Source organism: Eublepharis macularius, chromosome 8 (genome assembly GCF_028583425.1).
Source record: "Eublepharis macularius isolate TG4126 chromosome 8, MPM_Emac_v1.0, whole genome shotgun sequence".
Classification (NCBI taxonomy): Eukaryota; Metazoa; Chordata; class Lepidosauria; order Squamata; family Eublepharidae; genus Eublepharis; species Eublepharis macularius.
In genome coordinates, this window is record NC_072797.1 from 55,577,215 (window position 1) to 55,649,303 (window position 72,089).

The 72,089-nt window shown below is 41.7% G+C and overlaps 2 protein-coding genes across 3 annotated transcripts; one reads left to right on the plus strand and one right to left on the minus strand.

The window, feature by feature from the left end:
* Positions 1 to 1,837: 1,837 nt before the first annotated feature.
* On the plus strand, positions 1,838 to 44,573 carry RHOBTB3 (Rho related BTB domain containing 3). 2 transcript variants are annotated; one of them, XM_054987002.1, is made up of 12 exons: positions 1,838 to 2,271; positions 2,442 to 2,667; positions 7,646 to 7,838; positions 14,752 to 14,903; positions 21,662 to 21,773; positions 28,153 to 28,518; positions 32,702 to 32,814; positions 35,077 to 35,197; positions 36,381 to 36,554; positions 39,869 to 40,035; positions 42,609 to 42,705; positions 44,328 to 44,573. In XM_054987002.1, coding segments are annotated over exons 1-12 (1,839 nt in total). In that variant the 5' UTR covers positions 1,838 to 2,269; the 3' UTR covers positions 44,444 to 44,573. The 2 variants fall into 2 exon arrangements, with proteins under 2 accessions (XP_054842977.1, XP_054842978.1); XM_054987003.1 differs by lacking the exon at positions 28,153 to 28,518.
* Positions 44,574 to 58,353: 13,780 nt separating this feature from the next.
* On the minus strand, positions 58,354 to 63,634 carry GLRX (glutaredoxin). The gene is made up of 3 exons (XM_054986149.1): positions 63,326 to 63,634; positions 60,162 to 60,282; positions 58,354 to 59,186 (listed from the first exon to the last, which is right to left on the minus strand). Exons 1-2 carry the CDS (start codon positions 63,524 to 63,526, stop codon positions 60,172 to 60,174), a joined length of 312 nt encoding a protein of 103 aa, XP_054842124.1. The 5' UTR covers positions 63,527 to 63,634; the 3' UTR covers positions 58,354 to 59,186; positions 60,162 to 60,171.
* Positions 63,635 to 72,089: the final 8,455 nt, after the last annotated feature.

Below are 72,089 nucleotides of genomic sequence, written 5' to 3' on the forward strand. Positions count from 1 at the left end.
GCCCTTGGTGTTCCATTTTGTTTGGACTTTGTAAGGTAATATCTGGCTCAGTAGGCAGAGGATCTTGTTAAGTAATTAAGGGATTTTATTTTAAGTATTTATTTTATTTATTATTTATGTCATTTATAGTCCTCCTTGAACTGAGCAGGGTAACTAATGGGTAGCCAATGGAGTGACTGCAGGATGGGAGTGATGTCCATGCTTCTGCTTGCTCCTGATAACAGTCCAGACGCAGCATTTTGCTCAATTGGAGTCTGCTAGTTAGTTTAGATGGGAGACTTATGTATAGTGCATTACAATAGTCAAGTCTTGATGTTACTATAGCATGGATCCAGATGGCCAAGTCGGCAATGTCAAAGTAAGAAGCCATTTTCCAGGCTAGGGAGAGGTTGTAGAAAGCATTTTTTAATGGCTGCCTTAACTTGTTTTTTTAGTAATAGCACTGGATCCAGTATAACCCCTAGGCTCTTAACCGAGTCAGCAAAGGTCACATGAACTCCATTGAAAGTGGGGAGTACAATGTCCTTCAGAATCGCTGCCTTCCCAACAAGCATCACTTCCATCTTGTCTGGGTTCAATTTCACATTTTTTGTTTTTAGCCATTTCACCACAGCTGTCAAGCAGCAATCCAAGATTTCTACTGAATCTTGTAGGGACCCGTATAGTGAAATATTGAGTTGAGTGACATCTGCATATTGATGACATCCAGCTCAATAGCTGCAAATGAGTTCTCCTACAGACTTTATGTAGAGGTTGAATAACATGGGAGATAAAGTAGTCTTTATTATTTTACTTATTCTGGCTTTGTACATCTGTTTTCAAGGTGGGGGAGATGCAAAATAGAGTGTAATGTGATTAGTTAAAAATATGTTTCCCTTTGGGTAAATAACTCTCTATATACAACTTTAAAATGAATCAGACCTTCACAGAGCCTAAGCATAGTTATATATCTGCAACCGGTGTTGAGAGCCAGTTTGGTGTAGTGGTTAAGAGCGCAGGATTCTAATCTGGAGAACCGGGTTTCATTCCTCGCTTCTCCACTTGAAGCCAGCTGGGTCACCTTGGGTCAATCACAGCTTCTAGCTCTCTCAGCCCCACCCACCGCACAGGGTGTTTTGTTGTGTGGATATTAATAACATACTTTGTAAACGGCTCTGAGTGGGTATTAAGTTGCCCTGAAGGGCGGTATATACATTGAATGTTGTTGTTGTTATTATCAATTATTTATTACAGAACTTAATATTCTACCTGAAGTGTGAATATTATTGTACTCTTTCCTTCATTACTACAGATCTTAAGGAATATTTATACAGAATAATCGCCTGTCTCTATGTCTGTATTCATGCACACACACTCAGTAGACATATTAAGCACAATTATATATCTGGTCAAAACAGATATATAAAATATTGTTATGTCTTGTGTATTTACAAACTGGCTTGTAAATACAAACTTACAGAAAAAGGCTACTTTATATGGAGATTACTGAGTACAAGTTTTTTTGACACATGTAAACATTTTTTATTTTAAAATATATTTTATAGTCAAATGTAGGATCTAATTTAACTTGCCTATTAATAATCAAACAGCCAGATGTAGACTAAAGAGTTTTATAAAGCTATTAATAAATCCTTTTGCTGTAAAAATGAAATGTTTGAATTGGGGTCACTCCTTTCTAGAGCATTGACGCTTCTGATGCCTGGGGCTGTCTGTCTTCCCGCATTTGGGAAGAAGTGCAAGCGGATTGGCTGCCAGTGAGCTCATGTATTTATGTATTTTTTTAGACTAGCAGCAGCAGCACAAATGTACCACGTAGGCTCCTTCAGCTCAATAAGATACTGCTGCTGCTCCGAAACCGTGCTTTGTTTCTCTCTTTGACCTGACCATATTATGTAGGCTCTGCAGAAATGTCGAGTCTCTCTCCCCTTGTGGGTGTTAATACCCTTTGTTGGTAGAGTTTACTGACGTCACGAGGCAATGGCTGAGCCTGAAACTGGTAGCTGCTGAGTTGATATGCCGATTTCACCTTCACCTTCAGCAGCAGTATGCTGTTGTGAGAGAACTAACCCTCATGTTGATTTGCAGACACTGGATTGCTAAATAGGATGTTGCCGGAAACAACCCAGAGCCACTGAATATGCGACAGGAGGGAATGAAACAGCCTCGGGAAACAGAGGAAGAAGGAACGCAACAGACTTTGGATTTATAATGCGAGAAGCTTTTGCGGGACCCATAGACACTTTGTTCTCCTGCTTTTGGATTTAAGATCATGTATGTGGCTCGTTATCTATTCCTTAATTCTTTAATGCCTGGCAAAAAAGTGCCTTTTGAAAAATAAGGACTGTAATGTGTTTGTTTTGTTTTGAAACAATAATTCTTCTCATATTTTGTCATAAAAGATGCTTGATAACAAGAAATTAAAACCATTCATTTATTTATAGGTCTGTTCACATTGTAGCATTTGGAAATGAAAGAGGTGGATATTCCGAGGATGATCTGCAGAGTAGTCTGATCTGGACCTATCTTGGAAGAAGTGCTCTTGTTTCAGAGACTGACAACAGTCTGTTGCTAAACTCTGCCAATTATCTTAGAAATCCTTCATTCATCGAATATCAAGCCCGTGTGTTTGGAAATGTCAGATTGGTGGTACATGACTGTCCTCTCTGGGTAAGAAACTGTAGCATAAAACTAATAGACGAATCTTAAACATATTTGCTTAGAGTTAAGTTGCAATGAGTTCCATGGGACTTGCTTCCTAATAATTATACCTATGATTATAGCCCTAGTCGGGTCAACTATTTCTATACAAATGTTATTCAATTACTGAACAAGTAGAAAAAAGAAATGGAAGCACATGCATACAATATAAAATAATTTCAGTTGTGTAAATCAAATAGTCTTTTGGAAAATCTTGGCAAATTCAAAAGAAATAGGACCATCATCTGTTGTTCCTCTGTATTTTCAGAGAATAAAAACTTTTTGAGGACTGAACATCTATTTCTGTCTGCAAATATTTAGCTGAAGCTATGGAATATAACATGGCTTGACAGTGATAAATCTTAGTATGAAATTAAACTAATTTTCTGTGAGGTTTTCAACTCTGAAAATGATTGACATGCTTGATAAGAAAGTTACATGCTCTGTTACTTTTTGTTTGTAGTACATTGACCGAGAGCCAAAATTGGTCTTAATAATGTTTTTGGAATTTAAAAACAGCTTCAGCTATCTGAGCCAGATCCGTAAGTTTTGGGGAAGACTGTGGACAAACTATATTGGGTTGCATAAATGATTCTGAGATCTTGTGGAAAATTCTGTCCATCCTTATTTCATAATATTAAATGAGATTTTAAAAATGTATGCAGACTATTCCCTCTATATATAGATATTGTGTAGCGTTGGTCTTTCAGCTGATGTGTTGTGCTGCACCCTTGGGGAGCAAGCACCCTGACATAATGACGTTGTACCACCAGCATCACCAGTCCCATTTTGTTTGTGTAAAAAAAAGGAGAAAGATGGGTTTGTGGGAGAATAAAGAGGATAACAATGTCAACAGTAGTCAGAATTTAAAAGTGGGTCCCAAGTTGATGGCTCTAGTTCAGTAGAAGTCTATAGAGGTTCAGACTACTGAGATTCTGAGACTGCAGTATCTAGCTAAGTTGCTCATTTTGTAGTTGTCTCAGGTCATGCATGATGTAACATAGAAAAATTATTAGAAGAAATGTAGGCAAAGCACTTTTTGGACTTTTTCTTAAAAGGAATTCCAGTTGTAAGTGATAAGTCACTTTGCCAGTGGCACAATATTTCCACCTCCATGTAAAGGAGGGTAATGGGGTAACCTCATAGCCTTGCTGAAAAACAGAAGTATAAAGTCTCTAAACAGAGGATGTGGGAGGGGGGGAGACAAAGGAAAACAAAGGAAAAAACTGAGCATTTAAACTATTCAGTGGTGTGGGGAAAGGAACAAGGGACTTGTGTTGCACATCCCATGATGTCTCAAGCATTATTTAGCTGCAGTTGCAGAAGGCAAAATTACATTTTTTCTGGCAATTGCATAGAAAACGCGGTTTTTCATGAACTGATACAGTAGATACTATTTGGATGCCCTGTGTGCACTTGCCATTTACAAAACCAACTTTATATAGAAAGGTTATGTTCTATGCATCTTATTATTTAGGAATACTGGAGATTTGGTAGATTTAGCAAGTGCCTAATCAGTAAAGATACGTCATGCAAGTTAGGGACATTCTCTTTTTTGAAATTCTGGGGGCATGCGATATGGAATGACTATCATTTTCTGGATATATACTCACAACCACAACTGCATATTGTAGACCACTCAACATGAAATGGGCATAGTGTATATATAGAAGGATTGTTGAAACGTGTTGAGCAATTATAAGTACATGTCCTAAGATAACTGGGTGTATATTGTCTGCATAAGGAAACATAGCCGATAACTGGCAGTCAGCATTACTGATTCATCTGACCCTACATTTTCTACCTGGTGCAATCCCTCAAAAAGTCAACTTATTGCTGCTGTTTACTGTTTGTGTAGGAAACTTATAGTTTGTGCACCAGACTTCAAATAAGAAGTAGTCAATCTATAGGCCCACAAGGAATTGAAAGAGGAAGAAACTATTTATGCAGGCCCAGTCCATCCTTAAACTGCGTCCCTCAACCTCCTGGATTCTCTAAGGAGCCTGAGCAGGCTGTTCTTTGAACTAAAGCTTATTTTGTCCTCACCAAACTGGGAGATATTTGTTTGTTTACAAAGCTTCTGCATACCTGGCAAGTCCCCTAGATAACTCCTTCCTTGTCGTTAGTATCCCTGTTGTGCTGCTTTTGTGATTGACATGAGGACCGCCCGCCCTCTTTACTATTAGATAAAATAGCAGACTGGTGGCTCCTAAGAAATTTGGAAATCTCCATTCCTCCAAAATCTTCCCCTGCCAGGATTTTCTCAGGGGTTCAAGCAGTTGAGCCACCCACTCACCCAACGCTCTTTTATCTTTAATTGACATTTTGTTTTCTCTATGGAGCATTTTTTATGTTAATCATGTCTTTTAAAAAGATTTCCCCCCTTTGTGTTAATTTATGTCGTCATTTTTCCACATACTTGGAGAGCCTTCCAATTTCAAAAACCTTTATCTGTGACTGGTCCAGTTTTGTTGCTTTCAACAATAATTCAAGATCCATAGCATTCAAGCCAGTTTTACTTCCTGATTCGAGACTATTATCACTGGTAAAAGTCAGTGTCATAAAACACCTTAACTATTATTCATGGGAACAGTATGGTTGCACTTGGAAAAGGTCATGAATTTGAACATTGTTACTTCTTAATGAACCTTGAATCAATATTCTGAATATTCAGAATGGTGTACTGAAAAATGCACAAATATCTGCCACATGAGTTAAATCTTGACTTTTTGTTATTAGTTTATTAGAGAGCCAGTTTGATGTAGTGGTTAAGAGCACGGGACTCTAATCTGGAGAACTGGGTTTGAATCCCCACTCCTCCACTTGAAGCCAGCTGGGTGACCTTGGGTTAGTCACAGCTTCCCTGAACTCTCTCATCCCACCCACCTCACAGGGTGATTATTGTTGTGGGGATAATAATAACTTACTTTGTAAACCACTCTGAGTGGGTGTTAAGTTGCCCTGAAGGGCAGTATATAAATTGAATGTTATTATTATTATTATTAGTTCATGTAACAACTTTTTTGTTTTTCATTTTTAAAAAATGTTTTGTTTTCTATCTTCTCTAAGTTTTCCAGTTGCTTCTTCAGTCCTTTTCCTTTTATTCTGTCCATCTTGTGATACTTTCCACATCTTTAAATGTTTTGAATTTATTTCATGCTCTCTTTTACCTGACATTGCTGAGAATGTAAGAGGGTCTAATGCTGTTCTCATACTGGTATTCTGAGATCCTTCAGACTGGAATTTTACAACCTGAAAAATAAGCAGAACAGAAAAGTTGATTAATAATAGACTAGAAAAGCCTTTCATCAACTGATAAATTTTCACTGCATAAGAAGTGAGGACACTGAAGTGTCCTTTCATTGCCCTAGCAGAAAACTTTCCATAATAACATTGGACAACAGTTGTAGATTCTCTTATTTCATTGCTTGTAAAAATGAACAGGAGATTGCCATTTTGCAAACTTGTGCATTCAGAAACATATTATAAAAAACTAAACAAAGAACCAAGTGCCAGTCTGATGGAGCACAGGAATGTGATTATAGTATGTCGGGAAAGTGTAGGCAGGAATGAACTGGAATATTAGTTAGCCATTGTCTCAAAGAAAAGTACTTCTAGTGCTCTTCTAGAATGTTACGGTTAGTTGTTCGTGAATTATTAAAAGAAAGTCAGGATATGTATGTAAAATCAAGAAATGTTCAAGTTATTAGAATTGGAGGATTTTATTCCCTTATTCTGACTCAGGGCCCTAGCCAGCCTTCTTTACTCCATGAGACTTTAAAAAATGAATTAAAAAATCACAGATTTTGGCACTACAGACAGACATTTTTAGAATCCTTTCACCAAGCCCACATATCTGTGTACATTTTAGTGTCTATGAATTGTTAGCATCAGACGTGCATACATTGAAAAAAGGTTATTTTTAAGTTTAGAAGCTTTCCTCATGTTTAGTAAACATCTTCTTTAAACAATTACTGCTTTAAGCTACCCCTTTATCCTTCCCTTTAAGCACTCTGCATGCTTATTCATTTAGCTAAAGAAGGATTTTTCAAAATCAGTTTGACAATATAAGGGGAATAGTGAGCTTGAAACACCACCAGGAGGATGATTCTTGGGTGGTTAGAGGTAGGTATATCAGGTGAGTGGAGTTTGGACCATTACCACTTTTGTTGGGTATCCATCCACTTTTTAAAATCCTAAATGTTCTTACTCTAAAAAGAAGCTGTCTTCTTTAATGCCATGAATTCAAAACACTGTTTTCAAAAAAATAGTTAGGGGCCGTGTAGTCTCGCCTCACCTTGGTAATGACCTTGAATTACATTTGTCATTGAAGCAATGTGACCAAGTTATATTATTCTTAGGTGAAACTAAGCAATGCTAATAACTTTCAGTTGTACTTTCCCCAGTATTTCTAGATCAGCTTTTTAATGCTCATGTTTTTATTTATTTTAGTACCATATTTATAACAATTTGTACCTATAATTACTTAGAAACAAAAAAAGCAATTTGCATATATCATTATTATAAGTAACTGATCAAAAACTTCAGCAACTAGTAGCGCTCAAGATTGGATAGAATTTTGGTATTGGTAAATCTGGGTTCAATTCTTTGAGAACTTAATCCCATATTCAATTACCTGTCTGTAAAAATGGGAATATTCATTACCTACAGACAGGGCTGGGGCAAGGAAAAATGAGATGAAGCTTAAAAAGCACTTTGAGTACTAATGGTTTAATGAATTCTGGTCATCTTTATAGAAATCATTATTTGTGTTTTTAAAAAGACTAGAAACTGTGTTCATAAACTTAGGTTTATCATTCTTTCAGTCCATGAGAAAACCAGGCCTAAAATTTTAACTTTGCATTGGTTTTGTCTGAAGGACTGTTGCTCCAGTCTGCTCTTGCTCCATAGAAAATGGAATTTAGCTCCATCTTTTTGTTTTGTATAGGATATTTTTGACAGTGACTGGTACACATCTCGGAACCTTATTGGCGAAGCAGATATCATTGTGATTAAATACTCTGTAAACGACAAGTCTTCATTTCAAGAAATAAAGGATATTTATGCACTGCTGATTAAAAAAGCATTAAACCACTGTTCAATTCCAGTCATAATTGCTGCTGTTGGTGCAAGACAAAACGGTATGTTTGGGAGATCTTGTGTTAGCCAAATATTAGTATGATAGTAGGATAATATCATGCTATCATACTGTTAGTAAGATATTAATATATTATGAAGATAGTAGCATAAATCATGGGGGAAATGCCTAGTCGTTACAAAATTGACATATCCGCAGAGCTGGTAAAAATGTAAATTCAATGTTTAATCAAAACAATATCTACTGCTGGAAAGATCCATTGCAGTCAAGAGTCTTGTTCCAGAATATTTTACTTCCTGCTTGGCTTGTATGCTTGCACTGTTAATAAGACTAGGCCAGGAAATGCAAGTTTGCTGATTGGTTTCAAAATTACACCCCTTACAGTGCAATTCTAAGGAGAGTTACATCCTTCTAAGTCCATTTAAGTCAATGAGTTTAACTCTGCTTAGGATAATATTGTTAATGCATTCATGTTTCTGTAGATGTTATTAATTGGTATTCATGGTATACTAGGAAGATAACTGAGGTAAAATACTCCTTACAACTTTGAAAAAATATGTGTCTGTTTGAGATGATGTAGTCTATAGAGATAATTTTAATTCTATCTATGTTCTATGTATGTTTTTCTATATAGGAAGAGTTTAAATCTGTGTGATAGTACTAATCAATAGTAATCTCAGTTGATATAAATGTGAAAAATAAAGGAAAAATAAAACAGGTAAAATTACTTCGCTACAGTGTTAATATTTTGGATCATCTATTGCCCATCAACAAATATCAGAAAAGCCTCAGTTAAAATTATTCATTATTCTAATCTGTCAGATGAAGAAAGGTGAAAAAACAGGTAGCTAATATGCTAACATTATCTGGCAATCACTTTTAAGTGCTCTTTTTATAGCACCAAATCTGGGAGAAGCAGTAATATTACAATATCATTTTATCCTCATTTTTAAAGCGCCGCATGCTGTATTACTAGGGTTATCTGGATATCTTCCAGAATTACAACTGATCTCCAAACTACACAGATCAGTTCCCCTGGAGTAAATGGCTGCTTTGGAGGCATTATACTTTCTGCAGTCCCTCCCCTCTCCATATGCTGCCTTGTCCAGGCTCTACTCCAGGAATTTCCCAAACTGGAGTTGGCATCTCTATGTATGACCACAGGAAGAGCTCAAGGGGACCCTGGAAAAGGTCTTTTCTCCCAGTCAGCCCTGCATTCAGAAGCTGAAGCCACATACTTTATTCCCTGTGCTGATGCTTCAGTGGTTCATTTCTGCTATATGGTCTTTTGGGAATCAACACATATACCCTAGCAGCTGTGATTGGGAGCTGCTTTTCTATAAGCTGTTTCATTGCAATTGGAGCAAAATTTAAATGATTCAGGGAAGAGCCAATCACATGACTTTTCCATGGACTGCAGTGGTTAAGTCATGTAAACATTATTCCAGTATCCAGTTATGAAAAAATGGCTTCCACCAGCCCTGGGTAACATTGTAAAAGGCTCTTGAATTATTTGTAATGCGCTGACTAGAATGCTACACTTCACTATGGAACCTCATGTTCTCAGTTATGTAGCTTTATGGGTTGTTGTTAGGCTAAAATATTGGTCTGAGCTAGAAAAGGATGGAAGAATGTACTCTGAAACAATGCAGTGATTTTTCACATTTGATTTCTCTACCTCTTTGGGACATATGTAAATGTCTCTTCCCTTAGCTTGTATGTGAGCAAAGGCCTATGTTTTCGCTTTATAACTGTACTGCTGTTTCCTGCACTTCTGATAGCTGAGAAATATTTCTGTTCTGAAGGGACATTGCAGGCATACCTGGAAATTTTTACTTTTAATGCATGTGGGAATAAAGTTCCAGCATTCGACTAGCCCATGGCTTGTAAATACTGCAGGAATCAAAATTCTATGTGGTAATTTTGCTGTCTCTCTGTTGTGAATGATTAGATGATCTAATCACATCTGCATCAAAATTATTCAGGCCTGGCAGATTGGAAAGCGGTGAGGCTACAGTTTTGAATTATATAGAGAGATAGTGTGCAGCCTCCTTTACGGGTGGCTACTTTGAAATTCACAGGAACATGAACATTTTTGAATACTTTACTTTTAAAAATTCTCTAGTATGCCTAGCACATGGTTCAGGAATTGCTGAGCAGTATCCTATCATTCATGAAATGCAAAGTTTTCTGCTTTGTTCCTGCAGCCCCTTCCAACTCTTGGAAAGATTATTCTCAGGGTCACAGGATCAGCACAGAAGAAACCATTCCTTTTGGAAGGGGTGGCATGAGAATGGACAAAGGGATGAAATCACTCTGCCTTCCTCTTCCACAAGAGTAGTTCTGCTGAGGAAGGGGGCCAGTTACATCCCTTGTCTCTCCTCACTCCACCCTCTCGAACCTGCACAGTGTTTCCTCTTCATAGATCTCATCCCTACAGATGTCATCCCTTTGTCCTTACTTACCCAAGCCCTCCCAACCTGCACAGCAGTTCCTCTGCATGGATTCTGTGACCTCAGGAATGATCTTTCTGGGGTTTGGGTGCACTGCAGGAACAGAGAGGAATATAGAAAAAGTTCTGTGAAGGAATGGTTGGATATGCACCATTGAGCTCTGCATATTGTTGTTGTTATTGTTGTTTAATGAGTTTGTGGTAAAACAATATTTGTGTTAGATTTAACACAGTCAGAAAGGAAAGGAAAATAGCTTTCCCTCAATTTGCTGTTTTCCCCCTATCTGTGCCATCTTCTGAATTATGTATTGGACAGAGTTCTCTGTACAATTTTTCAGTTGGAAGCTTTTGCTGAAAGGTCCTTTGTTCTGTAATCACAAATACATTGCTAAGCTTTGCCCATTATATTGCTATACATTGCTTTGTATTGGACACTGGTGGAAGCCAGGGTTGTGCCAGCACAGCCCCATTCTGGCCTCCCAGGCTGTGCTCCTGGCACGATGTGACATCACTCCCAGGAGTGATGGCATCAAACAGGTCCTAGGAGTGCTCCCGGGCTTTACCCTGGGCTAATTCAGTCAATTTGGGAGCTGAAATCAACCTGGAGCGAAGCCTGGAAACACTCCCAAGGCCTGTGCAATGATGTTGCTCCCGGAAGTTGCAAAATAGTAAAGAGTCCAGTAGCACCTTTAAGACTAACCAACTTATTTGTAGCATAAGCTTTCGAGAACCACAGCATCTGACAAAGAGAGCTGTGGTTCTTAAAAGCTTATGCTACAAATAAGCTGGTTAGTCTTAAAGGTGCTACTGGACTCTTTACTATTTTGCAGCTACAGACTAACACGGCTAACTCCTCTGGTTCTACTCCCGGAAATGACATTGTCTCGCCATGCTGGGCAGCACATGCAAAGCACACAAGGATGTCAAAAAAGGTAAGTACTGGGTCCCTCCTCCCACCAGAAAGGTAAGGAAGGAGACCTGGCAACCCTAGCTGCTGCTGATTGGCTTCACCTGTATGCAATTCATATGGGCATCTTCAGCTGTCAATTGCCTGAATAGTGAATGTTGCTAGAGTTGCTATGGACTCCAGTATGCTTGCTATGCTGTCAGGGGCTTGCAGAGGGGTATATGTTGCTGTTTCCCCCTGCAGAATGTCCATAGGGAATGAGCCAGTGCTTCCGCAACTGGGCTCATGGTCACCCACCTCTGCCTCAGTGGCCTTGAAGACTGCACTGTTAGTTTCCCTCGTTGCTATAGTTTTAAGTATGATAAAAGATGTTCTTGGAAAATGGAAGATAATTTTGGAAAATATTGTGTGCTTCAATTATATTTTCATGTTTAATAACAGTGGAAATTAACAGATTGAAGGTACATATAAAAAAACAGAACCTGTCTCAAGAATAAAACCTTTTTGTTTTTCAGTGGTTTATATAATTATATCGTTAATATATTATCCATTGCACTTTGTCTGAATATGTGTTAGCAGCTTTAACTATGGTTTCCAGCTTTTATATATTTTTATATACATGAACTAATTGGACATTTGTGACAGTTATGTTGAGGTTCATGATTATCCCAATTAGTTGTGTAATACCTGATGTTACTCTGGAAATTATTTACCTTGTTATTCTGGAAATCACCTTGAAAAGTATCCATAGATAAAGAATTTGGTATCTGGTAGAGAATAACTCAGTGTGTAATTTGCCTTGAGTCTCAGTGAGAAAGGCAGACTATAAATAATGTAAAATAAAATGAAATAAAAAATAAAAGTGGTATGTTTTTTTTTCTTTCTGTTCTTGTAAGCAAGAATTGTTTGGAAAGACTGATTATCTGAATATATAGTAAAAGCTGTGTTACCAGTATCTGATTAAATGATAAACTCAGGTAACTGGCATGCTGGCTGCCACTGCCTGTTCTTAAGGGACAGCAAGCAATGGCAGGGCAGGTTTTCAGTCCCTGCCATGGGACCAGCTTAATGCTGACTCTGTGGAGTGCCCATGGCCAAGATCTTGTTGTCCCCCTTATGCTCTGCCCGTGTTGCCGATTTGGCCTTATAAATCCCTGCACGCCACACAGGAGGCATGTTTGGGCCATGGGTGTCTCTTTGCTCTCACTGGTACCAAGAAAGTGGCACCCATGGCCAGGAGTCTGCCAGGACCTGCTGCTGCTGTGCTTGCTGTGGAGGAGCAGGTATTGAGCCCAGGCTGTGGCTGCGAAAACCACGGATGCCAGTTAACAAAGCTTTTACTGTAGATGAACAGCACAGATTTTTTCAATATCACTGTTTTAATAGTACGGCCTGTTCATAGTGGGAAGACATATTTTTACCTTAAGTCACCTGTTGTGATTCAAATTTATTTTATAAAGCCTAGGACAGATAAGAAGGGGAATTCCTGTGTTTCTGGAAGATATGTTCATCTGAGACCTGAGCTGACTAGGAGACCTAGGCTGAATCCACATTACCTCCGCGCGTCCCGATGTTGCACTAAATGTTCGCTAAACACCTGGAAGTATAGCGTCTTTCTAGCGCAATTCGCACTTGAAAGACGCTATACTTCCGGGTGTTTAGCGAACATTTAGTGCAACACCAGGACACGAGGAGGTAATGTGGATTCAGCCCTTGTCTTTTTTGCTTATCAAGTTATGTAAACTCTTGTACACATTTAGGATATAATAAGTTTGTGTATTTGAGTAGTTTATTTTTCGTAGGAATGTCTTCCATTAAGTAAGTGGGTACTAGATCAAATCAAGCCTAAATTCCCCCTAGAAGCTAAAATGACAAAACTAAGGCTATCGTACTTTGGTCACATCATGAGAAGACAAGATTCACTGGAAAAGTCAATGCTAGGAAAAGTGGAAGGCAGTAGGAAAAGAGGAAGACTTAAACCAAGATGGCATTCCTCAATAAAAGAAGCCACGTCCTCCAGTTTGCAGGATCTGAGCAAGTCTGTTAATGATAGGACATTTTGGAGGTTTTTCCTTCATAAGGTCGCCATAGGTCATAGGCCACTTGACAGCACATAACACACACACAAGTAATGTGAAAATAATACAGAGGTACAATGTACCTTAAAGACTAACCAACAGGACTTATTTCTAGTATAAGCTACATCTGCCAATACTTGTTATAATGTTTGTCTTCAGGGCCCTAGTGACACTACCTAGGGAAAATGTAGAATACTAAAGAATAGTGATGTACTATTAATTTTACTAACCATGATTTAGAGGAAAGTGTTCTCTCAAGACCTTGCAAAGTATTTACTTTCTGATTTATTACAGTCTTCACTATCATTGAAATTGGTACTGAATTTTTGATACATAGGATTGCACATAGGATAGGATTGCACTGGATACAAAGGATAGGATTGCACTGCCAATATTATAAACAGACTAGAGAAAAACCAGTTTGAATCTGTTAGAACTTATGATGTTCTGTTTTTATTAACACTATTGATTTTCTACATAAAGCATTTTCAGTCCAATTCTAAGCAGAGTTACTCCAGTCTAAGCCTATTGATTTCAAAGGGCTTAGACTGGTGTAACTCTGTTTAGGATTGCACTGATAATCTTACAAACAATACTTGATGAAAAGCAGCTAGTAATTTCTATGTAATTGCTCGTTTGCCAAGTTATCATAGTCTAAAACTGTTAGATAAAACTCCTAATGGAGGAGAGACAGTCATAAAGGGAAACTATTCAAGGATGGACGCCAATGAGTGGAGCTTTCTATCTCTAATACATACAAAATCTGTTTTCCTGTAAACCATATTTGAGTATCAGGAATGCTCTTTGTCTCACCGATAGTTGGTTAATTAAGTTATGGGATTTTTACATTCAAGAAAAGGTTTCGGAAACTATTAATCAAGCACTCCTCTGCCCAAAAGAAAGTAACTTTGTTTCTAAATGGTTTCCATTTTTTGAATTTTTAATTGTCAATGACATTCATCCTCCTAAACACTTATCTTTTTTTTGGTTTCCCTAAATCAATGCAAGGTGTATTTGGTACTAAAAGCCTTGTTGTTTCTCAATAATTTTATCAATATGTCAATGTTTTAGACTTATGAGATGACCTTGTCATATCCGCTGGTTGATTTGTATCGTGTTGTCACATTGTTATGTTGTTAATAGTTATCTGGTTAACTAAGTTGAATATTTTTTTTTTTAAAAAGGAATGCTCTTTGTCTAAGCACAAATCATCTGTTATCAGAAAACATCTGTGTGACTATAGCTCATCAGGTACATCTCAAATAATGGGATGAATTTCAAAAATTGCTTGCGAATAATAAGAATAAGAATATTTAATACAGTATTTTGCTTCAAATGAAAATAATTATACTTACTGCCAGTGGGACAAGTCCAGAACATATGTGTTCCATATACTGTTAATGAATTAAAATTCTTCCTTTTATTTGCTTAATTTATTATGAATTACCTTGTAGGGTTTAGAAGCTACTGAAGAAAAAAAGAGTAATAAAATATCTTGTATTAATAATTTTTTTCTCAGAAGTTCCCTGCACTTGTCCTTTGTGTGTCTCAGACAGAAGGAGCTGTGTTACAGCTTCTGAAGGGATTCAGCTTGCTAAAGAACTAGGAGCTACTTATCTAGAACTGCACAGTCTCAATGATTTCTACATAGGAAAATATTTTGGAGGAGTGGTAAGTAGAAAATTGTAACAGAACTGTCAAATGATACGTTGTATCTTCGTAACATCTTTCTAAATTCAGAACTTGAGTATTGAACTCATGTGGACAGTGATGATTCAGGTGAACATTTCCAGTTCTGACCTGAAACTGACTGATAGTGCAGTCCTAGGTAGATGATTGAATTGAAGTTGATAGTGTAGTCCTGTTTACGATTGTATCATGGATGCCTGAGGGAAAGTTACTTTCTCTCAGTTTAAGCTATCCTTGGTGTTGGTGTATAATTCATGTTTTTTTCACAATGAAGTATAGAAAACCATATATTTCTCCCTTTATTTTTCAAATTCCACACAGTTTTGAGAAAGAAAAAGTACATGTGAACAGGATATATACTACAATGAACACCTGAATACTAAGAGACAAAACTGAAATCAGTTTAAATGGCTACAGATTATTTAGTCTGGATGTACCCTTAGCTTTCTCAGGACTTTATTAAAAAGCTGATAATCATCATATAGATAAATATGTGCTAGTTAAATAAAAATGGAAGAGCTTGGAGACATATAAATAGTATCCTTTGAGGCCTCTTTTTTCCCTGTTTCTTTTTAGGCAATTGGGACAAAAATAGTCCACACTTCCACTTTCATCTCCACAACAAAAAGAGCCAGAGACTTCATTTTAAAAAGTGAAAACTGAGAGTTCATTGTTGTGTCTTCTATGCAGTCCTGTAAGAGATCTGCACATACACAATCCTGCCACAGAAGTTCTAAAGCTCCTAGAGGTGTGAGGTGCTTGCCTAGACTTTTCACACACTTTTTAGCTAGGCTTGGCTATAAATAGTGGGATGAGCAGCTCCCTCCCTCCGTTCTTCTTTTGCTGCTACTGAAGAAGGATGTCTCTTCAGAGAGCCAGTTTGGTGTAGTGGTTAAGAGCACAGGACTCTAATCTGGAGAGCCGGGTTTGATTCCCCACTCCTCCACGAAGCCAGCTGGGTGACCTTGGGTGAGTCACAGTTCTCTGGAGCTCTCTCAGCCCCACCCACCTCACAGGGTGATTGTTGTGGGGTAATAATAACACTTTGTAAACCGCATTAAGTTGTCCTGAAGGGCGGTATATAAATCGAATGTTATTATTATGATGTTATTATCTCTTCTCTCTGCTCCTTGGATCCATTTGCTATATGTGAGTCAGGGCCTTTGGTTCCATGACATCGAAGGCCCCCTTCAAGAAGTGTTCCCATTGTAGAGTGATAGCCCAATCTGATGGGCACAATAAAGGCCTATTCTGTGTACGCAAAGGCCATGATGACACCTCACGATGTGCAATCTGCAAGTGGTTCATGCCAAAAGCACACTAAGAAAGGGTGTCATGGGTGTCCCAATGATTTGGGAGCTGATCCTGATGAGCTCTACTGACTCCAATCACTCAGCCACATATAAAGACCTACAGCACCCAGAGTGGGTCTCCTCAGCTTCACTTGTCTCCTCTGCATCTCAGTCAGGTTCCAAGGACTGGTCGGTTCTGGATGAGTCTTCACCCATTCCTCAGTGCCAGTCAAAAGCGCCTGCAAAAAAGGCAAAACTTGAGTCGGAGCACATTGAGAAACTGTCTACATTAAAGGTGCATAAGAGGAAGAAATCCTCTTTTTTGGGCCTGGCTACTTCGGTTCCTTTGAGTCCACCCAGGGTTCCAAGAATTCCGGCATTGACCCTGAGATGTCATTCGCTTTGATTTCATCTCTTTTGAAGGGGGACATTCTAGAAGTCATTGAACCATCCACAGCTATTTCCCTGCTGCCACCATCTCCTGTGCAGCCCTCTGAAAGTCGAGATTCCTCAGTTCTGTCAGATAATAACAGCCAAATGGAACTGGCTCATCATTACTCTCTGTATGCTTCTTTCTACCATCATTACGACGCATATGGTTATGAAGGCTTGCCAGATATGCATCTGCCTCCTCATTATTTCTTCTATGATGAAGACCCTTATATGCCAGTTCATGCCGAACCGAGATGTCAGGCAAAATCCTCATCGGTTCCTACTACGGTTCCACAAGATAATGCAGCTCCAGAACTGATGTTGAACCCTTCCACACAGTCTGATGACGACTCCAATGTCAGTTTAGATTTTGTGCAAATAAACCAGTGAAACCACAACTAAGGGGTAAAGAGATCATTCCTATGGATGCAAAGCCTATTGACAAATCATTTAAAGTGACTCAGTGCAAAGCAGCAAACAACAGTAAACACAGATTCTCATACAGTACATAAGAAATTACATAGGCGAACCTTAAGTAATGGAGGCAAGCGGCCAAGCAATGAAAATACACACAGTAAATACAAATAGTATATTTACAAACACTTACTGATAAACAGGTGCAGAAGGATCCGGACAGTCCAAAAGGAACACAGGAAGAATAACAATAAAGTTCAGAGTGATTCAAATTTGTTTTTTTGCTGATATTATTTCTTTTCTCCTTCTTGTAGAAGAACAATTGAAGATGCAAACTTCCAAGGGTTGCGGACCCAACAAGGAACCAGTCATCAAGATGCTTGTTTCCGAGGAACTTGCTTCATCAGGGGTCAAACAGACCTTGCTGTAATAAACTGTAAAGGAATAATTCCTAATAATAAACCTATACAACCACTCTTTCAACCTAGACAAAAAGGGTCAGATCCGAGAATCAGATGGGGATTAGATTTCACTCTGTTAGCCAATAATATTTAAAAAACAATTTATGAGCATTGGCACCTTGTGATAAACCACCAACAGTAGGATTCAGGAAGACCAGGAGCATTAAAGATTGTTTAGTGCATTCTGATTTTCAAACTTTACAGGCATCTAGTATTAATATTAGAGGCCACTTTCCTTGTGGTAGGTGTCGGGTCTGTAGTTTTGTTCTTCCAGGATCTTCAGTTACTATCCATCAAAGGAGCAGGACCATCAATCTGAAATCATTTTCTACTTGTCAGACAGAAGCTGTGGTTTATTTAATTATATACCCTTGCAATTTAGTGTATGTGGGAAGTACTATTCAGTCTGTCAAGACGCGTATCTTAGAACATGTCTGTACTGTAACCACAGCTTAGAAAGCCTCTGTATCTGTGTAGTCAGAAATATGTGCTGTCCCTTTAACAATTGGTTCTCATGGGAATTGTAGTTCCCCCTCCAGTAATAGGACAGTGGGACATTTGGGAAGTTTATTGTATATCTTCCTGTTAGGGTGTTAGTTTATTGCCCTCTTCCCTTCTTTGTTCCGTAACTTACTCCCTCAAGCAGGGATGAAAAAGCTATCATGAATTCACTGCTTGTCTACGAATAAATCTAGAGCAATAAAGATGTACCTAGCTTCTGGTTGAACCATGTCTTGTTTACTGGCTCCAACTGTCAGGATTCCTTTAAAATCTGGGTTTAAAGAGACAGCGTGTTGAAGCTACTTGGGAGTCAGCCCCTTCTTTCAGCTGCTCCCAGAATAATGTCTCTCAAGAATAATATTGTGGATGCCTCTTTAATTGAACATTATTGTACCTTTAAACATAAGGAGACAGATTTGAAATACACTGTGTTATACGTAGCCCCCAAAGGTTCACAGCAGGAAGTTCAGCAATTATTATTACAGCGAGAGGCTTCATGTATATATGATCTTAATAGCATGAAACCTACTGGTCTAAACCAGGAAATGAACTTTTCCTGCTTCTTGTAATTTTTATTTTGTAACATCCTTGGTTTTGTAACAGTTGCTAATAGGGGAGTGAGCACCTTTAAGAAAATACTTTATAAGTGAGTTCCTGTGGTTCATTGCGTACAGCCAGGAAAGGGTGCATCCAGCTCCCACTTGAAAGTAGTTATGTGTCAGCGTGATTTTGAACAAAAAGGACTATTGAGCAGAATTTTTTGTATAGGTTTATTATTAGGAATTATTCCTTTACAGTTTATGATGGGAAGGTCTGTTTGACCCCTTATGAAGCAAGTTCCTCGGAAACAAGCGTCTTGATGACCAGTTCCTTGTTGGGTCCACAGCCTTTGGAAGCTTGCATCTTCAATTGTTCTTCTACAAGAAGGAGAAAAGAAATAATATCAGCAACAAAAACAAATTTGCAGAGGAGTTAGCCATGTTAGTCTGTAGTAGCAAAATCAAGAAGAGTCCAGTAGCACCTTTAAGACTAACCAACTTTATTGTAGCATAAGCTTTCGAGAATCACAGTTCTCTTCATCAGATGCATGGAGGGCAAGAAGAAACTGGTCAGATATATAGGTGGAGAGGGGAGGGAGGGGTAGATGCAAACAGTAGCTTCTGATATGGAGATCAGTTTGCTTCTGTTAAGGAAGTCAGTTACTTCTGATAATGAGATAACCATTCATAGTCTCTATTCAGTCCCAGCCTGACTGAGTCAAATTTACATATGAATTCCAATTCAGCAGCTTCCCGTTGGATTTTGTTTTTGAAAGGTTTCTGTTGAACTACAGTGACCTTTAAGTCTTTGATGGAATGTCCTGGTAGATTGAAGTGTTCTCCCACTGGTTTCTGGATGTTACCATTTTTAATGTCAGATTTGTGTCCATTTATTCTTTTGCGCAGAGGTTGGCTGATTTGTCCAATGCACAGAGCAGATGGACATTGTTGGCACATGAGGGCATATATCACATTTCCTGGGTAGATATAAGGGCAGAGCTGGCATCTGGGTCTGTGTAACAGACCAGGAAATACACAGGAATTACAGGACCCAATGGCATCAACTACACTGTCTCTGGCTCTTACAACTGCTCATCCTCCAGTTTCCTCTAGTCCCAGACCTGCTTCAGGACAATACAATTCTTCACCATGGCCTTGGTACTCTAACACTCACAGCATGGTTTGTCTCTCCATTGAACAAGCTTTTTACTTTTTGTAATTGGTTCAAGGCGGTCCAAATGTAAGCCAGATGGCATATTAAGCCATGCCATCCTGTTGAGGCATTTAGAAACAGAAGTGGGTATCAAAGGATGTGCCCTGGACTGGTTTAAATCGTTTCTCATGGAACAGACTCAAAGTGTTTCTGTCGGAGATCAGCTATCTTCAGAATGGGAAATATCTTGCGGGGTTCCACAGGGCGCAATCTTATCTCCCATGTTATTCACCCTCTACGTAAAGCCTTTAGGAGAACTCATTCCCAGTTATGGAGTTGGATGTCATCAACATGCAGATGACACCCAACACTATATCTCACTATCCAGGTCCCCACAGGATGCAGTAGAAATCTTAGATTGCTGCCTAACAGCCATGGTAAAATGGCTGGAAAAAAATTGAAAATGAACCCAGACAAGACTGAAGTGATGCTTGTTGGGAAGACAGAAATCTTGAAGGATATTGTGCTCCCCACTTTCGATGGAGTTTGTTTGACCCTTGCTGACTTGGTTAAGAGCTTAAGGAGTTATACTGAATCGAGTGCTACTACTAGAAAAGCAAGTCAAGGTAGCTGCAAAAAATGCTTTCTACAACCTCACTCTAGCCTGGAAGATGGCTTCTTATCTCGACACAGCCGACCTGGCCACCTGGATCCATGCTATGGTAACATCAAGGCTTGACTATTGTAATGCACTATACATAGGTCTCCCATCTAAGTTAACTAGGAAGCTCCAATTAGTCCAAAATGCTACAGCTAGACTATTATTAGGAGTGAGCAGGAGCTTGAACATCACTCCCATCCTGCAGTCACTCCATTGGCTACCTATCAGTTACCATGCTCAGTTCAAGGTACTAGTTATTACATGCAAAGTTCTTCACTGCCTTGATCCAGCATACCTATGAGACTGCCTCCCTCCGCATGTTCCTCCACGGCAGCTTTGCTCATCTAATCAGTGTCTCCTATGGGTGCCAGGCATGGGTGAAATCAACAGCAGCCCATACATGGACTTTCTCTGTGGTGGCCCCTACTCTGTGGAACGGCCTGCCTGAGGAAGTCAGGAGAGCCCCCACTCTCCTGGCTTTCCACAAATGATGCAAAACAGAATTATTCAAAAAGGCTTTTTACTCAGATAGGAGGGCTGTATTGTAGGGAGGGGGGGTCTCAGATGCTTCACGAATGAGATAGGGACCATACACTTCACCATGTTGCCTTACATACTATCTGCTTCTTTAAATATGTACACCTACGCACTACCGTGCTTCATGTTGTCAGATATTAGTCCTAGAATTGATTATGTTCTGTTTCAGCTTCATGTTGTCTATTATCAGTCCTAGAATTCATTATGTCCTGTTTCAGCATTTCTTCTACTCTGTATTGGATCCTTGCTAATGGTATGTCTTTGTAAACTTGTTTACGTTTATCCTATGGCATTGTTTATGGAAATGTCCTTGACACTGTATGGAAATGTACTTGATATACTGTATGGAAATGTACTTGATACTGATTGTACTAAGCTCGTACTGTGTAATTCGCCTTGTGTCTCAGTGAGAAAGGCGGACTATAAATGACATAAATAAACAAATAAAAATAAATAAATAATTTACCTCAGGCTCACTGTGTGTTAAGCTGGTGATAGCGACTCTGGATTAAGCACTAGACATGTGATCAGTTTATTCCTCCTTTAATCATGAAAGCTCATTTGAAGACTAACTCATTGGGTAGGAAGACATGCATAGTATCACCCCCCGCCCAGGAGATACTATGACATTTAAAATACATAAATGAGTATAATGAGCAGGTGCAGCAGTAACTCTTTGATTTTTTCCCCATCCAGTCTTATTCCACCATGCCTTGTCTAATAATTAATAACACATTTTTTATATTTTAGCTGGAATATTTTATGATACAAAGTCTGAATCAAAAGTCAAGTGAAAAAATGAAGAAAAGGAAAAAAACTCAAAAGTGCCATGAGATTAAGCCTCCTCAACTTGAGCAGCCAGGTATAATGCTTTATAGCATCTTGAGATGCTGTGTTGTTATACTGTGTTTCTGCTTGTAGTACTAATCAGATTACAATTAAAATAATATTTCATATATATTTCTTAGCAAAAAGACAGTAACAATATTTAATGTCTAAGAATATGTTTCTTGTTAATTTGTATAAAGTTTAGGGACGAGTTTGAATATACAAATCTGAATTCAATATCTTCTGTACCTGGAAACTTTTCATAGAGTTTTTGACCAGGTCTGAAATTGGGGCTGGCTTCAGATTTCCTAGCTGCTTTTCTATTCTCCCAGTGGTTGCAGTGACTCTGGCCATGTCACCCTCAGATTTTCATCAGAGAGGGAGGCATAGCTCCTATCACATGTGTAGGTGTGAATATAAGTGGGGTCCATAACTGGATTCACATACATTTTCCAGACTACTTTGTTTGTTTATCCTCACAGCTCTAGTTGAAATTATAAATTATTTTTATAGAAGATCGAGTGGAAATAATTAGCCAAAAGTGTAACGGTTGTATATCCAGTGACATTAACTTTTTAGACAGATGGCACAATCCTGTAGGGATCTTCTCTGGGAGTGATGAAGTACTTTTTGTACAGTTATCTGTGAGATGGAATTTTACCTTGTAGTGGCCAGGGATAAAGGTGAACTGCAGCACAGAATTGTAGTAGTTTGCCATTATCCAGCAGACCTCCCTAATGCTAGTTCAAAGGTCTTATAGGAGTTGTGCACAATGGATTTCTTCATTGATTTTAGTCAAGATTCCTGACAAGCAGTTCTTTCACAAGGTTTTTTTTTTTTTGCTTACAGCTAATTCTTCCTGTAATGCTACTTTATTTTTATTGAGCAACAGCCACATTGATGATAAGAGCTAGAGATGTGATGGCCTGGAGAGGAGAATTAAAAAAAGGGGAGTGTCCCAAGGACTGTCCTCCCAATTTTTCTAATGAAATATGGGTGAGTTCTGGGAAAAATCCTCTGAAATGTTTTCTTTTTTAGAAGGAGTGAAGCGCTTCTTTGAGGCAAAATTTTTCACATTCAAACTGTACAGCATGGAAAAGTCAGGATGTTTTTCAATTTTTCCATTGGAAACATTGAGAAATTGGGGGAACACTGAAAATATCTCCGATGATTTTTTTTTTGAATAAGTGGAATTAGGGTTGCCAACTCTAGGTGGGTAAAAAACCTAGAAACATGGGAGTAAAGCCTGAGGAGGATGGGCTTTGGGGGAGAGAAGGACTTCAGCAGAGTATAATGCCATAGAGTCCATTCTCCAAAGCAGCCATTTTCTCCAAGGGAACTGATCTCTGTTGTCTAGAAATCAACTGTAATTTCTGGAGATCTCCAGGCTACACCTGGTACCCATAAATAGAATGCAGGACAAGGTGTTACTCAAAGCATGTTGTAGGAACAGTTCTATGTAATAAAACTGCGTTAGATAATGATAATTCCTATGTATACTGTAAACATTTTCAGTAATTTTTTTTGTTTAAATGAGAAGAATTTTGGCAACGAATAATGCTATAATGTGTTTAATGATAATACATTATTAAAGAGTTCAGTGTTTTAAATGTTATAAAGTCTAAATTAAGTTTCAGATAGATAGCCATGTTAGTCTGCAGTAGAATAGCAGGATTTGAGTCCAGTGGCACCTTAGAGACCAACAAGAAATTAGGATCTGTAGTGAGATAAGAATCCTATGTCTCTGTTCAGCTCTGGGGATTCCATTGCTCTGAACTTGAAAATGAACTCAGGTTCAGCAATCTCATGTTGCAATTAGAACATAGCCTCTTTTAGGTCAGCAATGGAATGTCCTAAAGAAGAAAATGTTCTCCCACTGGTTTTTGACTGTTGTGATTTTTAATGTCAAATTTATCCATGTCCATTCTTTTGCAGAGCACAGGTGCTAATTTCTGCTCTAATCAAGCTGGATTGTACCTTTACATCCTGGCTCTCTTGTTTGCTTCACCCCACCCACCTCCTATCTGGGATATAAATGCTCCACTCCTTCCTGTATTTGAAGAAGGGAGCTCTGACTCTCAAAAGCTTATACCCTGAAAATCTTGTTGGTCTCTAAGGTGCCACTGGACTCATATCCTGAAAGTCTAACTTATTATCCAAATATGCTGGTCGTTCTGCCTACTGTGACTGTATGTGTTTCACTCCAAATAATATATTTTCTTTTGTTTGCTAGAGAATATGTTCTCTACTTTCACCTTTTATTTTTCCTACATGTCTTACAGTAGTATAGTGTGCAGCAATTTTCAACTCTTTCTCAAGTATTGGGCATACCTTCAATTTTTATAAGACATGAAGACATTTATACTTTAAATCCCATACATATGCTAAAGTGCCAATTTATATGTTAACAAAATGATAAATTATGCATTGTATGTTGATAAATAAATAAAATAAATTTGCAGGAAAGTATCGCTTACATTTCAAACACCAGTTGACTCTAAAAAAAATGGGGGGTGGGGCTTCCCCTGTGGCTTCAAAATTTCTAGAAATTTTACATCTCTGTTTAGAATATGTATTTTTAGAACTTTTTCTTGTGAGAAAAAATGTTCAGGGCTTTTTTCTGGGAAAAGAGGTGGTGAAACTCACTGGGATCATATGCATGCACATGCTTCCAGAACCATTTGATGACATCACTTCCAGGACGTGATGTCAGTGTGCAGGGCGGAGCCACCCCTGGGAGTGCTCCCGTGATTAGGGCTTGCTCACCTCCCCGCCCCTTACCTGGCATCAATGTTCCCTCTAAGTGGTGCAGTGTTGTGAGCCAGAAATCTATTTTGTGAGCAGCAACTTGCAAGTTTTGAGCATGCCTTTTCCAAAACCAGAATCTATTTGATTAAAAGACTTTTGAATTAGATTGTCTGAGGCATTGGTATTGGATACCATCAATATTTTAATGACACCCACTTATGTATATGGTTCTCAAAAGCTTATGCCTCAATAAAGTTGGTTAGTCTAAAAGGTGCTACTGGACTTTTTACTATTTTGTAACTACAGACTAACATGGCTAACTCTTCTGGATATTAAAGAGTGAATCTGTAATATATGGAATTCACTGCCACATGAAGTGGCAACTGCTAGAGGGTGTTAGGGACTTTAAAAATGGTTAGAGAAAAGTGTGGATGAAACGTATATTCACACTTCTTGTAACTGGGCTTCTTGTATTGTTTTAAGCATTTTAAAGGAAAAATGAAGCATCTTTTTTCTTTTAAAATGCTACCAAAGCGCAGGGAACACAGCTTCAATTAGCAAAAGCAAACTGAGCTCAAAGGGCCAGAACTCTTTTCTCTCCCTGCACAACCCCAGTCTAAATCAGGGATGAGCAAGGTGAGACCAAGCATAGGCTTGAGACCATAAGAGTTAACTAGGGCAGTATAGCACCTGAGCAGGGAACACAGCTTCGATTAGCAAAAGCAAATTGAGCTCGAAGGGCCAGAACTCTTTCCTCTCCTTGCACAACCCCAATCTAAATCAGGGATGAGCAAGGTGAGACCAAGCATAGGCTTGAGACCATAAGAGTTAACTGGGGCAGTATACCACCTGAGCCCAGACCAGGACAACCCAGGCTAGCCTGATCTTAGATCTCAGAAGCTAAGTAGGTGATCCCTCCAGGGTTTTTTCGCAGATGGAGGCAATGGCAAACTACATCTCTTGCCTTAAAAACATTTATGTTAACATTTTCATGGTGCAAAAACATGGTACAAAACCAAGATTTGGAGTATGTAAAATGACTGACCATGGAAATGAAATAAACCCCATGCAGAGATTGTTTTTTTAAAAAGGCAAATGTAATGCATCTGGAACTATTCACAAAATAAAATTCAATGTCCCTCAATGAAACCTAAATTTTAACAAGAAATAAAACCCCAATGAAGTTTCAAGTGTGCACTTGCAATTTCACTTGGTGCACATATGAGAAATGAGTCATTACAAATCTACCAACACAGGTAAAGAGTAAAGGAAGGTATAGTAAAAATATCACAAACATGCAATTACTTCAGCAAAATATAAAGAACACAAGAACTCCACCCAGCAGGAAAACTTATTTGCTAGTGTACCAGAATTCAAGAAAGTGAATATAGGAAAGGGGAAAAAAAAGAAGGGCACAAATGACCTGTGTATTTTAAAGCAAACTAAAAATACATTTTTAAAAGCAGCCCCTCATTCGGGGCCATTTGCTGCATTTAGTTGGGAGAAAATCAGACTGTGCTGAAAGAACTATCTCCCCTCATGTCCCTGGGACTGGCCATTACAGGAAGCAGCGCAGTGTTTTACTATAGCTCCCAGAATCCTTATTGCCTACAACTCCCATACTGCACAGGTCCAACTACATTGTTAACCCCTTTATTGCCTATTTGCTACTTTGTGCCACAAAGCTACAGTCAATTCAGATTATACACAGAAAGGGCTCTTTAAATTTTAACCCCCCCCCCCTTCATGTGGCCTGCAGTGACTGATTAAAAACAAAACATCCTTTTTAATTGTTAAGTCAATAAAGAGGTATTGGAGAAAATAGTACCGAAGAAGTGGTTAAAGTTTCCTTCTGTCTCAGGGTCACATTACAAAAACTACACAGCATGTATTTTAACAAGTTGGGTCCCCATACCTGCCTCACTTTCTCTACAACTACACAGCAGCTGCAGAGAATGGCATTTTAAAAGTCTGTGTGGTAGAGAGGGGGCTTCTGCCGCTTCTCCTGCGTCATTTTCTCAAGCTTAAATGGGCCTCCGCAGACTTTTAAAACAATATTCCGTGCAGCCACTGTGTGGTTGTAGAGAAAGCTAATTGTGTCTAGAGATTCATCAGTAAGCATATCATGTAGTTTGGCTTTCCAACCCTGATCTCTTTCCTCCTTGATAAAGCAATACCGGCAGCTCAATTTTCAAAATTAAAAATAACCGTTTAAAATAAACATGGAAGAAATTACATGTAAAGTTGAGCCCTAATCATTTGGTCTTCAAGTGAGAATAATAAATATTCTTTTTGTTCAATTACTGTTCATTGTGTTCATCAGTGTTATTTAAGATCTATATGAAGTCAATCGGTGAGATCATCCAGGGGTTTGAAACTGAATCTCATTAATATGTTAATGACTCCCAGTTCTATATTTTGTTGGTAAGCCTGAAGGAGCTGCTATCTCAAACTGGAACCCATGTTTGGAAACTTTGGTTGAGTTGATGAGGATTAACAAATAAAATCACATGCAAACAAGTTAGAGGAAATGCCACTGGGAAATCCTTGTGCTAATGGTATATCATATGCCTGTGGCTAATGGGGTGACTGTTGCTACATCTTTGCAGTTTTGCAGTCTTGGTATCATTTTGAGCCCACCTTGTTTGGCAAGCAAGTAACTGCTGAATCTAAAGCAGTTTTCTTTAACCAAATATATTTGCTTTGTAAGCTGCATTCACTTCTAGACGACTGGAATCTTGTCACACTCACGTATGTCTTTGAAACTTTCAGGCTCGATTCCTGTAATCTGTTGTATGTGGGCTGTCATTTTAAAAAAATACTGCAACCTTACTTCTGTTACATTTCAGCAGGTAAAAGCATATTTAGCCATTATTTTTTTCCAGTTATACTGGCTGCCAGTTTGTTTCTGAGCCCTAATCAAGGTACCAGACTGGGACCCAGTCACCCTAGAGATCATTTCTCTGTGTATTAACCCTCCCACCGGTAAACTTTTCTAATTAGCCCCAGACCTGTTTCACATTACATCAGGACAAGCAATATGAATAGTTGCCACTAAAACTGGTTCCTGTACAGCTGTAACCTTGAGGCCATGAAATAACCTCTCAGAAGTGAAAAATCGTTTCTCTTTGCTATCTTAAGAAAGGTTACAAACCTTTTAATTTGATTTTTTCACTAACTATTCCAGATTTTTTAAAAAAATTATTTTTATCTGTTTGTTGAAAAAGCTTGAAGATGTTTTTGTTTGTTTTGTTTTCTTTTGTACGATATAAACTGCTTTCACCTTAACTGCAGCAATTAACTGCAGCAATATAGCCTTCTGTCCTCAGATTCTGAGTTGGGACCGTAAAGTGAAAACCAATAAAAAGTGAAGTATATCTTCAAAGATTAAATAATGAAACATTTGGTATGTTAATATAAATAAGGGGCAAATTACAAAATAGATTATCAAAAAATAAAATGTGTGGCAAAATTTCTTAAGTTGAATAAAATGAGCTTGCAAGTGCAACGAAGAGGAATTTATTTAGAGCAATCAGGAAAATACTCTTATGTCCTCATTTGATCCTGTCCTGGGAATAAAAATGCTTTACACATTGCACCTAATGCAATTTTGGTGTTACAAACAGTTCATTCATGATCACTTTTCTAATGTCTCACTTTTGTAGAAAAAATGCCCATCTTAAAAGGTGAAGCCTCGCATTATGATTCCGATTTACATAACCTGTTATTCTGCTGCCAGTGTGTGGATGTGATATTTTATTCTGAAGACTTGAAGGAAGTAGCAGAAGCTCACAGGATTGTCCTGTGCTCTGTAAGCCATGTCTTCATGTTAGTGTTCAATGTGAAGCATCCAGATGACATTCAGGATTCCTCTATCATTAGGACTGCTCAGACCCTTTTTGCAGCGAACCAGGAAGCTGTGTATCCAGTTTCAAACCAAGGCTCATCGTGCAGCTCACCAGTAAGAGTCATTGTTAAAGACTCTTTCTTCTGTTCTTGTTTGTCAGACATTCTGCACTTCGTTTATTCAGGTATCCTTGTCAGAATGGTTCCCTGCTTGTTGTCTTTTAGCGGAAAAGAGCTATTCACTGCAATGGGGCTGATGTCATAAAGCTGTGTTTGGGCTGTACCATTTCAGGGCCTAAGTGGAGAATGCGTATGTCCCCTCTTCTCAGCATAAAAGTAGAGAGGTGTATACAAAAAGATCATAGGCAAGACCTGACTACCAGCCAATGCAGGACATGCCACTTTATTGAACTGATAAAAACAGATTGACTTATTAGAGGATGTTTTTATTGCTTCATCTCAGCACAAGAGAGTAACAGTGAATATAACAAGATCATAAGTGAGACCTGACCACCAGTCAGTGGGACATGCCACCCTATTAAACTGAAAAGAACAGATACTACACTTGATCTTATCTTCATGCCCCTACCCCACCTCCAGCCCTGTATGAGCCTTGGTCCTATTGGAATATGGGAAATCTATGCTAGTAACTTAATTCTCAGAAAAGCTGGGGCCTCGTTCAGATCAGAACTGTGGGGTGGGTGGGTTAAGCACTGTTTTATCAACCTGGGAGAGCCACTATTTGCTCCTGAACGCAAGGACAATGGGACACATAGATAATCCCTCAGATTGCTGGTGGAAACTCTCGCAATTGAATGTTGCTTCATATAAAAAAATCCCTGCATGCAGAAAATTCAGTGTAAAGGATGGATTATTTTCTAAGTTTCTTCCTAATATTGTGTTTTCAACATGCTGTGAGATCTTTTTTATACAAGGGAGACTTAGGCTGTTTCCACACGTCCCTCCCTCCCGAAAAATAGTGCAAAACTTCCAAAACGGCGCACCTTCATAGCACGATTTTCCATAATGATTTCGCTTCGTGGCGCATTTTCTGATGTCATCGCACCATGAAGCAAAGTCATGTCGAGAAATCGCCTCATGAAGGCGCATCGTTCCGTAAGTTTTGCACCATTTTTCGGGAGGGGGAGAAGACGTGTGGAAACGGCCTTAATTCATGTGAACTCTCCTTGCAGTGAGGAAACCAGGTTTACCACCTTAATAACAATCAAACTAGAAAATATACATCTTAATAAAACTAATTGGCAGATCTGTGTGACTTCTTTGTGGCCCCCACAGTCCTGATCTGAACGAGGCCCCAGCTTTTCTAAGAATTAAGTAACTAGCATAGATTTCCCATATTCCAATAGGACCAAGGCTCTTCCCCTAATTCAAATTGCCTCCCCCCAATTATAATTTGTTCCATGTAAGGAAAACAATATAGTTACTCTAGTGTAACTTTTTTTTCTCCCACTGAGCTACATAGAGCTTTGGGGAAGGGGGGGTTAAACCAGGGGAAAGGCACCCCAACACCCCTTCCCCCAGTCTTCAAAGCAGCCCACATAGGGCTGCTGGTTAGTTTTTTTTAAAGGACCTTTGAGATACTCTAATCATAGCTCTCCTGTGTTATATTTAGTTTGATCTTGAGAACAAGACCATGGTCATATGATAATTCTAGGCTTATTGGCATTGAAGATACAGTCCAGCAATTCTGTTGCACCTTGTTCTTCATTAGCTCCTTTTGCGTGGGATCTTCGATATTCTTCTGTATGAGCAGGAGTTGTCACAGCACATATGTGGGGCATTCTTTCATATTAAGAGAGTGCTTCCTTTCACAGAAAAGAACAGAAGGTTTCCTGTGCTCAAGGGGCTTTGAAGTGTGTCCTGTAAATTGATTCCAAGTCATGCTGCACTGAAATTGATTTAATTAGAATCTGGCTACCAGCATTTTTTACTGAAAACATCAGGGAGACCAGGTGGATTCTATCCAAAGTTGTCTTTGTGCAGTTCAAGTAGATTGGGAACCAAACAAGCCCATTTTTCTTATTCTTTGTTTTCTGATTGTTTAAACATTTTTAAATGTTCTGTTGAATTACACTTTTCTCTGTTTGATTCATTTTCAATTGTAAATGATGGAGATTTGTTGGGATGGGAGGTAGCCGAAAACGTGTATAGAAATTAGTAATATAGTCTTTCGGGTGTAGAATTGCTCGGTGCTCTGTAAATACAAATTTCACCTAAAATTCCATAGTACTTAAAAGGATTGATGAAAAGGTCTGCAGTGTTTGTAAACCACAACTGCACAAATATGGGCAGGTTTTCAAGTTTGCATCATGAGAACAGTCTCACTTATTTGAGACAATTTATACATCAAAACAGTCCTTGAGATTGAACAAAATGTATGGAAGTAATCCACCAAGCTACTTCAAGCTGTTATTGCTGAAAATGAATAAATAAATAAAAGCATACTAACAATGCTGAGCAGTTTGTACTTAATACTGTAGAGCTTGAGGCTCCATTATGCAGTCTTCACATGAGTGCATGGAGCTCTTGTACTTTCAAGGACTTTTCTAATCAGTGCATCTGAGGACAGCTCTGCTCACTTGAATATCAAAGATAATTGTGCTGTCCTGGCATTTCAATCAACATGGACAATCATGTTCTTCAGGAACTCTTTTGTATGAATCAGAGTTTCTGCAGACATCTGGACCAGATAGCATATCTAATGCTGAAAACGGCCCCAGTGTGTGTATCAAAAAATCTACATTTGGTGTTTGGTGTAGTGAGCACGGGACTCTAATCTGGAGAGCCGGGTTTGATTCCCCACTCCTTCACTTGAAGCCAGCTGGGTGACCTTGGGCTAGTCATGGTTCTCTGGAGCACTCTCAGCCCCACCCACCTTACAGGGTGTTTTGTTGTGGGGATAATAGTAACATACTTTGTAAACCACTCTGAGTGGGTGTTAAGTCATCCTGAAGGGCAGTATATTAGTATCAGTATTAGTATACATGAGATTGTGCATACCTAGAGATTATTCTACACATGTTTGCAGAAAATTATGAAATGGTGACACACACACACAAGGTTAAAGCAAAAAGAGATCTTGCAGTGCAATGTTTAAGCACTCTGCTGGCATCTTAGAGGTTACCTAGCCATGGAGACTGCCTTGAGGGAAAGAAGGTAGCAGTGCCAAAGGTAACCACTGCCACCAGTAACTGAAGGCAGGCAGGCACCTAAGAAGCTTATGGCTTGCAGCAAGGGAGGAGGTCAGCTAGTTGGTGGTGATGGGGAAAGAGGATCAGAGCAGAAAGCATGCAGGACCAACTTCTTGCTCTAAGCAACCCCCCAAAACCATTTAATCTGCCCAGCTAATCAGGGGAGCCGTGGAGCTAAATGCGTACCTTGCATGCTTTCAGCTTTAGCCCCTCCCCCAATCACTTGGTTTGAAGACGAATGGAGAGGAAGTCGTTACTGGGGATGGAGAAGGGAGCAAAAGTGGTATGAATTGTGGGGGCAGAGAGAGAAATTGGGAGCTAACAGGGGCATGGATGGGATTTCCCACCCCTGCATTTTTCATTGTTTTCCCATTTGTCATATATATTTGTTGTATTTCTAAGTATTTGAACAGTCTTACCCTGAATTGTTGGTATTATGCATATATAAAAACTTTTGCTTCTGCACCTTTGTAAGGCCTTTAATCCAAGGATAAGGGGCATATCCTCTCCATCTCATCAAAGCTAAGAAGGCATAAGCCGTTTTGACACACACACACCCTCCGTAATACTCTGGAAAAGGGCACAAAACTCAAGGTATGATGCGTCTTCCTAGCGCGATGACGTCAGAAATCGCGCCATTAAATGGGATTATGACAAGAAATTGCACTAGGAAGACGCTTCATGCCCTGAGTTTTGTGCCATTTTCCAGAGGTTACGGGCGTGTGAAAATGACCATACTTTCCCTGTTGGGTATCACAACAACTGGAGCTCTAGCCATAGCTCCATGGCTCCCAGTAGAAGGATTTCCTTGTCCCAACCTATCATGGGGTATGGCATCATCTTTTTTCATTTATTTGGAATGCATACTTTTAGAAAGGTCACAAAATGGCATAAATATGAGTGGAAGAGGAATTATATTGCTTGTCATCATTCATCTGATTGGCCATATCCTATTAGTGGCCATGACACCCTGCTAGCCTCTATCCATCCAATCACAACACTGGGCCAGCTATTAGGTGTGTGGTAGGTTGAGGCATGGCTATTCCTGCATATAAAATACACTGCATTGAGTGTTAGAACAGCTCATGTTCCTGCAACTGAAGTGTTTGCATTGTATTATTGCAAAGAACTATTTGTCCTCCTCTATCCTCCCCAGCTGCTTTCCAGTGGGAATTACTAGAGGAACATATAACAAAGAAGCTAAAAGATCCTGGGATTGTTGAACTTGTCCTTGAGAAAGTAAAATGTATCTTAAAAATTCCAGGAAAGGTAAATGAGTTTTTTTTACTGCACTTATTTGAATAAGTTACAGGGAGGGGAATTAATCTGAATCTCTCTTTAAAAAGTTTTGTTTTGCAACTATTAAGAAAGAATCTTAAAAAGTGAATGAGCTATGTCAGAGTTTTGCACAGAAGATATTAAAATCAGAAATAGGTTTCAAGGTGAAATAAGATTTGGTTAATGTGCAGAAGACACATTTGTTTTGCTTTATGAAATTTGCAGCAAAGAAGGCCCTGCCATGGTACAAGGTAAAGTGTTTCCTGACCTGGCAGATTCTGGATACTGTTAAGCAGACGGATAGATTTATGAAAAGCTGGGGGCAGATTTCAATAAGAAATCCCATGTATATCATATTGCTAAGAAGTGTCCTCTTGTGTAGTTCCTGCTTGTTTTAGTGAGGTTTGCATAGGATAACTTCCTGATGAATTATGCCTCATAGTTAGAACAAAAAATGCCAGACGAAGTTATGTGGTTTTTGCTATTTTCCCCTGGGCAGTAGCCCTTCCCTCTGAATGTCAGAAGGCCCTTCACAGAAGTACCACATGAGGTTCAAGATAAGAAAAAAAAATCTCCCCTTCCTCTAGTGTGCATATGTTTTACTCTGGGCTCAAACAGAGGCGATGCTGGGAGATCCATGAACACAGCAGCCAAAAGGTTTTTCCCTCTAATGATCAAGCATTCAAGGCCCAAATCAGAGCAGGAGCACTAGAGGAGGGGAGCCACTATTTGTTGTTCAGACCACCATGCAGGTGTTCCTATCACTTCCCGAACATTCCACCAGCAGGGTAAATAGCAGCTCCTGGTGCCATTTCAGAGTGTTGTTGTTTATTTATAGCTCACTGTTACAACTCCTTTCTTTCTCTTGAGTAGATTTGGTCTTTAAGCCTTTTATTCTTGCCCCCTCTTCGTAGATTGCTGCCACCAGGAATTAAATTCCAGAATAACTTAAATTTCTCCTTTTAGTAATGTGCCCAAGGGTCAGGCTTTTTCATGGTGCTATGTGGCCCTGAGGATAGGAATGGGATATATATAGAAATGACAGATACTCTGGGATATTTAAAACACACACACAAAGTAAACTTCTATTTTTATAAGAAGCGTATTGGTTTCATATTATTTCTAAAACTTGATGGTTTCCAGAGAGTATTTCTCAATTCTTAAGGTTACTTTACTTAAACCTAGTCACATAGATCTTCTCTCAGGCTTCACACACAGTTTGCCTGCTTTTGATATTAATTTCTCTCTCAATTACAAGTAAGACCTTTTCTCAGGCACACACACAGTTTGCCTGTTTTCTCCTGACTGGATGTTCTTTTACAAACACACAGTTCAGGCTTCCACACAGGTTATATTTCTCTCAGACAACATAAACAAGCTGAGGTGCACACACAGCTTGCCTGTTTTCTCCTGACTAAATGTTTTCTCTCCACTCTCAGTCTAAAACTGCATTCACTCCACCCACACTCTCAGTCATCAACCAATCATATCACTCACTCATCCCTCTCTTTCACCCCACTCTTCATCTATACCACACCAAGCATTTAAAGACACATACACACATTACTTAAAATCATTACACTCACCTTTTTCACTGAGATCCACGGTAGATTACATACCACAAGTGAATACAATAAAATCAATAGCGAGGACATTCACAGTAAATATACAATATGTTCAACATTCAGAGAAAACAGATACAATAGGGTATGGTAGCCGCAAATTTGAAAACTAGCTTAAAGCCAAACACATAGATGAAACCTTTCTGAATTAAAACATAAGTAATTACCATGACATCTTTAGCAACATCCAGCTAACCAGTAGGTAGCTACTGTGCTAGTTGTGACTACATGTGCCTGATACTTAAAGAACAAAAATGTTAGGAGCTCCATTCATGGAAATCCCAGCATCTTGTCTATTTGAGTCCTTTTATTTATTTAAGCCGCAATTGATTAGTCTTTGACCAGCTCTGTGTAGGAAAGGAAATACTTTGCATTCCTGTCCACTGAGGTCAACATGTCATCTTTAGTATTTAAAATGGAAAGCAAGACCTTTAGAGCAAGAACTGTTCTGTGATTTCCATTGTAGTGGAGATGAAAATGTAAGAATGTTTGAAAATGTACAATAGGCTTTTAAAATCAGAAATAGACAAAAAGTGAAGCAGCTAAAGATAGGTTTAATGTATTTGCTGTATAGGGAATAACATAGGTTAGCACTGATACTTGTATGGTCTGTTTTGTTCTTATATTCCAGGTTAACAACTCACGAAACTGCAGATCTTATGTGTCAAAAAGACCCTTGCAGTTATGTAACAGTTCTCTTAGGCTTTTCTTTAATACAACGGTATTAGCTGATGTCATGTTCAAAATACAAGGTACGATATTAAACTTTTCTGATTTGTTTCTCCATATTTGTCCTATTGCTTTTAAATAACATGAAATATAAAATATCTTCTGATTTTTTTGGTATTATATGGCTTTCATTCTGGTACTCTTGCTAAAGACAAAAATGAAAATATATGTAGAAGAGAATGTTTTGGTGAGCTATTCCCAATTTTTTTCTAGAATTGAGCACACCTTGCAAAGGGAAGTATATATAACTGTAAAAACATCTTTTGAAGATTATATTTATAAACTGAGATTTATCAAAATAACAACTTTCAAAAGAGATTTTTTCCCTGTATGAGAACCATATATACTACCCTGAGTTCCTTAGAGGAAGGGCAGGCAAAAATGGATGAATGGGTAGACAGATATAGTAAAGACCTTGTTTGCTATCCTGTGCACAGTTAGGTAGATGAATCTTATTGATTTTAGTATATTTAAGCAGCCTAACTGTGCACAGGATTGCAGCTCTTAGTTTTTTCTACTCATATTGGAGTAAAGGCAGGTATTTTAATGAACTACCAACCCCCTCTTACATGCAGTTGCAATTGTTTAATTATTTTGTATTTAGCTTTGAAAATCCACAGCCAAATCTAACTCAATGAACTAGGCACAGGTGTACCAGGAATTTCTTGATGTTGCCTTCTGTGTGCAGAGAAAACAAACAGTCTTTTGAAAGGAGAACAAAATATAAAAGCAAAGCTTGATGAGATAGCTCAGTTCTGAGTGCTTTTCTTGGAACAATCCTTGTTATGAAGCCGAGGAAATAATAGGGCTCATTGATTATCTAAGAGAAAATGCCACCAAGGAAGAAGCTGGTATCAAGAAGAGCATGAGCATATATTACAAACACAATACAATGTGTCCAAAAATTCTTGTCCAAAAAAAAAAGCCAAAAATATTTTTGTGTATAATTTGTGGAGTAGTAAAGCTTTTAATTGACACATCTTTGCTCCTTAACAAATGAATAGACTACCAGTAATTTCCCCATTACCAACAAAAACATATAAATCTGTATGAGTATTTTATTGGCCTACTAAATGTGTATGAGTATTTTATTGGCTATGAATTGCTAGTATCAGAAATGTATCAATCAAAAAAGAGTGTATTTCTTTTCTTGGATCTTAATTGTTCAAAAATTGTGATCATGGTTTTCTATATCGTCCTTTACAGGTGCTGTTGTACCAGCTCACAGAGCAGTCTTAGTGGCCCGGTGTGAGGTAATGGCAGCTATGTTTAATGGAAACTACATAGAATCAAACAGTTTCCTGGTTCCAGTTTTTGGGATTTCCAAGGACACTTTCCTCTCCTTTCTGGAGTATCTGTATACTGACTCCTGTTGTCCAGGTAAGCAAATATGAACGCAGGCCAGTATCTCATACTTCATATGCTTCTCATATGGGGAGGGAGGGGGAGGAGTGGCACTAGATGCCAGAAGATGCCTTCAGTTTCTCTTCTGTGATTGGCTAGGGCTGCAGTCTTAGCAGTAATTAGTGGGCAGAGATTTCCATTGAATGATGAGATTTACTTTTGAGTAAAGATAACATAGTGCTGTAAATCTAACTCTGGGTCCCCATAGGAAGGCTATTAAACCTATCCCCTAATGAATCTTGAATAGCCCTCAGCAGGGCAGGCACTGATCTTGCCACACAGAAAAACCACACTCATTTCATCTTAGGACTAAGACATTTTCATGCTTCTCATAGAAATAGTTAAGTTGCTGCTTTCACAAAGTCCCCAATTACCTTTTATACTGGGGTTGTAAAAGAGATGGGCTGATGGGTACTATTACATGAGGCAGAGGGGGAACTTGCACACTTGGCACAAAATGTACCTACCTAAAAGTCTGATAAAGGAAAACAGAAGCACTGTGTCATATTTTGATAGTTTAAATAATTTCAGTGGGCAACAGAATCCACAGCATAAATCAAAGACCAGCTTTTTATATTTCTTAATAACTAGAGGTTATAAACTAAAGGGCACATGGGGGACTGATTTACTGAAAAATAGTGAGTAGGAACGGAAGGGGGTATATTATGCCCAGTTTCTAAGGTTATAATACATTACACTGCAATAAAATGTATAAGAGTCCAGTAGCACCTTTAAGACTAACCAACTTTATGGTAGCATAAGCTTTTGAGAATCACTGTTTTCTTTGTCAGATGCATGGAGGGCAAGAAGAAACTGGTCGGATATATAGGTGGAGAGGGGAGGGAGGAGTAGATGCAAACAGTAGCTTCTGATATGCTGTTTGCATCTACTCCGCCCTCCCCTCTCCACCTATATATCCGACGAGTTTCTTCTTGCCCTCCATGCATCTGACGAAGAGAACTGTGATTCTCGAAAGCTTATGCTACAATAAAGTTGGTTAGTCTTAAAGGTGCTACTGGACTCTTTTTGATTTTGCTACTACAGACTAACACGGCTAACTGCTCTGCATCTATAAAATGTATAGTATGCTAGCAACCCTAAGAAAAGACATAGTTTCTTACTATGCACTGTATGTCTGGAATGGATCAGCTAAAAGTGTGATTGAATAGGAAAAGCCCTATCTTAGATCAATTTTGTTTTAAGTATTTGTTAACTCCTGAAATCCTGGAATACAGACAAGAAGACAGGAACTCTAACTGTGAGGTGGAACAGATGAGTGAGTATGGTGCTGATGTATGATTGCTGGCCAGTGCTGGATTGCACGGTGAGATAGCAACAGCAGTTACATGATGCTAGCTTTGCCAACTCTCTGCATCTGCCTCTACCATGCAGTACCACACAATGGTGAATAAGGATGCAATCCCCTCCCCCCTTGTTATTGCTCAGTGGTAGCTATGAAATAAGTCACCCCACCTTATTGGCTCCTACTACAAAAAGATGCTGCAAACAATTTTTTAAAAATGTATTCACTAGATTTTTGCTGTGTAAAAAGGAAATATAAGTGTGAATACTTTTTGCTATTTTTCTGAGAACCATTTAAGCTATTTTAAATTAAATCATGTTGATTTAATAACTGTTTTGTACACTACAACTATAATCCCTTAAATTATGTGTAACTTTCCCAGGGGGAAAAAGAAAAACAGCATATGATGTAGTTAAAAAGAAAACACTTAATTTTTTGCTGTTCATGTCTTCTCTTCCAATTTTTCAACTTGTGGTTGTTGTGGGTTTTCCGGGCTGTATTGCTGTGGTCTTGGCATTGTAGTTCCTGACGTTTCGCCAGCAGCTGTGGCTGGCAACTTCAGAGGTGTAGCACCAAAAGACAGAGATCTCTCAGTGTCACAGTGGGTCTGAATACTGCTTGAAGGTTATGCTTTTTCAGACCCACCCAAAAAATACAACAGATGCTACGATCAGCAAAAGACAGTAGAGACCCCCTCACCTCTGCAGGAGTATACCGTATACCCTGCAGCTGTGGACAAGTTTACATCGGGACCACAAAGTGTAGCATCCAGACAAGAATAAAAGAACATGAAAGACACTGCAGACTTGGACAACCTGAAAAATCAGCAGTGGCTGAACATAGCCTAACTCAAACAGGGCACAGTATCTTATTCCAGGACACCATAATACTGGACAACACTTCCAACTACTTTATCAGACTGCACAGGGAAGCCATTGAAATTCACAAGCATAAGCAAAACTTCAACAGGAAAGAAGAAACCTTAAGAATGAACAGAGCATGGTTTCCAGTTCTGAAAAACACCAGGCTAACAAAACACTCTATACCCGACAATAGCCCTGCAGAGAAGATTAGCACATCAAGCACCAATCCATATGCAAAAGAACCTCTTCAAGTTACAGTGAAGCCTCCTGCCATTAGCATTCCACACCCTGGGAAACTCTTACAGGATGACTCAGCTCAACCCCACCCCTCCTGAGTAGATACAAATGACCCGCCAACATCTTTTCCACACTGTGACACTGAGAGATCTCTGTCTTTTGGTGCTACACCTCTGAAGATGCCAGCCACAGCTGCTGGTGAAACGTCAGGAACTACAATGCCAAGACCACGGCTATACAGCCCGGAAAACCCACAACAACCATCGTTCTCCAGCCGTGAAAGCCTTCAACAATACATTTTCAACTTGTATTTTCATCTTATTTCATTTCTTTCTTTATACAGTTTGAACACAGAGATAAATTGTGTTGAAAGTACAACTGTGCTGCAGTCCATCAGCAGTCTGTGTATGCCGTTGGTTTTTCTGGTTAGCAGCTGCAGAAAAAGCTGCTGCACTTTCAGGCCCCTTTTCTTCCACAGCCAACAATAGGAGCTCCTTGCTTGCATTGGAGTACTGTGCAGTACAGAGTATATCTTAAGAGTAAAGTGAGATTCTTAAGAGCCTCGTTTAATACCATTTCATTCAAAATCATAGGATTTTCGTTTAGATAGTTTCACTGACTTTAGTGGGGTTTAATTGGCTGAAATTCAAATACTTCGACTAAACTGGATTGTGGATGGTGCTAAAATTTAAAGCCACTCTTTATTTCCAGGAGAATGCTTTGGAATTGATTGTTTGTAAGTGACCATTTCGTTAAACTGGAGACTTAGTTGGGCTTTAAAAGAACCCCTAAATGTATGTTGGCTGATATAAAATAGACTAGCACAGGTAACAGTTATATATTAGGAAGTGTGCACTAATATTACATACGTTTGATGTTTTTACCAGCCAGCATTCTGCAAGCCATGTCACTCTTGATTTGTGCTGAGATGTACCAGGTGTCAAGACTCCAGCACATCTGTGAGCTTTATATCATCACACAACTACAGAGTATGCCTAGCAGGGAATTAGCATCGACAAGCTTAAGTGTTGTCAGCTTGCTTAGGAAAGCAAAGGTATGTTTTCTCTCATATGAATCTATACTGTTTCAGATATGTGCACATTCACTTTCATTAATGCTTGTTCAGTGAGGAGATTTTTCTTTAGACTTTTCCCTGGCCAAAACAACTGGAACATTAATCCAGAAACCTTCTCCAAGTGAAAAAGTCACTGAGAGTTGATTTTCTCTTCAGTATTAACATGGTAAAGTAACCTTTTGAAAACTTGTACCTGCACTCCTAATTTGCCCTGCCTTGCAAAGTCCTCTTTATAAGGCTACATCATTAGTGAGTACTGAAAAGTGTCACCTTATGATGAGAGCCCTTCTCAGAATAACTGTGTGATTTGATTTATTGGTCTGTTTTATATGTCTTTCTTCCTTTTAATTTTGTTGTAACTTCTCTAATGGACGAAAATTGATAAGACACAACTTTTTGTTTAAGTGATTTTTTTCACAAAAATCTCCCCTAGCCCTAGGTGGCTCCATTGTACAATTTTTTTGATATGCAAAGTGGAATCAGATTGGGAAGTAGATATATAATATGTGATGCTTGGCACAGATGGTTAGTTTGCTCATGATTGTGGATCGTCAAAGCCACTTTCTTGTGGCAGAAAACATTCTTGCTACCTGTTTTAATTGTTATAGGGCTAATTGATTGTGAAGTGGTCAGACTGTCAGAATAAGGTTTGAATGTCTGCTCTGTCATGAAAGCTTACTGGGTAACCCTGGGCCCATGCTGGTCAGAATCTCTCAGCGTAACCTACCTCAAAGGTTGTTATTATGGGGATAAAGCCACTATGGGTCCCAGGCTCCCAGTCTTCTGGCTTTCTGCAAACTATGCAAAAATGAATTATTCAGGAAGGCTTTTTTTCCTCAGGTAGTAGGGCTGTATTGTAATAAAATGTTTTAGAAATATGCTTTGGTAAAAGGATAGGGACTGTGGACTATATTATTGTATATAGTATATACTACCTGTTGCTGTTCGTATGCTCCTACTGTGTAACTTCTGTATTGTTTTATACGCCATGTTTAAATACCTATGGTTTGTTTCAGCTCCATGTCAGATTGGTGCTTGTTTTCAGATTTCTGCAATCCAAACCCTATTGCATTGTTTATTGGATACCCTATCCTGTTGATCATATTATCTTACATTGTGTAATCCACAATGATTCTCAGTGAGAAGGGTGGACTGTACACAAAGTAAATAAAGTCAAGAATGTTAAGGTGCATTTTGTATTATCTTTTAAAATTATACTCTGAGACTTTAGATCCAGAGGAGTTAGCCGTGTTAGTCTGTAGTAGCAAAATCAAAAAGAGTCCAGTAGCACCTTTAAGACTAACCAATTTTATTGTAGCATAAGCTTTCGAGAATCACAGTCACATGCATCTGACGAAGAGAACTGTGATTCTCGAAAGCTCATGCTACAATAAAATTGGTTAGTCTTAAAGGTGCTACTGGACTCTTTTTGACTCTGAGACTTTAGGCTCCCCTTATGAAAACAGAGCATAATTTCAAAGTTCCTTTTAAAAAGTACATAAAAAAGTAAGATACAAGCCACTAGGGATTTCTCTGCCCTGCTGTGCTCTTGAGAGAAATATGATTCCTTTCAGGGAATGTGCATCATTGTGCTTGTGCAGAAGCTACTGCACATCAGTTTAATCATTTATTTCCTGACATTACAGCTCATACAACAGCAAATAAGTCATAATATTGTCCTTTAGTAGTAGGAGTTAAAATAAATGTTTCCTTTTATAGAACATTGTTCGTTTTTGTTTATAAAACTTGCTTGGTTAATTTGTTTAGCATTTATTTTTAAAGTATCCATGGATTGTAGATCAAAGGAATAATTGGTTTCTTTCCATGACTTTTCCTTAACACCTAACTTTTTATCAGGGTCAGCATGAATTAACACAACCTATATCATTGACTTCATTGGAATTATAACATTAACTCTGCACAGGATTTTGCGACCCCTGCACCCCGCACGCTAAGTAAGGCCACCTTATTTAATTTCTAGTAACAGTAGAATCAATAACTGAAGGTAACAGAGTTTTTGCCACAAATTATCTTACATATAAATGAAATCATTTGGCCAGTCATGTCATGTTAAAAATAAAATTAATTCCTTCACATTGTAATTTTCTCCAGTCAAATCCCTCAGTTCTTCGAAATTTTAGACAGGATCCAAGCCATCATGTGAATTTAACAGGAAAATGTTAGTGAAAGGAAATAGAAAATTAGATTTAAATGAGATTTACAGTTTCAGTTCTCACAACTGAGATGTGAAATTGAAACATGGCTTTTCAAGATGAAATAGCAGGGATGAGAAATTCAGAATCATCTTTGAAATCTTAAGATGTAGTTATAGGCCAAAATCCACTAAGCTGAAATACTTCTATTTGAAACTTCAATAATTTCTTGAAAGATCTGTTCCAAGGGGTTGAATCAGCAGACATTCAAGGTATCTATATTAACTTATGTACCATCTTCTTGTGAACTAAGCACCTATCTCTAAGTAATGGTCCAACCAACATCTTTTTTCTCTATAGTATTATTTTTCCTTTGTATCTTGTTCCCATTTCTTGCAGTTTCACAACTCCGATTGTCTTTCAAATTGGCTGCTTCATTTTATTTCTTCTAACTATTTAATCTTCAGTCAGAAACCTGAATTTGAAGATCTTTCAGGTAATTGTCCAGTTTATTTCTTAAACAAGACTTTGGCTGCAATCCTAAGAGTTTACTGTCAGTAAGCCCCATTGAATAAAATATGACTTACTTCCAAGTCAATCTGTTTAGGATTACTCCCTCAGGCATTTATATTTAGACTCGTAGCTCAGTACTCAGTATCATTAGAACAGCCAAGCTTTATGTAGACATGCTTTTAGGATTGTTAGACTTGGTTCAGGTCTTAAATATACTGCACACTCTGTAGATGTGCAGAAAAATAGGAGTTGAGGCACCATTTGTCCTCAGAGACTCCCCCCTGCCCCCATTCCCCCTTTACCCAGTGGTTCTGGCTTCATTTTATTCAAATCAGCATTCCAGGATGAAAGAAGCATGCGGTATGGAATGCTGAAAATAGCAGGTGGGAGAGAGGAGAAGACTGAAAAGGGCTTCCAGTGCACACCAATGAAAAAGGCCTTTAGGGAAGCCATGAAGCATGGTAGTACAGAATCAACATCCCCCCACCCCAACAGTTCAAAGCAGCTGTCTGTAGAAAAGAATTGTATACAATTCTTTAAAGGTAAAGGTAGTCCCCTGTGCATGTACCAAGTCATTACTGACCCATAGGGGGACGTCGCATCACGATGTTTTCTTGGCAGACTTTTTGTTATGGGGTGGTTTATCATTTGTCAAATACTGCTTCAGGCAGAGCAAGAGGGGCAGGAGCAGGGCAAGGCCTTCCCACAGTCTGCCTAGGTGTATAGCACCGTATGATATAACAAAATGATACAAGGAGCACTTGTGCCACTCTTTTGGGAAGACAAAATTGTGCAATATGACACTGTTTCATTTTAGGAACACTGTCTTTCCAATCCAGACTTAGCAAAATACAATTTTCTACCTATAATCATTTTGCTCTGCACTCTTATGTGCTGCTGGAAATTGGTAAACATCAGAACCTCCTAGTTGCTGTATATCGAAGGGCACAATGAGGAGATGGCATTCAGGGGTGACAAGCATAAGGAAGCTGTGCAATCCAAAAGTCAGTTCATCTTCAGGATGTGTCATCTTTTTAAACTAACACCTAGTACCATCAAAGAGTTTTAGAGCTAGAACTCCCAAGTTAGGAAGCTAGGTAGCTTTATGTATTTCTGTACTTTTCCTCCCTACTTGGGTTTCCGATGGACTGGGCATAGGGTTGCAAAGGTGGGGAAATTCCTGGAGATCTAGGGGTGAAGCCTGGTGAAGGCAGATTTTGGGGAGGGCAGGAACCTCAGCAGGGCATAATACTAGAGTCTGCTCTTCAAAAGCAGCCATTTTCTCCAGGGGATCTGATCTCTATTATCTGGAGATCAGTTTTAATTCCAGGAGATCGCCAGGCCTCACCCTGGCTGGGCAAGCTCCAGCACTTTGGCAAGAGGCTGTGATACCCCATTGATTGATACTCCACCCCCAAGCCCTCATGACTTTCAGCTCGTCTTTCATCATGGCAGAGATAACACAGGCAATTAATTTATATCGACAAAACATGCCAGAGTTTGGTCTCTCACTTATGCTGTATATCATGTTTTCAGAGTTTTATTTATCCTGTTCATTATTTCCTGATATGCATTCTATAATGATAATTCATATTTACCTTTTAGTGGAAGAACGCAATTTTGTTGAGATGCATAGATGGCCTTCTAGTATGTACTTGAAACAACTTTCAGAATACAGGAATTACATTCATTCTCGGAAATGCCATTGTGTAGTAATGTGAACTCAAAGTTGACCCTTCTTTATCTTGGAGAAACAGAAAGGTAATCGCTTCAGGAATCTTACAACGGCACAAGACTGAAAGCAAATACTGAATGTAAATGCTATGAATACAATATTGCACTTGCTAATGAATAAAAAACTACTCTTTAGCAGCATGTGAAACAGTTTATTGAACATCTTAAGCATTTATCCAAGCTTTGTTTCAGTTGTGCTTCTGGGTCTGAATTGTGCGCGTGTGTGTACACAGCAACATCAGCTTCTGCCTTGGTGTTTCAATTTTATACTTAAGTTAGAACTATTTAGAGTTTGAAAATCTTGCCAGCATTGCTTATTGGGATTTTAAAGGTCCAAAAGACATGCATTCCATGCTTGCTACATTTCTGTAAACTTTGCTCCTTCAAAAAGCACAGAGCCAACTTTTTGTTTTGTCTCTTAAGAATTTCTCCAATTCCTTTATTGACCTTTTAAGAAATACTGTAAAAACTGAAAGCTTAATATCATGTTGCTACACTGGGAATTAAAAAGCAACTTCAGTCAGCAGCATCAGATTCCAATCTGCAGTGCTATGAAAAAAAATTACTTTCTATCCAGAAAAATTAATAGTCGAGTCAGATATGATGCTTAGATCTATGAATCAATCCCTCAGCATTAAAAAACAGCAACTCTGTGGTGCCGAGTTCTAAATCAGGGCCACATGTGCTGGGAGGAGGGTTCAACAGGAGTGTCCCTTCCTGCACTGTGACCCCAATACAACCTTAAAAAACTCTCTGAAGAGAAGTTCAGAGATTTCAGCATCACAGCCTACTTGATCCCAATTTCCCTCTTACTCAGGCGTCCCTCTTACTCCACATTACCTGTAAAGTAACATAACACAATTAGAAGAGCAAGATTTGGTCCAGAAGCACCTTAAAGACCAATGAGATTTCCTGGATACGAGCTTTTGAGAGTTAAAGCTCCCTTTGTCAGACATGGACTCGAATTTTGCTCTTCTGCTGCAGATCAACATGGCTACCTAACAGAATTAATGACATTCATTACTAGACATGGGCACGATCGGAATTACAGACTGAAAATTGCCCCGATTTTGCCGTTTGCGCCATCGGGACCGGGCTGATCGGTTCCGTCCACGGCTCCCGGTTCAGTGCTCGGGTGGGGTACTCTATCGGGTCTCGATCGGATCGATCGGTTTATGTTCGGGTTTGCAGTCTGCAGACAGTCTGGCGCCAGCCATCTATTCCCGAGGGAACAGAGCCCCGTGGAAATGGAGCCTGGGGAATGCCGGAGCTGTTTGCCCTCCTTCTGTCGCCCTGGAATTGCGAATGGAAGCCCAGCTTTCCTTGATCAGCAGGGCTTCCTTCCAACCACGGAGCAGCCAGAAAAGCGCGCCCCTGTCTCTTCCATTTGGGAGAAGAGAGGGGAGGGTGGGGGAAGGGGGTGTTCTTCTGTAGCCATGGGCACTCGAATCTCATCCTTGCAAAGCCTGAGAGGCAGCTCTTACGGCCAAACACAGCCCTCCTGCGTAGCAGACACAGGCTTTATAAATAGCCATGTGCTGTGCAACAAAGTTTCACTTTCCGCTCGCAGGTGGAGTGGGACAGAGGCGAGCTCTCGCTTGCCGCTTTTGGAGAGAGAAAGCGCGCGCGCGCGCGCGAGAGAGAGAGAGGGAACTTTAGCTTTGGGCTTCAGTGGATAGGGAATTAGGGAATAGGGAGCTATCTCCTCTGGTTCCAGGGCTGCCGCCTAGCTCTGGGGCCAAGCTCGGTGGGCACCTCAGCTGAGGGCTCAGGTCTAGGGGGGAGTGTTGCAGCTGAGGTTGGGCTCTATTCCTATTCTCTCTCTCTGCTTCCAGGGCTGCCGTCTAGCTCTGGAGCCAAGCTCAGTGGGCACCTCCTTGGCTGAGGGCTCACACAGTATTACACACTCTAGTGCCTGGTCACTCGGGTCTGGGGGAGTGGTGGTGGTGGTGGGTGGGCTAAAGCTCTAGTCTCTTCCCTCTCTCTTTCTCTTTCTGCTTGCAGGGCTGCTGCCAAGCTCTGGGGCCAAGCTCAGTGGGCACCTCCTTGGCTGAGGGCTCACACAGTATTACACACTCTAGTGGTGGGATAAGGCTCTAGTTTATTCCCTCCCTCTATCTCTCTCTGCTTCCAGGGCTGCCGCCAAGCTCTGGGGCCAAGCTCAGTGGGCACCTCCTTGGCTGAGGGCTCACACAGTATCACACACTCTAGTGCCTGGTCACTCTGGTCTGGGGGAGTGTTGGTGGTGGTGGGCTAAGGCTCTAGTCTCTTCCCTCTCTCTTTCTCTCTCTGCTTCCAGGGCTGCCGCCAAGCTCTGGGGCCAAGCTCAGTGGGCACCTCCTTGGCTGAGGGCTCACACTCTGTCATCTCCTCCTGCGTTGTTGGCTGGCAGTATGAGGCTCCGGGTGGGGGGAAAGAGTGGTGGTGGGGGAACGTGCAGGGATTGTTTTGGTTGCGGCAAGGGAAACAGTGCTGCACAGAGCTCTGGAGCAGCAGGGACTCCCGCTCCCCCCAAATTACCAGTTGAGGCTGTGGAGGAGGAGGCCAAAGAACCCTTGCCGGCGGCGGAAGAGGAACTGCTAAAAATGTTTGTGGAGGAGGAGGAGGAGGGCGAGGGATCGTTGGAAGAATGGTTGGGGTTCGAGGAGACCTCCAGCATGTCCCCATCCCAGAGTACCAGTGATGCTGTCCCTGCATGCACTCCACCCACCACTCCGTCTTCCGTTGCAAGCCCCGTGGCACAGCCAGCAGAAACCCTTCATCCTCCCTCGCCTAGAACCTTACGCAGGCCATGGTTCAAGAGCAATGTTTGGAGGCACTTCCGGGCTGTTGGTAATGACCCCCGCGAGGTGCGGTGCTGTGCGTGTGAGACTATGGTGTGCAGGGGCAATGACCTGCAGCACCTGTCATCGTCAAACCTCACTTGGCACCTGAAGAGGTACCACTTGAGCCTGTGTTCTCCCTCCTCGAACAGCGAAACTTCTTTGGGGGGGAAACTGAGGACCGTCAGCGAGTCTGATCCGGGATCGGTGGGAGGGTCTCCGGAATGCAGCCAGAGCAAGAAGCCATGTCCCGAGGGTGTGGTTGGTGGGAGTGGAGGGCTCAGGCAGGCCTCCCTGGGGCAAGTTGTTCCCTCGGGGTTGGGGGTGCTGCCGCTGAAAAGGGTGAGGTCAAGGGCTCAGGAGGCGGGCATTCGTGTGGTGGCACAGACAATCGCCCTGCAAGGCTTCCCCTTGTCGGTCGTGGAAGGCGTGGGCTTCCGATTCCTGCTCAACCACTTTGCCCCATGGTTCGAGATGCTGTCACGGCGCACCGTTGGGCGTCATGTCGTGCCCGCCCTGTACGAGGCGGTTCGAGACATGGTGCGCAGAGACCTGGCAGCGGCCGAGGGCAGAACAGTCCACTTAACGGCAGACCTGTGGAGCAGCTACCATCACGGGTAGCTGGCCATCACCGCCCACTGGTGGCAACTGCAGGAACTCCGCCCCCCCCCCAGGACAAGATCTGGCCACCAGAAAAAGTCCTCCAAACTGAGCCCGGGCTACAGGGCGGTTCTCCTTCAGGCCCGGGGGATGGACGAGGTCCACACCGGCAAGAACATTGCCACCACCGTCAAGGCGGCTCTGAGGGAGTGGACGTCCAGGGTGGAAGGGTTTGTCCGTGGCTACATGGTCACGGATGCGGGAGCCAACATGTTGGCAGGCCTGAGAGAGGCATCCCTCCTGGGCCTGGTGTGCATGGCTCACAAGCTGCACCTCATCATGCAGGACATGCTTGGGCTGGGAAGCAAGTCGAGGGACAGCTGGGAAGAGGGAACCTTGTGGACACGCAGTCTGCTGGACAGCTGCCAGCGCATCGCTTCCCACTTCTCCCGCAGCATCAACTCGTCCCGAGAGCTCTTCCACAGGCGGCGGGGGGGGGGGACCCTGAGCACAAGCTCTTCCAGGACCTGTCCATGCACTGGAACTCCACCTATGACATGATCTGTCATCTGGTGGAGCAAAGGCGCGTGGTGCAAGACATCCTGTCATCCTCGGATGTGCTGAGTAGGGGAGAGGAGTTGGGCCTCAGCGCCGTGGACTGGAGAGCCCTTCACCAGATGTCCCGCATCCTCAAACCCTTCAAGGATGCCACGGAGCTCCTGTGCTCCTACCAGGCCAGCCTGGGTCAGGTCCTCCCCCCGATCCACGTCCTTGACCAGTTTCTGGACAAGGAGCTCCAGCAAGAGCAAGAGGTGCTGCTCCCCAGGGTCCAGGAATTTGTCTGCAGGATCAAGGCCTGCATCGCCGAACGCCTGCACCCTCTCCGCCACGAGGCCTCCTACCAACTTGCCTCCCTTTGTGACCCCCGCATCAAGGGCAACATCGCCTCGCAGGCGGGACAGCTGCAGCAATGGAAGAAGGAGCTCCGCAGAGCGGTGCTCCTTTTCCAGAGACAGAGGGCAGGAGGGAAGGAACTGGGCAACGGCGAGGGGCAGGCGGTGGAGGAGGAGGAGGGTGAGGGGCAGGTGGTGGTAAGACAGCCACGCCAGGGAACAGCCACCCCGATGGACACCTTCGATCTGTGGGCCTCGGCGGTGGGTGGAGTGGTTGGCCGCAGCACGGCGGGCGGGTCCCTCCCAGTGGAGGACTCGGTGGGGGCCATGGTGCGCGAGTACCTTTCGGAGCCCACCAAGCCCCACCATGACAACCCGTTGGAGTATTGGGCAAGGAAATCGGACTGCTGGCTGGACCTGTCCATCGTCATCACCAACGTCCTTTCCTGCCCTCCCACCAGCGTGCAGAGTGAGCGGGTGTTCTCCCACATGGGAGACCTCCTCCGTCCCCGCCATGCACGTCTCAACCCGGACCTGGTGGACACGTTGACGTTCATCAAGGTGAACCTCAACCTACTGGGCCACCCTCCCGTCGACCTGGACCTCCCCGGGCTCGCCTCTGACCCTGAGCCACCCTAGGCTTGTGGTGCTATGAGACACTGTTGCTGTTTTAGGACAGCAACAATGATACCTCGGTAGTCTTCAGGTTTCTCTTTCTTCTTCCTGTTTTGGGGTCATGTGACTGGAAAAAACAGCAATTTAAAATCTGATATAAGAATATCTCACACAGTGTTTCCTTTGCCAATTGTCAAAGTAACCCGTTTCTGGGTATTATTTCCTAGACATACATTTGCATAAGCCTTCTGCTCAGTATTCCTTCTGCATTTATCACTGGCTGATTTCTGGTCATAGTGGCCGGCCCAGCTCGTCCACAGCGGGCTCGAGCCTGCCTCGGTTCTCAAGGGGGCTTCCATGGATGTTGTGCTGACCCTTTGTCCTCCTCTCCAAGACTAGTTCCCGTTCCGTCCTCTCTCTCTCTCTCTCTAGATCTGCACAGATGGCTCCAACGTGGTCCCCCAAGCCGCAACCACTCATGTCCTTCCCTACCTGTCCTTTCTGCGAAGGATGGTTGGTGCAGTGCTGCCCGCTGATGCGGCTGCTGGCCATGAGGAGCAGCCGTGCAGCTGCTGCTGGTGTGTGTACAGCAGGGAACCCCCCCTGCTTCGCATGGTTCCCCTGCTGCCCCCTCTGGACATGGACCATTTGGGAGAGGGCTAGCCAGTCCGTGGAGCTGATGCTGAGCTCTTCACCCTCCTGCAAAATGGGCACAGAGGACATGATATCCTGCACCACATTTCTTTGCTCCAACAGACAAGCTATCATCACTTCGGTTGAGTTCCAATAGGTGGGCATGTCTTTGAAAAGCTGGTGCTCAGGATGCTCATCCTCCCCCTGCCTCTCATGTGTCTGGCAGGAAGAATGAATGCTGTAGAGAAAGTAGGCAGCCAGACACTGACAGCGGTCCAACAAGACATGCATTTCCCATGTTCCCTGGTCCCAGGTGGCCTTGATGATCCTAACCATCATTCCTCATGACGAGGTGCAGCTTGTGCACCAAGCAGACAATGCCCTGAAGGGGTGCATCATTCAGGGTTGTAGGGGACCTTCCCCCAGCTCCCGCCCATGATGACACGTTGTGTGCCAATCGCATCCCTTTTCCGGCCAGGCAGGAAGGTGGGTGCTGCCGGCGAACGTCACAGACTCTGGTTCTCGGTGGGAGTCTCAGCTGAGGACACACAGATGCTTGGGGACCTTCCTCCTCCCCCTGCCCCCCCTCTTGATGACATGTCATGTCCCAACAATCCTTTTGGGCGAGGCAGGAAGGTGGGTGCTGTTGGCCATGACGATGGCTCTTGGTGGGACCCCCGGCTAAGGAAAGGAGGAAACTCAGGATCTGTGGGACTTCTCCCCTCCTCCCCCTCCTCATGACAGCACGTAGTGTCCCTCGTATCCTCCTCATGATGACATGTCCCGTCCCTGGCATGCTCCTCCTGACAACAAGCCCCATCCCTCGAACCTTCTAAGTACCTCCTCTTATTGTTTACAAAGTCAAGGAATTACTTCCATTAGAATTTGTATGCTGGCAAAACAGTCTCAAGGCATGACTGTTGTCCCTTCCATCCTTCTCTGGCGAGGCAGGAAGGTGGGTGAGGTCAGCTGCTGTCATGTGCCGTGTAAAGAGGATCCCTTAGCTGGGGACGCTCAGCATCTGTGGGACTTCATGGTCCTCCCCCTCCTCCCGACGACACATCCAGTCCCTCCCTGTATCCTCCCAACGGTGACACGCCCTGCCCCTTTCTGGCGAGGCAGGAAGGTGGGTGAGGTCAGCTGCCGCCGTAAGCACGCTAAGTCGGAAGTTGGCACTTCAGGTGCGGTCCCCCGATAGCGGGGGGAATCAGGCCGCCCACTGGGCAAATGTCAACTCCCCCCCCCCCGTGACAGTACTGGCACACTCCCGTGGGGACAGACCCCTCCCGCCCCCTGAGGGGAGGTGGCTTGCTGCCGCCTCCATGGGCCTGCCAGGCCCGGCTGCCGCCATCCTCCTCACCCACCATTCCTTTAGCGCTGGAAACCGCGGGGCGCCCTCCCACGTTGGCCTTCCCGATTCCCGATTCTGTATCGGAAATGGGACTTGATCGGTGAGGTTCAGGTACCTTGGTTCGGCGCCGCCGCGGAATCACGATCAGCTAAATCAGGATTATTTTTTGGATCGTGCCCATGTCTAGTCATTACTTTCCTGGTCCCTTCCTTTAAAGCAAAAGACTTGTGTAGGTGGCCTTTTTTGTTTCCAGTGTAACATTGTCTTCCACATTGTCTATTATATTTATCACACTCTTCCTGCAAGGAGCTCAGGGCAGTATATATGAATCTTTCATCCTCCATTTTATTCTCACAACAATTCTGTTAGGCAAGTTAGGCTGACAGTGAGTCACTGAACAAAGTTCACTGAGTAAAATTTGTAGCTCAGTGAGGATTTGAACCTGGATCCGCCTAGCCCAAACATAATCACTACACCATACTGGCTCTCAGGTGCCTTCAGGATATCTGTTGAGGAAAATAATGACAATGAACACACTGTCAGAACTCTATAAATATTCTAATTTCCTCCAAGCTGCTTCCAAACAGGTGGCAAATTCTGATCTAACATTTTCCACATGAACCTTTTTTCCTAAACGTGGTGTGAAGGGAAACATTCTTACAAAATTCAGTTGCGGAATAATCTTAGCTTGGGCCTGATCCAGGTGTTGTAGGTTTTTATCTGCATATCAGTCTCTGTGCCAACAAAGTTCATGGGGTAAAATGGTGTGCAAGAAACTGGAGCAGCTTTTGTCACTCCTGTTAAGATGTATTAATTACATTTTGATAACCAAAAGCCTTGGTGAGCTCCAAGTGAGCCATGAATGTGGTTATATGTCAATCAGGCTGCTTGTTTGGACTGGTCAGGATTCAAAGAGCTGGATGCCTTCCTGGGAGGCATGAGCTGCCTCCTGTTGCTATGTTGTCACAAAACTATTGAATTTGGGTTGGTTTTTTTTTTACATGTGCACAATCCCACGTTAGATGCATGTTTATTTATATGGCTGAGAGTCTCGTTTCACAGTAGAGGTCTCAGATCTTCTCTGTACACAAACACAATATAGGATCTTGCCAATGTTTACTGGGATCTGTTTTCAGCCAAGGACTTCCTAGTTGGAAGACCACACTTCCAGCCAATATAATTGACATTCTCACATAAGTATATACATTTCAGTGACTGTTGTATTAGTTTAATATTTTCATAGGCTGAAACAGATGTGGAGTTCTTGTTAGAAACAAATGCTCTTCCAGTAAGAGGATTTTTATTTTTTGGAGGTGGTATAGAATGCATTTATGCTTTTTTGATATAGGTAGTTAATATAGATATGTACAAATACGTACGTATAATTTAGTCCTTTGTTTTAATCTTAAAATGGTAATTGAGTAAACATGGAGATTTTCCTTATAAATAGATCTGTAATTATTTGTTAAATATGCAAGCACATAAAAGAGTTTGCAGTTCATTTGCACTCACTTTTTCTTGCATGTACTGGATACAGATTCTGCACGCTATAACAGTAAATCACTAATAGGTTTGGTAAATCATTACAGTGTTTTTATAATGTATGTCAATCTCAGAATAATGTTCCTAAACACAGAAGTATTTTAAAGTGAATATTCTTTTACTTGGAAATGGGTAACAATATGTAGGTGTTTGCTATAGGTGTATTGCCCTCAGAGTATTTGTACCCTACATCCTGATTATATGACCTACCGGAGTACAGCAAATGCATGCAACTCAATGAAGAAAAAAATAAACAGGTCCCCTAACGTTCTGCAGCATAGCAGTACTAACAGCCCCCAAAGTATCTGGAACTGATTCAGGCTTTTTAGTATTGCAAAGCATGGGTAGAGTACTCATTTGTGTTGAAACTCTGGGTAGTATGTTACACTGAACTGAGCCATAAAGGCTCATCACCCCATTTTCCTGTTATGTACTACATTTCCCTCTCAAATGTTTAGATCCTGGTCATCTGCAAAGATATAAGAACATGTAAATTGTTATGTTATTTTCTGAAGTTTCATAGACAATTAAATCGCTTTTGAAAGATGACTTTCAGTAGCAGTCTAATAACTATTATTTTAAAAGTAGGTATCAGTAAGTAGCATTTAAGAAAGTTCACATGGAAGGGGCTACTTTGAAGTCCATTTTTATAAGGAAACCCTTTACAGACTGTTACAGGGAAATTTTAAATGAAATTTTGAATATATGCTTAATGCTCAGACAATTAGCAATTTTATAGAGACACAAACATAAGATCACAATAAGGATCTCTTATAAGCTTCTCATTTCAGATAAGAATGGTTAGGGCTAAACAAAATGGTTGTGTCATTAGGGCCTATAATGAATGTGTAACTATAATTTCATGACAGGTGTTTAAAATGTTTTAAGAATTCTAAATTTACCATTTTTCCTGGTAACAATTCAATAAAATGTTTTTTACTTAATGTTCATTTCATGTGATTATTTACCCACTTGGTAGCTACAGAACTCAGCAACTGTTTCTTGCTAGATAAAGTCAAAGTAAGCACATCCATAATCAATTTATTATTATGTAAGTTTTATAATATATTATTTCACTGGAATGACATACATGCATGCACTGTTGTATCATTGTGTATTAGTACTCCATTCCTAGGTTCAGTTTCCCAATGCAAACTTAAAACTTTAGTCAGTACTTCAGTGTTTCCCACTATTTAAACCTCTTTTCCAAGCACAGAATTTTCAGTTGAAAATTTGGCCTAATGATTTTGTAAACCCGACACCCCCCCCCCCCCGTCCTGTCGCGCAGGTTTTCTTGGTGTGAGTTGAATAGCAACAAGTCTGCAAGACTGCAAATTGTGACCTGCAGGTACAGACGACCCTTGGGTGATAATATTAACACTGGCATTCCACTTTGACTTCCTAAGACAAAAAATGGTGGAAGCTAAACTAGATGGTCAAGAAGTCACAACAACAAAGCACAAACTTCAGTCCTCTTGCTGTATGAAAAGAAAATAATGTGCTAATTCCATGTTTTGTCCAGTTAAGAAAACAATTCACTATCAAGATGTATTTAAATTTTCATCAGTCACCTGAAATGTGTTAGTTCTGCATAGTAGCAACAATATATCTAATTCTCAATGTGGCCAGATCTGTGTATATTTAAATTTGGAGACTGGAACCATGAACAGATGAGACAGATCTTTCTACAAAGCAGAAAAAGACCAAATCAAGTGCAAGAGCAATTTTAAACATTTTTTATTCCAAAGGTGGAAGATACATACCTGGTGCCATTTTGGCCCTCAATTTAAAATTTATTTTCCTTTTCTTATTTGCTGCCTCTATTTGGATAAGTTCTGCTACTGAGGACTTGGATCATCTAGTCCTTCAGTTTCTTCAGAGCCTTGTAAATGCCTCCTGTTGTGTATTGTTCTTCAAGCAAAATTCACCCAAAAATCATTGGAAGCCAGGGCTTGGCATTCTGCGTTTAAGGCTCAAGGTGGTCTTTAGTGAGAAAGGGTATCTGCATGTATTAAGTCTGGACTTTTTTAGGTCTTCTTGGATGAAACTTTTAGATGAAAAATTGATAGCCTTTGGTATATAACATGAGATTTTGATAAAAAGTCATGGGAAATATAAGATTCTTGCTCTGATTAAGAAAAGTATTATTAGCCTTGACTACCTAAGTATTATGTTCAGAGCTTGACTGGTTTGCTTTTCTCATTATTTTGGGAATCCCCCTCCCCAAAACTTCTCATGTATGCTATTTGACTATCCCTTGATATGTGTGGGCTTTTTGCCTGACTAGAGCCAATGCTAATCCTTCTCAGGTTTGCAAGGGCAGCATAGAGGTTAAGTAGTTGGGTTGTGAATCAGCACTCTGCTGGTTTGAATCCCACTATTGCCATGAGCTTAGCAGGTAGCCTTGAGTAAGCCACTCCTCTCAGCCCGAGCTATATTGTGGGGATAACACTGACTGTTCACCGCTTTGAGTGGGGCACTAATCTGCCCAGAAGAGCACTATACAAGTGTAGCTATTATATTATTATTTGTGAACATTCCATAGTCCATGCTCTTTGTCCATGCCCTTTAGGTAAGATTAATACTTCTTTTCATATTCTTTTTAACTACCTACTTTATGAGGATCTTAAAACTCTTTTTATTATCACTCTTTTAGCTTGTTATTCAGAATTTTCAATTTTAATAACAACAGCGTTTGATTTATATACCACCCTTCAGGGCAACTTAATGCCCACTCAGAACGGTTCACAAAGTATGTCATTATTATCCCCACAACAAAACACCCTGGGAGATGGGTGGGGCTGAGAGAGCTCCAGAGAGCCATGACTAGCCCAAGGTCACCCAGCTGGCTTCAAGTGGAGGAGTAGGGAATCAAATCCAGTTCTCCAGATTAGAGTCCCATGCTCTTAACCACTACACCAAACTGGCTTTAGATGCTCCCTCTTTTTTACTTTGTGAAAGAGAGCCTAAAATTACTTTATCACCAGTAGTTAATTTTTTCTCAGTCCTTTCATCCCTTAAGTCATAATTATTTCTGCTTCTCAGGAGCATTAACTCATGGAGCTTCAACTGTGAGCAGTAGACCCTGGCCTCTGCCATTTTATAACAATTTATGATATAAAAATCATAAGCTCCTTGAAACTGATGCAGCTTGATCTGCATTAGGGAAATTCCAGCCAGCTGAGCAAAGCGTTGCCAAGTCCTGCCCGGGAGAGTGGGTAATGCCTGGAATGTGAATGCAAATGCTGAAGACTGAGCGTGATTAACTCCTGCCCCTCCAGGCTGTGGATGTGCAATCATGACAATAAAAGTACTTGCTGCATCACCACCCAACATTCCAATCTCCCCTCTTTTCCATGATTGAATCCTATCCTAAGAACTGAGGGCCATCAATCAGCTCTGATAATTCTAACCTCCTGCCTGGGAACATTTAATAAAAAGTCTAAATTCATTAGCTAAGCTCTGGAAACATTTAATTAGCAACCATTTCTTTGTAAAACACCAAGAAGAGCAGACCAATTCTTTTGCTACACCCTGTTAGCACCAATCAAAAGGTACTCAAACCTTTGTCATTCCTCAGAGATGACCTTTAAGGTCTTTGTCCTAACGGCTGAGGGGGCTCCCTAGCCTCAGGACATGATTTGCCCTTTAAGAACCAGGGCTTTGCCCCATTCAAATTGTGCATGCTTCTTTGGATCTGAGCACTGTACCTTTAGGGTCTCCTTCCCTAAGCTCTCCTGGTCAAGAACACTGGCCATTTGAAGCCCTCTTCCCCTGTGGACTACTACTCTTTGCAGACAGGTAATTATCACCCGAAATCCTTCAAATCTATTACACGTTCACCACTGCTTTTTCTAGGAATCTTGTGTGCTTGCAAGTTACTTCTTTTGTGTACGCGAGTTTTCCTTTTAAATAAAAACTATTCTTTGACTTTGAAAAACACCCATCTTGTTAGTTTCCTTGGGGAGAGGACCCCATAAAATTGGTGGAGGATCTCGCTTGTTACCCCTCTCTCATAGCCTACTTCTTGCTGCTAATTTCCTCTACTCACAAGAAGACCAATTGCAGTAACACAACAGAAGAAAAGAAAGGAAGGAATACTAACCATGCTTTGTAGCAGCAAAGGATGAAAGGAGTGTTACTGATGTTTTGTCAACTTGTCATTCAGAATTTTAAGACCTCTATTAGAGATCAGTAATCATTAAAAAGAAAACATAGGGCCCTCTTAGTAAAACTTATTTGAGTTCTAATTAGCCCCTTCTCCTGGGAAAAGACTGAGTCCAGCATGATATGGCAAAAGAGTTGCTGATTTTTTCCTTCCCAACCTAAATATCTTATCTAGTGCCATGCCTGAACTTCAATGACTTTTTTCAAACATCCTGTGCTTTATGTGGGCAGGAAACCCCCCCCACACACTTTTTTCTAAGAGGGATCTGAAAGTGGTTTGACTGTCATAATATATTGTTGATTGCCACAGTTACTTCTGACCAAAGATTCTGTAAGTTTTTCAAACAATAATTCAAAAATCTATTTTCCAGAGGTTAAATGGGAATATTTTTGCACACCACAAACAGTGATCCCCTTTTCAAAGAACCTTCAACACACTGAAGAAACTATCCAATTTGAACTACTACCAACAAGTTCTACAATGTGAATACCACAACCATAGCACCTAGATCAAGACCAGAAATGTTTTTCAAACCCCTTCTTTGAAATGCTGTGTGTAGTGCACCCAACAGGCTTAATCAAGGCTTAAAAATAAAAAACACACAAAAGGGACGTCAAGACAGAAGTTTTGACATGACAAAGCAAAAAACTCTAACCCTTTTTAAGATTCTGAAACTCATTTATCCAAGTCTGCAAAACTGTTTCATGCAATTAGTTTTGCATTTTTTTAATGATTCCAAGAGCTTAAGCTTTTCGCGCCATACCTACTGCACAAATTGAGAGAGTGGGATGGCAGGGGAAAAGGAAAAGAAACAAAGAAAGGAAATAAGATGCAGATAAAAAAATAACAGCACATGCTCCCTCCAAGATATGAAATAACTGCACTTTTCCTTTGTACCAGTAATAAATGTCACATTGGGTCAGACAGTTGTTTAGAAATGTGATCCAAATGCTAAAGGATTGTGTTTGGAATCAAAATAATCAGACACTTCCCACGATGCACTGGTAACATTTCTGATTATAGGGACGTTATAGAAGTGAGAAATCAAGTGGTTGTTTTATGCTGAAAAAAAATCAGTTCTTTTAAAAAAAATATATGAAGTGTTCAGTCCTCACATCTTGTGAATCTTAAGCCATGTAACCCAGCAACAGAAGGATGAGAACTCTAGAAAAGTTCATTGGGCAGCTTTATGCTGGTTGCTGTCTCATTCCCATCACTGATTTGATGGAAGGAACCCGGCTATTTCAAGAGGCAATTATGAAAAACAAGACTATTCATGTCATAAATTTATTATGAATCTTTCACTGGTTAGGCACATCACAAAACGGCAGCACAGATCTAATGCCTGCCCAGCAGGCCCATTTAGTGATGACTTACTGGGAGCCAAGCGATGCGTACCAGCCCTAGGGAGTACTATAGTAATAAAGCACTGCCTAATGACTTCACAAGCAAGCCTGCCAAATGTCTCCCAGCCCTTGGATCTTTTTGTTGCCTGAAAGATAGGAGGCTAGAAAAGTTGCACACATGATGGAACACACATAACTTCTATTGTGACAGAGGTGGTAAGATTAGTGGGGGAAAGAAGCAGCAAGGAAATATAGACTGCACTAGCATTATTAAAGCCTTCTAAATGATGGGGACAGGCAGACAGGAAGAGTTTTCACTCCTCTTGGGACAAAGGGATAGTCTCCAGGTAAGAATAAAGGACAGCAAGCTGTTTAAAAAGGAAAAAGGTAGTCACAGAGAAGGGGAAAGGGAACTGAACTTGCAAAGGGTAGGAAGTGTTAACAAGAGATTGTTGAAGTGTAGAGGAGCACATTTTTGCCAGAGAACTTAGAACTTTAAAAAAAGATAAGAGGCTAGTAGCAGTGGATCACTTCTGTTGGTTCTGCTTTCAGAAAGACATACTGAAGAGATACTAAGTTACAACAATATTCTTTGCAAGACAAGGAATAACTAGAATGTGCAGCCCTCCACTATCAATCCTTTGCATTAAATGCCGATGAAGGAGCGCAGCGGATGCAGAAGTAGGAGAGGGGTGACCCGTTTTGTTCCAAAAGGCTTGCACTGCAGCAGGAGGTAGTCCCACTCTCCAGTATCTCTGCTCTGAAAGAGAAAAAAGTCAAGCTGAGGTCACCAAAAGTATTTCTTAGAATGGAGTGGAGAAATCATTAACTCCAGAGAAATCCTAGCTTTCTAGACAAACTAAGTCCACAATCACACAACTAGAAGTTTATGCATTCTACAACAGTTGTGGGTGGCTTCAATGGATATTAATGGTTCTTGCAGTTTGTCAACTTCTTCCTGTCTGCAGCTAGAGATTATTTAAATTATTTTCTGTAAGTCTACATTTTATGCACTCCAGATCAGGAACTGCTTATGGCATGACAGTACTTAAACAGATAAATATATGACACTATATGGGTGGAGCTCCATGAGTTAAGCTGTTTGTGTAAGCAACTGTTGATTTGTGTAAGCTGTTGATTTATGGTGACACAAGGTAGGGGTTGCAGTGCTAAATACTAGAACCTTATGGACTCCCTTACTAGCCTGCCTGCCATTTAAAATATTCATTCTTAGCCTTGTTCTGTGTGCCCTTATCCTTGGAAGAGATGGGGTGGCATCCAGATACCCCTTATTCAAATGGCAGTGCCTCTATTGTGGAATACCAGGTTTGCCTGGCACCTCACCTGACCCTCCTTCAGGCAATGGTGCAAACTAGGATTAGAACAGGCTTTTCATTAGAACCTTCTTAAAAATGGCTTTCTTGGGGTTTGAAAGGTAAGTTGTTTTATGTGACTGCTTCTCCCAAAACCCTGCACTTTTGCTGGTTTAACAGTTTCTACACTGTTGCTGGTGTAACACTTTCCATGCTGCTTTTATCACACTTGTATAGCTTTATTTTTATTTTGATATTATCTTTCTTATAAGGTTTATTGTAAGGTACTTTAATTTAAAGTTAGATGCAAAGTATCTTGAATTTTAAGTTAGATGTAACACACACAAATACTGTCATTATAACAGCATCTACAGATTGCTGCTTTTTACAAGTCAGAAGGACAGTCTACTCAAATTATTTACCTCAGTTTTACTACAAAGCACCAATTTGCTTTAATCTTGGAACAAGTTCTCCACGGTCATTTAGAGCTTTCAGGTTGTCATAACCACCGATACAAGTTTCTCCGATAAAGATACGAGGGACCTAGAAAAGCAGAAGTTACAATCAAAAACAAAAGCAGCTGGAAACTGTCTCCTCAAATTCATGGTAGGGCTACCAGAGCAAGAGAGCAGGAAGGGCAGCTGACCCCAGAAAGGACAGTCACATGACTAGGGCCATAAGATGTAACCCTTGAGATGCCTCCAAAGATTTGCAAGCACATGAACATATGTATGCAGCGGTGGAATCTGACCTGCTATGGGGCATAAACCAAATACTGGCTGCTGCAGATGGTAGGACAAACTGATGTGCTATTGGATAGGACGCATTCTAATGGTAGATCTCTGCTGGCCCAAAGGTCTTGATGATAGAGTATTCAAAATGTGGCCCAAGACAACCCAGCATCTTTCTCCGATCTTTGGAAGACAGAAATGAGTCATATCCATCACCACTAAAGCTGAGGTCTTATAAGGATTATATTGATAAATCTAAAGTGTTAAAAGACACTTCTACTTGAATTTTCATATTTGAGCTGTTACAGTGCTCAAACAAACTAGAATTAGTAAATAGCAAGATTTTACTTTCCCTAAAGCAAGTCCTTCAATTACAACAAAAGTCTTGGCAAAGCTGACTTTAAGAAGTCATGTCAGTAAGAAACAAAGCACCTTATAAAGGCTCCATTAAGTCCCTTATCAACAGCATATAGAGACCAGCAAGGATCTTAAATTAGTTGCTCAAATTAATAACCAGCAGGGAAACAAACGTTTCCATAGAAAGCAGCATGCAAAAACAGCCAAACAGAAAGAAAGGATTCTGGGCCTCAGGTTCATACACGCTTGGGCAGGCAGTCATCCTTAGCATGCAAATAATGTTCTAGAACATTTTAAATCAATGTTTTCTTTTTATTCCTCACCCAGGTAAAGAGATACTTTCTGCTATTTTGTAGCACATATTATGCATATGAACAGAACAAGTTGCTTATAGAGAGGCAATATAAAGTTTAATGAGATCTAGGCCCTCACATTGAGCACTGTTCAACAGGAAGTTATCTTGGGCAAATCCCACAGAAAGTAAATAAGCAGAACCGCTTCAATTCAGATTTTGCATAGGAGAATTCCTGATGAATAGTACTGCTCAAGTTCTAATTGCTTGGTTCCTGTACCTTTAACAGACATACCTAAACCAAGTAGGCAGAATTTCCTTACTGTTTCAGAAAAGGATCCACTAGAGGCAAAACTAGATGTCTCCTTTTTTTAAAAGAGTTGGGTCTGGGTTCTCTGGACCTCACTCAGGTTCTCTGGATCTGCACATGGCATATTCTGTGCATACCAAGTAAAAAACCCTGGAAATAATTCCCCCTCCCTGCTATTTTTGGTGTAGGTTTGCGGGGGAGGTTGGAGCCCTTTCTCCTCCCAAAGCCGTGTTCTGAGCACAAAAGAGCTCTGCTTTATTTTTTATTGGTCATTCCCTGTCGCTGTTGCTATACCCAAGTTGGGTACTGGGAGCCCAGACCCAGTACTTTAAAAAAGCAGATTCCTAGTTTGACCCTGTCCCTTACTACAGTTCTATAGGATCGTTAAAGGCATGGGAGCAGTGCCCTGTTCTTATCATACAATTGTATCATCAAAATGGACACAAAACACACAGGAAACATGGCTGATTCATTTACATAGTACTTTGAACTCCCTGAAGCATTTAGCCATAGATACCTTGTGGCCTGGCAGCAATTTACTGAAAGAGAACCATCATTCAAGTTTCAAACAGAAAACTGGAATAGGCTGCAAATTTCTCAGGAATCTGTATTACTAATTTTTTAATTTTACACACAGAAGCCATACCCAGAGAGCTCAGTGAGATAAGCATGCTATAAATACAGTATGTTGGCTTACAATCCAATGAGACAAGCAAAATGCAAAGTGTTAGCTTAATCACTTCCTTCAAGTATTTCATGTAAACCAAAAGAAGTTATCCATCTGATTCATCATTTTAAGATTTTCTTTCAAAGCAAGTCATTAATTTGACTCTTTTTAACTCAGAGGGAATTTTTCTTCCAGTGTCTGGCATAGACAACTCGAGCAAATGTTATTACAGGTAGAACCAGTTCTTGAAGAGAAGATGAAAGAAGGAGTCTGTATTACAAATCTGTTGTTACACTGTAACTCCCACCCCCCACTACTACTTGTTCTTAGTGAAATGCCATTACAAGACTACAATATGGTTTAAGAAGCAACTGTGGACAGTGAGCTATAGCAATTCTTTGCAATGGGACTATCATGGCCACATTACTTCAGGTTGGTAGCTACGTTGGCTTGCAGTCAAATAGCAAAATCATAGTTCAATAGCATCTTAAAGACCAACTAGATTTCCAGGGTATGACAAAGAGAGCTTTGACACTCAAAAGCTCATACTTTAGTAATCCAGTTGGTCTTTAAGGTGCTATATGCTCTATGACTGTATGAGAAAACCCAATTTATCACTCTAGTACAATATCCAGTGGTGCGCACAAGGAAATTTAGATCTGAAAGCAATTTCAAACTAATGCATCATACAGGAAGCCAGAGCTGCAGATCCCAGCCAGAGCTGTCTTGCACCCGACTCCCAGGAAGCCCTAGAAGCTGGTCCAGATGATACACATTGTTGGGGAACACCCCCCCCCCCGTGTCTTAAAAAAAGAATCACAGCCTAGCCAGAGTAAAAGCTCTTTCACTTCCACGGGATCGGAAGTGGGAGCGGGGGGAGGAGAGGAAAGTTTAGAACAAACTTTTATTTGCAAGACATCCTGTTCCTATGATACTTTCAATAGCAGCTTTTCCTAACAAAGATATTCATCCCTACATAAAGTTTCTGAATTGGGCGTGCTTTTTAAATTGCAGCTACTGCAGGAGTACAGTTTCCTGATACCTAGGGTAATAGAGGGTGCCGGGGAGGGGGGCACCAAGACTTGTAACTCAAGCGCTACGAAGCACATCATGCTTCTTCCAAGCTACAATTTACAGATGTCATGCTGTTAAGAATAACATTATACAACCCTGCTCGAAAAGGATGTAGGAAGGCGGAAAAGAGGTTAAGGACTAATAATGGAACTCACTGTTCTGGAGCCGGTAGTGCGCTCCATGTAGTTCTGAATATTGGACATATCCGCGCGGGTCGTGAGGTCGACGTATTCCAAGTTCTTCACGCCGAGCGCCTCCAGAAGCTCTACTGCCATGTGACAGTAAGGACAAGAAGGCTTCCCAAACACAGTCACTTTATTGCGCTGAATTTTGCTGCTCACGAAATGCTCAGCCATACTTGAGGTCTTCTTCCTCCTCCGAACTATACGCCCACGTTTAAAGGCTTTCCAGCAGAAGCGGCGATCGCTGGGCCGCCCGTTTTATGCTCTTTCGAGGGCCGACACTCTGTAGGAGGAGTTTTTCTTCCTCTGCGTCTTGCTTTTTAAAGAGATAAACACCCGCCTGCCTATCCCACGCGCGGCGTCATGTGTTTGCCCCAAAAGAGTTGGTTTTGCAGATTTTAAATAATGTAAGAATGCTGCAGCACAAGTCGTCGTGTGGCCACGGAATTACTATAGGAAAATTACAGCTGCAATCTTAAGGGCGCTTACGAAGAAGTCGGTGCCATAGGAAATGAGTTGGACCGACTTCTGAGTAACCATACTCCGGCTGCAAACTTCCAGTTGCGCACAGAGAAGGAGGTTGCTCTGCCGTGCCTTTGCGTTCATCTCGGCTTGCCCACATGACAAAATCACTCCAAGGCCGGAGCAACAAACTATAGGATTTCTGTTCTTAAGAGTATTCAGGGGTCTTCTGTATTAACTCAGGATTTGTTGAGGGGACAGAGTGGGATGATGTTCTGGGGTCTGGGAAATGAACCTGTGCTTCCAAATTGGATTGCGTGGGTTCTTCATTTGATATCCTCAAAACATTCGTGTGAGGTAAGGATGTTTTGAGGGATGGTGATTTGTCAAAGGTCAGGCACCAGGGAGCCGTGAACCCAGATTCCTCCAGGACAGTTCTGCAATTTATCCACCGTACCTCACCAAGTTAAAGGTGTACAAGGATACTCTGCTAAATCATATAACCGAGGGTGATGATGACTGCGATAAATATTACTGTCACAGGATTGCCAGGTGACAAGTGTTCAGGTAGGTTATCCCTTCCACTGCTGTTTTTGTGCAAGAAAAGGAGCTCCCCCGGGCATTCTGAGTTCATTTGGTCTCTCCTTTATTTTTTAAAAATCCATTCCCTGTAGCTGTTGTACAGTTGCAGGGAACCCAGCTCCTTACAAACCTGAACCTGTTGTTTGGCCCTCATTCAGAGAAGAATGCAGATATTGGGACTTCTTTCTTTTTTTGAGCAGATCACCATGCACTGAATTCCTGATGAACAATCCCCCCCCCCCAAGTAGCCAGTTGTGTGGAATGTTTGGAATATGCATAGGGAAAATGTGATATGTGAACTAGAGTGACTTGAGTGCACTTTGCATGGCATGCAGTTGACCTGTGGAACTCTCTGCCACCAGAAATAAAAAATAGTAAGTTACTGAGTCCAAAAAGACTGAGCAAATCCATGAAAAGATGGGACTGCAATAGGAATTAGCAACACACACAAAATTCCTAATATACGTTACATTACCAGAGAGAGGAAGTAGATTCAAGGAAAAGGAATATTCTATGAGTGCATACTGTTGGCAAGTCCTGAGGAATCTTAATGTGACTGCTGCTGTACAGGATGTCAGGCTTAATTCTTCTGACTAATGTTCTTAGTACATACATCTGTTCTTAGTGAGAAGTACAACCCTTGTGAGTACATAGTGAAACAGCTTTTAAAATGCAGTGTCATGCCGTTTGGTACAGTGCTGATGTACAACAGCGTCATTTCCATTGCAGTGCTAGAGAAGGAAGTGTCACCTTGGTAGTGTCACAAACTCAGCTAGCACCAGGGCTTTTTTTCAGCTGGAATGCGGTGGAACAGAGTTCTGGAACCTCTTGAAAATGGTCACATGGCTGGTGGCCCTGCCCCCTGTTCTCCAGACAGGGGGGAGTTTAGATTGCCCTCCGCTCAGCGGCGCGGAGGGCAATCTAAACTCCCCTCTGTCTGGAGATCGGGGTGGGGCCACCAGCCATGTGACCATGGCAACCCACTGAGTTCCACCACCTCTTTTCCCAGAAAAAAAGCCCTGGCTAGCACTATTGGCCACTTCTGCTTTTTACTGCAAGCATGTGTTTGAAGAGTACATTGCTTCCTTGGGTGCATAGTTTGCAAATGGAATTCATATAGAAATCCCTGGAGTAATGGAGTTGATGGACTTCGAACTATGAGCCATGAGATGATATCTAATCACTGTCTTCTTGTGGGGCTGCCCTTGTGGTGGGGAAGTCATGAGGATTACATAGGCAAAGGTTTGTTCTTTCATACTACATGTATTACTATTTCTTACTTGTAGATTTGGCCTTCAGGAGGAATTAAACTGAATGCAGTAAAGGCGAATTTAAACAGCTGATCCACATGTTCTGCATCTGCATCACTTTGGATAGAGGTAGCTGGCCCTGCCATTGAAATAAATGGGACAGCCTGCAAGGAAATGTGAGTTTCTCTGGGCCAAACTGGACATAATTGGTTTTTTAAAGAGCTGGGTCCAGGTTCTCTGCAGTGACACGGTAGTGGTAGGGATTGTTTGTTAAAAAATAAAGGAGAGTCTATTTCAGCTTGAAATTCTGCCACAGAGGGAGGAAGGGCTCCTTCCTTCCTCCATGAACTATTTCCATACACTGAGAGAGCAATGGGGGTTATTTCCCCATTTTTTGCTCCTTGGAATATCTGCTTGAGAAGCAGCAAAAATGGGAACGTAATCCCCCCGCCCCCACTCCATGCTCTTTCAGTGTGGGACAACATCTTGGAACAAGGGAGGCATGAACCCTTCCTCCCCCGTGGCAGCATCCCAAGCCCCAGTGGGCTCACTTTTATTTTTAAAAAGACATTCCTCACAGCTGCTGTATGGCTGTGGGAAACTTGCACCCAGCTCTTTAAAACAAATATGTCTAGTTGGGCCCACTATGTGGTGACACATACACAAAGCACAAGAGTGTATACTTAGGAAACTGCATGACTGTTTATGGTGATTAAAGGTACTGCTCCAATACTGTCTTATCAATGCTATTTGGGTGTAGCTTTATACACATTTCACATTCCCTCTAGAGAGACTCAGCTGTGTGAAGGGCAAGGGGACATTCATTGCCCAGTTTTCTGCCCTGTGTATGACTCAGTATTCTTTGCTGGAGAATATTCCATTACTTATATTAGATTATTAACAGCTCAGTCCAGGGGGGTGGTTCTCAGGAAGTCAACTAGGAGGTACGATGGCATCTCTCTCACAGCATCATAACCCCCGGTTACGATGGCAGAGATTCCAAGTGTCGCTCTGCCTAGGTTCCTCACTAGAGCCTGGCAGCCACAGCTGGACGTAGGCAGATCTGTGGTGTAAAGACTTGAGCTGGCAGGCTGGGGAGTGTGATAGGGATGGGGTGCAAGTTAGTCACCTCCCTAAGCTGTTTCAGGCTCAGGAACATCCCCCGCAGCAATGAAAAGTTGCACCACGAAGAAAGGTGGTGTAGCTCATAGGCGCCCAATGTACAGAAAAAGTTGCTTCCCTCCCATGCTTAGCCCCAGCCAAATGGCCTGGAGGAGCATAGGATGCTGGCTACAGCCATGACCAATCTGCTTCTGCTCATGCAGCAGCCGAGTCCCCTCCCAGGTGTCTAATCACAGCCCCCCACCCTATATAACCTCTGGCAGGGGTGCCCATTAACTCAGGTAAGTAGGGATGTGGCAGGAGGCTTTGCCCGAGAGCCCTCTGCCGTGAGGACTTAGAGCACGAGGCAGGAAAGGGTGCACAAAGGGGGCATTTTGCAAAATTTGGCGAGCTCCTTGCTCTCGCACAAGGAACTAGAGCTAATATCTGACCAACTTCGTCCAATCTAGTTCCCTAACAGGCAGCCCTTTTCCAGAGTCTCGGCTTCAGGAGGGGGGGGGGTGAGGATACACTGTGAGGTAAGAAGGAGCTGGGGAGGCAGCTGCCCTGGCCTGCTCGTTCACACTGGGGAGGCAGCTGCCCTCCTTGCTCCCATTGCATATGGACTGGTCTCCCCCCCAAATGATGGCCTCTGCAGTTGAGTCTGGTGGTGGGAGGTGGTCTCTGCCCTCATGGCACCATGCCCTATGCATGCCACAGAGGTGACTGCCCTGGGAATCATGTTCAAGAGCTGCCGCAGATAGGGTGAGGCGGGGGGATGCTCACGGCCCATGTCAGGGCTGCCTGCAGACTGTCTCATCTGCACTCTCCCCCTCAGGCAGAGGAGAGAGCACAGCTGAGGGTTGTGGGTCAGGGTGACCAAGCGCTGGCAGCCATAATGCAACCCTTGTACTGTTTCCCTCACAGGATCAGAGCTTCATGCAGCTGCAGCTGCCAAACCAGAGCTTTGAAAGAGCACTCTCCCACGGTGGGCATTCATCATCTAGTTGCCAGCAGCAGCTGAGATGGAGGGGCTGCCAAACCCACCTCCCCCCCCGACCATGGACACTCCCCCCGAGGTGCAGCAGATCTGGCTGTGGCTTGTGCAAGGCCGAGCTCCTCACCCTTGCCGCACATGTTTCTGTTTCCCTTTCAGGCAGGGTGTGATCCATCAGGAAGGCCTGGGAGCGTGGCTGTTTCTGCCCTTGGTAATCCTCGATGTCTGCCTTTCCAGCGCAGCTCAAAGAGAGGGTCCTGAGTCGGCCCATGACTCAACCTTGTTCCCGAGAAAGTAGCATGAGGAATAGCTCTCCTTGCACCGAGACCAACATGCCTAGGCACAGTTGCCTCTCCAGACAAGGGGAGCTGGCAACCTGTGTCCAGTCATCCTCCTCACTTTCGACAGCTCTGTATTGTGCAATGACTCTCTCCCTGTCTGTTTGCTTGCCTGCAGATGACAATGACTCTATAGCCTCCTCTCCCTGGCCCAACCCCTACACCCATCTCTCACTCTTATGAATGTTGGCAGAGTGCAAATAAAGCAGAAAAGTTACGCTGTGCTGATTAAAGAGGCTAAAAAGTTTATTTAAGAAATACGTACTTGAGAGTGAAGAAGAGAGATAGAGTCCTGATTATCTGACTACATCTTGGAGAAGAGTGATAAGGCAGGAGAGAGAAGAAGCAGGATATTGCCCTGTTTAGCCCAATAGGAGACAAGACAAGGAAATGACCCCCAGGAAACAAGAGAGATGCTGCTCTCACTGTCTTAACTAAGTGATCCTTGCTGCCCCCTGCATAGAAGGCTCTCCTTTTCTTCTTGCTGCTACAGTACACCAGACATTGCAATTTCCAACAATGTACACCCCAGAGGATTGTCTCTGGCTCTGGACTGGTAAGGTTAGGGTGGTCCCAAAGATGTTCTGCTGCAGAAAATGAGCAGCGGCCAAGCTTCCCACTCCCACCTTCTTCCCATTCAGAGACACTGCTCTGAGCAGGGTAGGACTTGGAGTGCTATCCATTTGTGTCGCCTGGGGGAGGGGGGTGCTCCATGGAGACCTCACACTCTCCCACAGCACTGCTGGCATCTGATAAGCCAGGCAGATGGGTGGTGTGGAGGGGCAGGTTGATGCGAAGAGCAAGAATGTGATGGTGTGTGTGGGGAGATTGTGGTGTAATGTACTGGCCAAACCAATGGATCTCAGGGGTGCCTCATCAGCAAGGCCAGCCCGCTCTTCCTTTTGCTGTTTGTGGATGGGGGGAAGTCAGAGTTGGGGCTTTAGCCTGCCTCCCCCCTGCTCTATTGGGGTTCACACCACAAGCACCAGGCATGCTGTCCTGGAGCCTTTCCTCTTAGCCATGCTGATCAGCGAGATATTCTCTGTCTGGCCCCAAATTACTGCAGGTTATGTCACAGCCACGGAGGTCTCATGATTCCTTCCTGGTTTGTCTCGAGGGTGCTGCTTTTCTAGGCTTTAAGACTTGGGGGGGGGCAGATCCTGAGTGCCAGGGCTGAGGGCCTGACCCTGGCTGAGTTCTCGGTTCCACTGCCTTTCTGAATTTACTTTCCAGGAAGAGGAGTACACGTATCTTGGGGCAGCAGGAGGGGACATTTGCCAGTGGGTGGTACTTTGGCAGCCCATCTGGCCCTTGTAAGAAATGAGGGGTGAATGGGAGCCCTGAATGCATCTGGAATTTACATCCCTCCACAGTTGGGCAGGATACCTCCATTGGGGTGCCATGATACAGGGGTCTTTGTGTTCTGGAAAGGATGGGAGTGGCATTAACAGGTGGCAGTGGTGGGGGTGATTGTGGTAGATTGGCTGCTCACGGGGCTGTCAACAGCAGCTGCTCCGCAACTCATGGCTGCTGCTAGGGTTTCCAGAAGAACTGGGAAGCATTCTTTCCTGGCTGGGCCTCATTGTGCCTCTCCTGCCAGAGTAACTTGCTCATGAAAGTCCCCATCCCTTCTGCCACTCTGTCTACTCGCCCATCCACCTCCTTTTCACAGCTCTGCCTACCTGTGACGACATCACTATTCTGCCCACCCACCTGTCTTTCTGCTGCTCTGCCCACCTATCCCTCTCCTGATCAGTTTGCAGGGAGCAGCAGGGGGGAGGGGCAGCAGTGGCTCCTGCTCTCCCTCTCTTACCTGCCCACCGGCAGCACTCTATGTGGCTCACGCTGTGGCGCTCCCTTCTCCTTGTCTCCCATGGTAGGTTAACAGAGGCACTTGCACAGACGATGTTCCTCTGGTTTTTGGTGTTTTTTTTGGTAATTTTTAGGATTTTTCTGCAAATCTTCTGGCCCCACAAGTTTGTAGGAAAATCTCCCTTCTTTCTACCTGGTCCTGAACTGCACATTTAAGAGTCTGCAGATGGCGCCATGTTGAAAATTGCTGTAAAACAGTTTTATTCCAGAGGGAGTTAGGTAGAAGATAAACTGTTTTGGCAGATCCGTCTGTTTTTATTTTGTTAACAGGCTGTAATTTTAAAAATGTATTTACGGCTTGTTGCTTTGTTAATGATCTTGTGTCTAAATGTGGGATATAACTATTCCAAATGAAAGAGTTAATAGAACACAACAGAATATAGCAAGTGGGGGCCTGCTGTGAAACTCACAGGGTGGACAATTGGTCACACAATCACAGACAACTGTTCTATGTTTTTTGGGGGGGGCAATTTTTTAAAGTTTCAGATTTTTCTGCAAACCTGTGGGATCCTTGAAGTTTGGAAAAAAATCTCCCTTTTGTAAACATGGCCCCAACCCACAGATTAAGTAGCAGCAGATGAGACTATGTTGCCTATTAGATAGATTAATAGAATAGAATAGAATAGAATAGAATAGAATAGAATAGAATAGAATAGAATAGAATAGAATAGAATAGAATAGAATAGAATAGGTGGGGACCCGAAAGGATGTGCAGGGAGCATCTAATTTCCCTCCCACCATCTCTCTCATTTCCTTGGATCTTCAAGTGTTGGTGGGGCAACTATAGGCAAAAACAGACAACAGATTCGAGGGGGATAGGACCTTGCTACACTGCAGTACTTTCTGCATTTTTTGCTCAGCCTGGCTCTGATGTAAGCTGGTTAGGAAAAAGTGCCGAAAACTCTAGGTGTAACAGCTCAGGAATGCTGCAGGGTTTTGCTCCCTTAACCCATACATTCTCTGCTTTTGTTTTCTCTGCATATGAATTCAAAGGACTGACAGTGCTTTCCCCTCCCAAGTATAAGAGTAGCTGTGTGAAAGATGATTTCTATCAGTGGAGAAGGTGTGGCTGCTTAGTGTTTATATACGTACACTGAGAGATCTTGGATTCTGAATCTGCAGTTCTGTCTCACATCCTTCCCAATGCTGATCTTTTACATTTCATCTGGCTTGATGTGTTTGTTTGTGTGTTTGCTGTTGGAGCAAAATACTAGCCTCTACCTTTTATCCTTCTTCAACATACCAGCTGAACAGGTGGTGTGTGGGTGTTATTTATTTATTTATTGCAAAATCTGGGCTTCTACCTCTGTTCTTCCCTCTGGGCAGTCCTGCTTTTTTGCCAGTTAATACAAGCAAATAATTTTGCTCTGACTATTCCATTGTAGTGCACAATGACTGTCTGGTGCTGTTCATCTGTTCCAAAGGGAGGGGGGAGGCATAGCCTTTGTGCTTCTAAGTCCTTTCATTTGCCTTGCCTGTGTGCTACTGCAGTCATACAAAGTCTCTTCCTCAAGGAGCACTTGCTAGCATTGCCTATCTATGAAAGAGGGATGAGGGAAATAAAGCTTCTGCCTCTCCTCTCCCCTATCTGCTCTGCCTTGCCTCCAGCAAGAAAAAGCAAAATCTTTCCCTTCTCTGCCTACCACTCTCAGATAGCTCCAGATAGCTCAAGCAAACAGAACCCATGCTTATACAGAAACAGAAAACAATTTCTAGAAACAAGAAAGATGGTACAATGATTGGAAGCAGGGCTTTTTTTCAGCTGGAATGCAGTGGAACGGAGTTCCAGAACATCTTGAAAATGGTCACATGGCTGGTGGCCCCGCTCCCTGATCTCCAGACAGAGGGGAGTTTAAATTGCCCTCCATGCCAGCGGCACGGAGGGCAATCTAAACTCCCCTCTGTCTGGAGATCAGGGGGTGGAGCCACCAGCCATGTGACCATTTTCTCTGAGGGCGATTTAAACTTTAAAAAACTACCCCCTTGTTCCAGCTGACCCAATGTGACATCATTGTGCATTCCTGGGAGCATGTGCACACTTTGCACACATGCATGTGGTACCAGGGGCACCACCTCCCGCCAAGAGTTGCCCCCTCTGCTGGCAACCCACTGAGTTCCACTACCTCTTTTCCCAG

Bases quoted from the DNA above. Each gene is read 5' to 3' on its own strand.
- RHOBTB3 (XM_054987002.1), top strand. The intron at 32,815-35,076 runs GTAAATGAGTTT...CTTATATTCCAG, and splicing joins TCTTAAAAATTCCAGGAAAG to GTTAACAACTCACGAAACTG. The intron at 36,555-39,868 runs GTAAGCAAATAT...TGTTTTTACCAG, and splicing joins TACTGACTCCTGTTGTCCAG to CCAGCATTCTGCAAGCCATG.
- GLRX (XM_054986149.1), bottom strand. From the start codon at position 63,526: ATGGCTGAGCATTTCGTGAGCAGCAAAATTCAGCGCAATAAAGTGACT. The intron at 60,283-63,325 runs GTGAGTTCCATT...CTGCTTTTCTAG, and splicing joins GCACTACCGGCTCCAGAACA to GTCCCTCGTATCTTTATCGG.